The 70,734-nt window shown below is 45.2% G+C and overlaps 1 protein-coding gene across 4 annotated transcripts; it reads right to left on the bottom strand.

Annotated features, from left to right (window-relative positions):
• Positions 1–30,602: 30,602 nt before the first annotated feature.
• LOC136582278 (protein phosphatase 1 regulatory subunit 12A-like) lies at positions 30,603–69,714 on the bottom strand. 4 transcript variants are annotated; one of them, XM_066583179.1, is made up of 24 exons: positions 69,436–69,714; positions 66,239–66,369; positions 65,274–65,392; positions 57,348–57,507; positions 54,394–54,538; positions 53,963–54,037; positions 53,722–53,807; positions 52,851–52,999; positions 50,705–50,781; positions 50,429–50,596; positions 50,164–50,240; positions 49,871–50,074; positions 48,229–48,303; positions 48,059–48,149; positions 47,786–47,944; positions 47,559–47,688; positions 47,344–47,474; positions 47,115–47,162; positions 46,781–46,800; positions 43,399–43,486; positions 42,091–42,195; positions 40,665–40,715; positions 39,109–39,159; positions 30,603–36,609 (listed from the first exon to the last, which is right to left on the bottom strand). In XM_066583179.1, exons 1-24 carry the CDS (start codon positions 69,691–69,693, stop codon positions 36,523–36,525), a joined length of 2,685 nt encoding a protein of 894 aa, XP_066439276.1. In that variant the 5' UTR covers positions 69,694–69,714; the 3' UTR covers positions 30,603–36,522. The 4 variants fall into 4 exon arrangements, 3 of the variants coding, with proteins under 3 accessions (XP_066439276.1, XP_066439277.1, XP_066439278.1); XM_066583180.1 differs by having other exon boundaries at positions 52,851–52,975; XM_066583181.1 differs by lacking the exon at positions 50,429–50,596.
• Between the last annotated feature and the right edge of the window lie 1,020 nt (positions 69,715–70,734).

Genomic DNA, 70,734 nt, shown 5'->3' with positions numbered 1-70,734 from the left:
ATACCAGAAAGTGGGAATCGTAATTACCCGCCTGAGGGGAGAGCCCCAAAATTGGGCTTTCTCGCTACCAGCTGGCTCTCCAGCCCGACTATCCCTTGACGCCTTTTTTTCCGCCCTGGGTCAAATTTATGACGAACCCGACCGGGCGGGCTACGCAGTCTCCAAACTTCTGGCCCTGCGCCAGGGTTGTAAGATGGCGGAGGACTACTGTTCCCAATTCCGTCAACATTGTACGGAATCCCGGTGGAACGATGCCGCCCTAAAAGACTTATTTTTGACCGGTCTGTCTGAGGGTCTCAAGGACCTACTTGTGGCCCACCCAGAGCCTAAAACCCTGGAGCAAGCCATGTCGCTGGCTATTCGAGCCGACCGACGTTTGAGGGCCAGACACGCCGCTCGGACCACCCCACTCCCCACGTCTACTTCTTCGACTGACCCGACCTGTTACCCTCCCACCACCGAGGCCATGGAGCTGGGAGCCGTGAACCCCGAGCAACGACGGGAACACCGCCTGAAGAAGAACCTCTGCTTCTACTGTGGGGAGCCGGGTCACCGCATTGCTACCTGCGCTAAGAAGCCACGGCAGGAAGAACTCCCGCTCCTAGGCAGTTGTCGGGGGGACTGTCTAGGAGCCAAGGTACTCCCTGTGTTGTCCAAAATGTTAGTGCCTTGCACCCTAGAATTTCATGCTTTCCACCGTACTGGGCAAGCCTTTGTTGATTCGGGGGCTGCGGCTAATTTCGTTAACTTTAATTTCGTTGCTCAACTGTCCGGGGTTTTGTTACGTTTAGAAACTCCGATTCTGGTTTCAGGAGTGGACTCCACTCCTTTGCAAGCAGGGGTGGTTAATCTGGTGACCCCTGAAGTAAGGTTTACTATAGGAGCCTTACACGTGGAAACCTGCACCTTTCTAGTGATGAGAGATTTGTCTGTGGACGTCGTCCTAGGCCTCCCCTGGCTCCGGGAGCACAACCCGGTAGTAAATTGGGACACGTTGGAACTGGTAAAGTGGGGTCCCCGCTGTGCCAACCACCTTTGTGCGGTGAAGGTGGGAATCTCCACCTGCGAGGGGAGCCCCCTACCAGAATACCTCTCCGAGTTTTCTGACGTGTTCTCCAAACAATTATCTGAAGCTCTGCCCCCTCATAGGGAATGGGACTGTAAAATAGACTTGATTCCTGGGGCCAAACTTCCTAAGGGCCGCATTTATAACGTTACGGTTCCAGAGAGAGAATCCATGAGGGACTACATCCAGGACAGCCTGGCCAAGGGGCACATCCGGCCCTCAGAATCCCCGGTGGGTGCCGGGTTTTTCTTCGTTGAGAAGAAGGATGGGGGTCTCCGGCCCTGTATTGACTATAGAGAGCTAAATAAAATCACAGTCCGAAACCAGTATGCTCTTCCACTCATTCCTGACCTCCTCAACCAGGTCGCTGGTGCCCGATGGTTTTCCAAACTTGATCTCAGGGGAGCATACAACCTCATCCGCATTCGGGAGGGGGATGAGTGGAAAACCGCCTTCAATACGCCCCTCGGGCATTTTGAATACCTAGTTATGCCTTTTGGATTGTGTAACGCCCCCGCCATTTTTCAGGGGTACATGAACTCAGTGTTTCAGGATATCATGGGGGTGTTCGTGGTTGTATATCTAGACGACATTTTGATTTTTTCCTCCGACTTGCCGAGTCACCATACTCACGTTCAGACTGTGCTAGCTCGACTCAGACATAACAAGCTGTTTGCTAAACTCGAGAAATGTGTTTTCGGGGTACAAAAGATATCATTTTTGGGGTATATCATCACGCCATGCGACTTCCAGATGGATCCTGAAAAGGTGAAGGCCATCACGGAGTGGGCCCAGCCAGGGTCGTTGAAAGCCCTTCAACGCTTCCTCGGCTTCGCCAACTACTATCGCAAATTCATTAAAGACTTCTCCGTGGTGGCTAAACCTCTAACGGACCTCACCAGAAAGGGGGCAGATGTGAGGACCTGGTCTTCTGAGGCTCTGAGGGCCTTCAATACCCTAAAGGCGGCGTTCTCGTCTGCACCTGTCCTAGTACAACCGGATCTGTCCAGTCCTTTTGTGGTGGAGGTAGATGCCTCTGAGTTTGGTGTGGGAGCGGTACTGTCCCAAGGTCCCTCCACTCTCACCAACCTTAGACCGTGTGCCTATTTTTCTAGGAAGTTTTCGTCCACCGAACGGAACTATGATATAGGCAACCGGGAATTGCTGGCGATTAAGTGGGCTTTTGAAGAGTGGAGGCATTTTTTGGAAGGAGCCCATCACCAGATTACGGTACTCACTGACCATAAAAACCTCACTTATCTAGATTCCGCTAAGAGGTTAAATGCTCGGCAAGCCCGCTGGGCCTTGTTTTTCTCTCGGTTCAATTTTGTTGTTACCTATAGACCCGGTTCTAAGAATGTCAAGGCTGATGCCCTGTCTAGGAGTTTTGGCTCTCCGGAACCTTCCGAGCCGGAGCCTGAGAGCATTCTCTCCCCTGGGGTGGTCCTCGCTGCTGTCTCCTCCGACCTTTCACCTCTCATTCACGCCGCTCAACAATCTGCTCCTGAAGCCCTTCCGGAAGGCAAATTATTTGTCCCGTTGTCACTGAGATTGAAAGTGTTAGAAGAGACACATGCTTCAGTCCTAGCTGGACACCCCGGTATCAGGGGTACTCTGGAGTTAGCGGCCAGACTCTATTGGTGGCCGCACATGGCCAAGGATGTACGGGTATTTGTGTCCGCGTGCCCGGTTTGCGCAAGGGGGAAGAACCTCAGGAGACGTCCTGAGGGGCCTCTTCTGCCCTTGCCCATTCCGTCCAGGCCATGGTCCCAGTTGTCCATGGATTTTATTACTGATCTGCCATCCTCGCTGGGGAATACGGTCATTTGGGTAATAGTTGACCGTTTCTCCAAAATGTCTCATTTTGTTCCACTTGGCAAGTTGCCTAACGCCAAACTTTTGTCTGAGATGTTCATCAAGGAGATTGTTCGGTTACATGGGATCCCCGAGGATATTGTGTCTGATAGAGGGGTTCAGTTCGTCGCTCGCTTCTGGCGAGCCTTCTGTAAAAATCTAAACGTTAATTTGTCCTTTTCCTCCGCTTTCCATCCCGAGAGTAACGGACAAACGGAACGGATGAACCAAGAACTTATCCAGTATCTGCGACTGTTTGTCTCTGATAACCAGCATCAGTGGGCCAACTACTTACCTCTCGCCGAATTTGCTATTAACAACCATGGTAACTCGTCGACCCAACTGTCACCTTTTTTTTGTAACTATGGGTTCCATCCCCGGTTCTCGCTTTCTACTCCTTTGGTCTCGAACAATCCGGCCGCCGACATATCCGCCGAAGAACTGTGCACAGTTTGGGCCCAGGTTCGTAAGAACCTTCAGGGTTCCCAAGAGAAACTGCGTAAATACGCAAATAAAAGACGTACTATCTCTGCACCTTTTGTGGTCGGGGAGCAGGTTTTATTATCATCTAAGAATCTGAGACTTAAGGTTCCCTCCCTGAAACTTGCTCCTCGGTTCATTGGCCCATTTACGGTTTCTCAGGTTATCAACCCGGTGTCATATAAGTTGGCACTTCCTGACCCCTGGAAGGTCCACAAGGTTTTTCACAAGAACTTGCTTAAGAAGTATGTGACTCCAGTTCTCCCCACCCAGAACCCGCCTCCTCCCTCTCTGGTACAGGGGGAACTGGAGTATGAAGTAGAAAGGCTTGTGGATGCCCGACGGGTTAGAGGTGGGCTGCAGTACCTGGTCCACTGGAGAGGATTTGGCCCTGAGGATAGGACGTGGGTCCCTGCCAGGGACGTTCATGCGCCACGCCTAGTCCAGGCATTCCACAGGGCTTTCCCGCTTAAGCCCGCACCTGGCCATGGGGGTCCGGTGTACCCCCGTAGAAGGGGGGGTACTGTCAGAACCGGCAACTCTCGGGGCCGCCGTGCCCGCACCACCGGTCCGGCCACCTGGGGTGCGGGAGCGCGGCGCAGAGGTACCCCGGTTCTTGTGATCTCCCCGGGCCGCTGTAAGACTGGTCGCCGCCGGGTTGCTAGGGAGGCAGCCGGTGCTTCTAGTGTCCTGACTACCAGGCTGGCTTCCCTAGTAACTGTCTGTGCAGCTAGACTGGGGGCGTGTCCCCAGCACCGCCCTGATTAGCCCTGCTGCTGTCAGGCTCCCCGCCCCAATCAGCTTCTGGGGCGGGAGCGCTGACAGCATTTAAATAGGTGTGTTTTCCTCTCAGGCCTCGCCAGTGTTAGTTTGGTTCTCCAGCTGCACCCGCGTTTATCCTGACTGCTCTTGTGACCTCGGCTTTTCTGACACCTGCTTTTGGACTTGACTACGTTTTTGCCTGACCCCTCCGTACTGCGTACCCTCTTGTTGCCTACCCGGATTGTCTGACCATTCTACCGTTGCTTGTCTCAGTGTCTGTTTGTCTCCCGTGTCCCGCTTCCCTAGTGAGGGTAGGGACCGTCGCCCAGTTGTCGCCCTGGGGGTTAGCCCAGGGGGGCAAGTAGGCAGGGACAGGGGTTGCGGGATATCTCAGGGACCCCCATATCCCGGACACTGTCCTGACAAGTTGTTGGACATTCATCCTTGTTTGTTCCCTTCTCACCCCCACCTCTTCATACTACCTTTCAACACCCTCCACATTGGGAGTCAGAATCAACTGTCCCAATTCGCAAGGATTTTTGAGAAATCGTCCCACTACCAGCACAAACCAATTAATCCACTAATTACTCATTACTATCCTCTAACAGAATCGCCCAAAAATAGGACATGTTTCAATTTTTCTCTCACAGCGCTGCAAGGGGAAAATAAAAAACATGCAAATGCACCCGTTAAAAACAATAAGCTCTTTTTCCTTGCAATTTCTACGCATATCACAATGCACTGAAAATGTACGGGGAAAATCGCCTGTGTAAGTGCAGCCTCAGATATCTAAGTTATGGTGCTGCACAAAAGCCACCCACCAATTCTTGCTCAGGTATCCAAATACTTTTGGTAGGAAGCATGGACAAACACGAAACAGCTGTCATCTGTTGCACACATGGAATAAAGTAACTGCAAACTTTTAAGTACTGGTGAGTACCGCAAATATTTCTTCTGGAAGTGTTGAAAACTCTGCTATGAACTGTATTTGCAGAACCTACAAAGTTTCCCAGAATAGTTTGGGAAACTTTTGAATTATATTTTATTCAGTAGTGTCATAGGCATAGCAAGAAGCATGTGGACAAAGACCTGTATTGTAGTGTTACTAACAGGGTCTTAGACGCTGAACATGCAGCTTTGTCATAATCAACTTTTGTAATGTTTTACTAAGATAGAAGTATCACACAAGTATGACTTGTTGACTTTGTTGGGGTTATCAAGCTGTACAATCTCTTGCATTGCAACAATAAAACAGAAGCGCTTGGAAACATCACTTGGGTGTTTCTCATTGTGTTCTTCTCCGATGCATCATCTATATAATAATTAGGCAGACCTGATAGATAAGGCTACGATACTCCTTGGATATCACCTAAATGAAGTGATTACTGTAACGAGTTAAACGGCTAAGATATTGAAGCAGTGCCGATATTACTTCTGTGTGGGGGACTTTTGCTAAGAGAATGTACTTGAAAGATGCCTAATCATGATCTGCAAAGGATTATTATTGGAAAGGCTGTCATTTTGAGCCATTGCGGAATTAAACACTGAGTGAAATGTGCAATATATTGCTTTTCAAATCGAACAGGTTATGACACACTTTTTTTTTTACACCAATCACCCTGCTAACGCAAGTGCATGCAAGGTGTTGAAATTGCAGCAACTGGTTGTAGAAAATACATAGGCGATTCATGAGAAATAGCTTTGACACTCAGTAATAATGGGTGTCAGTCTATCTTCAAGGACTTCCAAGTAGTTCTGCATGACTCTCTAGCAGAATTCACCTGGTTACACACCTCTTAAGTCAGGGAGCCAGGCATGGTCTGCCTATGCTTTCATGTAATATTATTATGTTTGTAATCCTGCAAATACCAGTCACATACCAGAAAAGTACTGAGCTCACCGAGTCATGAGCAAGAAATGTGAAATATGCTAAACCATGTGTTATTCTATCAAACAAAACCCCTTGCCTTTTCATAAATCACCATCCGTACGCTAAAAGATTCATAGAACAACCTTTCACTCCAGTACCATAACATGGCCCTTATAGGCTCCAATGCCAATTCTATAACAAGACTTCCCACCAGTCACGCATCTTTAAAAGTCATGCTTGCTAACTCTTTCAGAACATCAAGAAGGCTCCAAAAAAGGTAGATTTTCCAGACTACCAAAAGAGTTGGCAACTTTCTGGTGCGCCACAGAAGCAGCACTTCTTGATTGCTCATTGTGTGTGGCACCAGGATACAAAATTGGCAAATGGGTTAATACCAGAGGCAAAAATTGGCCCCGTAATTTCTGCACCCCCTAGATTTACATCACTGTTTAGCTAAGTGATATTGAATATGGCTGTGATTCAAGGGGTGCATATACATACAATATGAGTGGGGTAATGATCGCCAATCAACATTTGTTTAACTAGCCTTTACACTGGCTGATTCAGAATGAATGGAAGACAAAAGATCATAGATATGATTGTTCATCCCCCTCATACGGTTTAATCATTGTCGACAGCGCATCCACCATTTATACAGGAATATCTGCTGCCGACAATGATGACTTTTGTGGTAGCACAAAAGATTTGCTTATTCCTGGGATGATTGAGGGCACCTAAAAATTGGGCAAAAAAATGTCCATGTCCAATCATCGGTTGTGCATTGGTAGTGCTAGACTACCATTGCACTATACCTCCTCTCTGATTGGCCAAAGCTGGCCTTGTGATCAGCACTGGCCAATCATAGAGTACTGCACAGTGTGCATTAGGTAGTTAGAAAATTGCTGTGACCATCTTGGATAGCCTAAAACAGGGCCTTGAACAGGCAGATCGGTGGGGCAGCAGGGAACAACTGCGAGAAATATACTCCATTCGCCTCCTGTCCCGGGACAGAATTTTGACCTAAAACCGGAGGATGGCTTAAATGCAAATATTGAAAACCTCTTAAATAGTAGTAGGAACAAATAGAAATTCAACCCATTTGTATTAACAGTCACACTGCACTCCAGAAATATATAAATCCAGTAAAATATAAAATATTCCTTCATAATATTTCTAACCAGTGCTGAAAGTCGCCTCCGGAGGTTACCTTCAAGTATCTTAAGTCATTCTGTTTTTATATCTTTTGCGCAAATGAAAATGGAAATAGTATTTTAATGGTGAGTATTTATAGAAGATCTGATAAATAGCCTATTTATCAAGATTTAAGATTATAACGTTCCAAAAACTCTAATAGACTCTAAATCATATGATTGGTGGGTTGTAGTGTCACAGTGCCGGCACTAGGTGGTGCAGTATGCAGCTCTTCTCTTATTCCTAGTTGAACTCTACTTCTTGTGTGTTTGGGAGTTTAACCTTATAAGGATCCTTGCAGTCTGCTCCCAGCTTGGCCGGATTCTTCTCATGTGAAAGCACAGCCTGGTCCCCGCAGTGCGGCCTTTTAAGGCATATAGTGGCTGGCTGTTTATTGTTTCTTAGGTGGCTGCCAGAGAAAGGAAGCGTTGGGGGAGCAGCTTCTTCTGTTGCCTGGAGGGGGTTGCAAACGCAACCATCTCTAGCAAATCGTTGCTTAATGTCCCAAGGAAAAGGCAGACAACCTCCTTTACCCCCACCCTGGCTTTCTGTCTCATACACTTAACTTTATAGTTTTCGGAGCCAAATCAACGCCTGTTTCTGACACAATTCCAAAAAAAAAGCCCACTCCGATCAAGATCTCGAAAGGTTTTTCCACTAATTGTTAAGTGAACATAGCAGAAAAGTAAATTGACAGCCACACCTCCCGGCACCGAGAGAAGCAAGGCGAGAAATGGAGATGACAAAAAGAAAATTCATTGCCTGCTTCCCCTTCATAAACCTTCCTAAAAAGTTCCTGACATCAATATGCTTTAAGACTACAACTCCTATCATGCTCCAAGTACTAGAAGAGGGAGAGTTATGTATGGATGAATGAGAGCTGCAAGTTGTACAACCCCCTTTAGCATGGGCAGGGGTGCAGCTAAAGGCTCATGGACCTTAGTGCAAATGTTCAGCTTAGGCCCCCTCCTTGTACGACCTGTTTGTAATTTTCAGCTGCATTGCTGTGTCTCTTAAGTGACCCATTATTGAAGCTCTAGCATCCAGGAGCATCGCTAGGGTCTTAAAAGAAAATGACAGAAGACCCCAAAATAGGCTATACTTCCCTCTCCCCACTCCAAAAAAGAATATGCAAGTTTTAAAGAAATTGCACAGTGCAAAAGTTTTAAACAGGTGTGGAAAATGCCGAAGTGTTAATACTTTTTTCTGTCAGTTAACAAAATGCAAAGTGAGTGAACAAAAGAAAAATCCAAATCTAATCAGTATATGGTGTGACCGCCCTTTGCCTTCAAGATAGCATCAATGCTTCTAGGTACACTTGCACAAAGTCATGGATTATGTAGGATTATAGTCAGGTGTATGATTAACCAATTATACCAAACAGGTGGTAATGATCACCATTTCCATATGTAGATTGAAACAATCATCAACAGAAACAGTTTAAAAGCTGGGTGAAAAACAGCCAACTCTGCTACAAAGGTGAGGTTGTGGAAGACAGTTTTATGTCAGATTTTAAAGCAGATTGTGACTGCAAGATCCACTGTTACAGCTTTTTGAAAATGCACAAAAAAGCAGGCAACATTGAGGATCGTAGTAGACGCAGTGGTCGGCTAAGAAAACAGTGGAGCAGATGAAAGACACATCATGCTTACTTCCCTTTGAAATAAAAAAATATCCAGCAGTGTCATCAGCACAGAACTGGCAGATACCAGTGGATCCAGGTACACCCATCTAATGTTCAGAGAAGTCTGGTCAGAAGTGATCTTCATGGAAGAGTTGTAGCCAAAAAGCCAAAGCTTCCACATAGAAACAAGGCCAAGCGACTCGTGAGTCAAAATTTGAAATATCTGGCTGTAACAGAAGGCAGTTTGTTCACTAAAGGCGGAACAATAACGCATTTAGAGCTGTATTTTAGCAAATGGAATTGGGGATTTGGTCAAGATTAAGGGTGTCCTCAAAGCTGAGAAATACAGGCAGATATATATCCATCATGCAATATTATCAAAGAGGCATCTGATTGGCTTCAAATTTATTCTGCAGGAGGACAACGACCAAAAACATCCAGCCAATGTCATCAAGAACTACCATCAGTGTAAAGAAGAACAAGGAGTCAAGGAAGTGATGAAATGGCCCCACAGATACCCGATCTCAACCTCATCCAGTCTGTCTGGGATTACGTGAAGAAACAGAAGGATTTGAGCGAGCCAACATCTACAGAAGAACTGTGGTTAGTTCTCTAAGATGTTTGGAACAACCTCCCTGCCGAGTTCCTTCCCAAACTGTGTGCAAGTGTATCTAGAAGAACCGATGCTATTTTGAAGACAAAAGGTGGTCACACGAAATATTGATGATTTACATTACTCTTCGGTTCATTCACTTTGCATATTGTTAATTGATAAAAACAAGCTATTTAACACTTCTATATTTGAAAGCATTCTTAATTTGCAACACCTGCCTAAAAAAATGAGTCAAGACATCTAACAGACAATTTTTTTAAGTTTGAAGGCTTACTAAGTAAAGTTTTAAATAATGGGCTCACTAAATAATAGTCAGTCCTGCACACTAATAATTGTTACAGTGCAGTTACCTCTAGTAATTATAGGTGACATCTTCTCTGATTGTCCACATTTCTTTTTCTTCTCTTTCTGGCCCATATCACCTTGAAGACTTCTTCAAGCAACAACTTGCCGATGCACACGAACTCTCCATCCTGTTGCTATCCCCAATACCCATCTAAGCGACCCACATAATAACAGCGCCACCATTGTGGTCTCCATAAAAAGACCCTCAGTATTCCCCATAATGTCCACAGTAATAGTGCCCTTTTTTGTGCCCCCACACAGTAATATCCCTTTATGCTCCCATAGTAATATAATAACCCCCCTTGTATCCCCAAAAGTAATAATAGCCGTTCAGACTGTGAGTCTACAGGTGCCCATTTTTAGTATCAAGGACAATTTCAAGTACAACTGGTCACCGAAACTGACTGGAATCTGCAAGCATCATCTGATCTGGTCTGTGAGAATCAAAACTGAATCTGGCATGTGAGTCTCACAATAGCTATAGACTCTAGGATTCTGTGGGTGGCAGTTCTCCATTTTAGCCTCTTGACTAATTCAACTGTGGTCTTGTTTGGGACTCCTGGGCCTGAGGAGAAACCTCTGCCTGAAGTGTCCTTGGAGCATTGGGGTGGATTCTAGCCACTGATGTAACTATAAGGGATGTGGTTACACCCAGCCCCAGGAGCCTTTGGGGGCTCATAAGGTATTTCTTCTCCTTATAGGGAGCCCAGTACTATGAATAAAGCATTATAGCTGGGGGCCCCGTTAAAGGGATTTGCATTGGGGCCCAGGAGCTTCAAGTTACACCTCTAATTCTAGCCACTACCTGGTGACAATGTACTTTGGGCTAATCAGTCCCTGGAAGTACTGCTGTGTGACCAGGGATTGTTTAGGTGTAATCCAAGTGTCCCATCAATTTCTATTCAAGTGAAGGTAACTGCCAAGATCTGTGCCTATATTAGACCCCATCAAGTCTTGCGTAAATTGTGACTGTAACTATTAAAGGATTTTTTTGAGTATATTGGTTGCTCCCTTGCTGTGCTCTCCTAGTCCTCTGGTCTTCTGTTGACAAGCGGTGCAGAGGACACATCGGTTTTTTACCCACATGACTGCTACAGCCAATAGAAGGCCTGACTGGGATGTCACTGATGACTTCCTTTTAACCCGCCTGGGGCTTCCATGTGACAGGTTTATGAGACGTCACCAGGCCTTCTGGCCAGGTGACGCCAATCACCAGATGCTGTTGACCACCACCGCAGTGAGTATATTTATTTTATACAGTTTTGGGCACTAACTCAGTAAAATCCCTGATGCCTTGCGTTTTCTATGGTTTGAATTAAGTCATGTTCACTATAGAGTGTCCACTTATTCAATGCATCAACATCAAATGGGGCTCCAAGGCAACTGTCTAGGGCCATAAATGAAATAAACTCTCTTACGGGTACTGCAAGGAAATTGTAAATTTTCTATTAGGCCCCACTGGATTTCAGCCTACTGTGGGGAACCTCAGCAGTAAGACAACCAAATGATCATGTTTTTTCAGGGACCCCTTCGAAAAGAATGGGATTGTCTAAAGCCAAACATCCCTTTTTAAGTCAATAAACAGTAGCCAATAACCTCCAATTCTGGATTAAAGGATTTATACCGTATATTAAACAAGTCCATTTTCTGCAGACTATCCAACCCCATTTTCTTCCTTTCCATCTTTCAAGTTCAGATTCTAGAACAGGAAGGAGATGACAAAACAATATTCTGCTCTCAGATTTATTTTGTCTTCAGGAACTGACTACATTCTTATATCCCAGCCAAGTGGAATTGTCCCAATTGTCCCATGTTGTCTGGTCTTATATCTAACAAGTCAGGACTCGGTTATTATTTATAGTCAGATAGATTATTCTGCCTTTTCCTAAGAACAAGTCAATGGAGGGAAATAATATGGTGACTACCCCAAACTATGCAAGAATTATAACAAACAATGGAAGCGTAGGCTTGTGAGAATGTATGAGGAAACTAACTGTTTTGTTTCCTATCCACCAGCATAACTATAGGGGTGCAAATGAGTCTGGATTGCAGTTACATACCTCAAAAGATGCAGCTTCTCTCCTCTTGTTTCTCCATCATATAACTTCCCTCTCTGTTCAATGCTTGATCAGTGTCATTTTAGCCATGCACATGTTACCATGCGGCAGTTGCTGGTCCTCCCGGGGTGGCGGTGTGCGGGGATCCGCGGTTGGGGTGTGTCCCCCCGGTTTGTTGTTCGGCTGCCGGGGGCGCCGGTGCCTGGCCGGCGTGGTGCTAGTAGCGTGCGGCGCCGGGTGTGCGCGCACCTATGAGTGCAGCTGCCATGTACGAGCTCCCTTTTATTATGTTCTGTGGGGAGTTGGCTGTCTCCCTCTCTCCGCCCCTGGGTGGAGGCTTTTGTTTAAAGATCAGGCAGAGACTTGCAATCACTGCCAGTTATTGGTTTCCCTCAGTGTGCTAGCTAGTCTGCCTCTGTTGGTCTCCTGCTTCTGTCAGCTTGTCTGCTATACTTTGCTATTATCTACCAGGTTTTTCCATCTACTTCAGTTCTGCTTAGTATTGTTCGTGTTGGTAATTCCATCTGCCTTTTCTGTCGGTGCTCTACCCTTACCATCCTGGTACGACAGTGTCCCTTTTTCGGTCCCTAGTTAGAGTAGGGATCGCCGCCCAGTTGCCCACCTGGGGTTAGCCAGGAGTGGAGGCAAGCAGGCAGGGACAGGGGTTGTGGGTGAGATCTACGGCACCTGTGCTGGCGTATCACGGGTAGTATACCGTAACAGCACATCAATAATTTCACAGAATTACAAGAAATGCACACCCCTTATGGCAGAAATATACTAATTACAAAAACAATAACTACTAGGGTTCACAAAAAGTGTACTGTCTTATGCATTGAAATATAACTTTTATTGATTTTCACATTAAAAAAACTAATTGTACGCTTAGCTGTCCCAAACACTAGTTTAAAGATGTAAAAGTGGAGTCATTGCCCTGAAAAGGGCAACCCCACACAGGAACCTAACCCTACCTCAACCTACCTTTCCTTTAATAAAACAGGGAAAAGAAGAAAAGGGTGGGTTAACAGTGGCCAGAGTCAGGAGGAGAACGATATCTGATCCAAATAATGGATATTGGATAAAAGGTATTGGTATTGGTCATTACATAGCTAGTACATTTGACAAGCCAAATGTTGTTCAAGGATAGATACTAAAAAAAAAATCTCTATCCAAATGTGAAACTGATATCCATGACACCAATATATACAGATGATGAACTTATTCTAAGAGTCCTTGAATTACATTTTGGTCATTGAACATACTGGCTATGTAACAATTGATACCAATATGTTTTGTATTTGTCCAATATCCATTATTTGAATCAGATCTCTTTTTCCTGATCATTGACATTAGATATCTCCCTGTTTCTTCCCCTCCTTTTTTTATTAGGGGAAAGCTAGGGTGAGGTAGGACTAGGTTCCTGTGCGGGGTCGCCCTTTTCAGGAAGGTTATTCTACTTTTCCATCTTTAGACTAGTGTTTATGGTAGTTTAGGGTGAAATTAGGTATTTTATATAAAAATCAATAAAAGTTATATATTAATGAATAAGATAGTACAATTTTCTGTGAACCCCATGCACATCAATGTCATATATCCTGCTTATACAGTGGCAATTATGTTCAGGCTTCCCCAGAAGGAAAAGATTGCCATGTACAGAAAGGCTGTGTTCAGGGATTTTGCGATCTTCCAATAAGTGCTGCTGTAGAGGCATTGTTTCATCTTCCTATTTCCATCGACTGCCTCTACAGCAGCACTTATTAGAAGATAGCAAAATCCGGGAAACAGCCTTTCTGTATATGGCGATTCTTTTCCTTCTGGGGAAGCCTCTGGCTTTAGCTCACATTCCCAGTCATTGTTATAAGGCCTGATAAATGGTTAGACATTGATTTGCAGGTATACTGCCTTGCAATATGTGGCGCTGTGGAGGCATTGTTCCATCTTTTCATCTGCATAACTTTCCCAGAGGAACATGCCTGGTCTTATAAGTCTTCTCACACCTACTAGGTGCTCACCGTAAGACAGAAAAAAATTATCTTTCACCTGGTGCTGATGTGCATGATGGGCACAACTCCATGTGAAGTAGAAGATAAATGTAATGCAACCCAGCTGAAGCCGAGGATCTGGTGACTACATGGTCAACACAACAACCTCCACAAGGTTCATGCATTAATTTGCTGATGATGTTCAGGAACGGAAAAAGACCACTTGAATAAGGGCCTGTGAGCAACATTCATTCAAGAGGCCTTTTCCTTTCCCATCTGTCCCAGGAGACTGTGAGGCTATAATCCTATCCAGCAAACAACATATAAACCCATTTTTGCCATATTTTGGAGGCTATAAGATGCACTGGGATTCAGACAACAAAAAAATAATAAAATAAAATATTACATACTGATTAAACCTTTCCTGAAGATTTACATAGTGGAGGAGTTAAAGGGTTTTTTCCATCTAGGACAATTATGGCTATGATGGGTTATGTAGAGGAGGTCAATACCTTGTTATCTTGTGGTTACTCACTTCATCAGGCTTCAGCGAATAATTGAAGTGGTCATCATGTTTGACTCTCTCTAGTAAAGACAATAATCGTATGTTCCAATGGGGTGGAAATGCTGTGGAATTTCTGCAGCGGAAAATCCACAGCAAATTTTGCAGCATTTCTGCATCCAAAACCATTGGTGCGGATTTTGGCTCGAAATCAGGTACATAGCCGCAACCAATTTTGGCAGATACAGCTCTTCCCTCACCTCTCAATTCTTTGCGTTATGAGTCTAAACTTTCATCTAGCAGCCTGTAGTGAGCGCATACCGGTGGTTACGTGATGCCACTTCTACAACAGAGCACATTCTTTGTCGAATGCAGCAACCACTGGCCACGTTTTCTAGTGAGATTTGGATCTTGCGACCCCCCCCATTCTTTTTATAGGTGGGAGTCCAAGAGGTGGGACACCGGCCTATCAAAAATTTGTGTTATAAACATCTGAATCATGCTGCATGTAATGCAGTCCCTTGAAGGTGTCAGCCATAGTTTGTGATGGGAATTGCACACTATTGGATAAACAGGTTATGCCACTGCATATAAGCTATCCATCACGACGAGCAGCGCATTGGTCCATCTACAATAGTGCAGAAGCGTTGTCATTGGGCATTTGAGCAATGCAAGAATGTACTATGGAATGATGAATCACACTACTCCATCTTCAAATGAGATGGATGTACCTGAGTGTGGAGGATGTTTGAAAAATACCTTTTGCCTGAGTGTGTTGTGCCAACAGTCAAGTACGGCGGACGCTCTGTTATGATTGGGGATGTTTTACATGGCATAGTCTCGGTCCATTGGTTGTCGTGGCAAAAACCATGAACACAGAGGTGTGCCTTGACATTCTTGACCATATGTCATAAACTCAAGGCCCACAAGCTGAATCCAGCCTGCGTCCTCTGGGAGAAGTGTCCGGACGCAGGACACTTTCCCAGAGGACACAGCTAGTGCTTGGCAGAATGGGTACCATCAGCACATGGAACGGGTGCCATCTTGGATTTTGAGCTCCGATGCACACCTTTACACCACTCTCTTCAGCAACTCACAGGTGGCGGCACAGCTCGGACCGACCAATCCTTAGTCCTCCTCCAAGGTAAGAGGCTTGGTGCTAATGGGATGAAAGGGGCTGGCTATTATCTAACCAGGTCCTAAAGGTCATCTTTGGCTTTTACTGACCAAGTGGCTCACCGTAACATTTCTGGTCGAACAATTTAAACTACTTTATTAGCAACCTAGAAAAAACCTACATAAACTATTTTGTTTGGCATTTGTTGTTATTTTCAGAACATGATCAATGGATGAGGATGGTCTGTGAGCTGGTGTCTCAGGTTATTTAACAAAATGCTAATTAGTAATAACATTTATACAGTCTTAGGCTTCTTTCATATGAGCGCATATCGGCCGGCTGTTTTCATGGCCGGCCGATATGCGCTGTAAAATGCATTGGATTCCAATGCATCAGATTACATGGGTGTATTTGTGAGACGTAAAAACACACGGCCAAGTCAACATAGCGCCGGGCGTTTTTATGTCGGACCCAAAGCATAGTTCTGGAACTAGGTTTTGGGCCGGAATACGTCGGCCACTACATGGGCTCCTATGGGAGCCCATGGTAGTGGCTGTAAGTGGGAGGGAGTTTAGCAGCGTGGCTGCTAAACTCCCTCCCTCTGTTCTGCTCCCACCCATGCAGGCTCACCTCTCTTCTTCCCCGCTCGTTCTGTCCAATGGGAGAGGGCCGGACAGGGGCGGAATGAAGCGCCGATCCGCCCCTTTCCACTTCCCTCTACTATGAACAAGGGGTGGGGGCGAAGCTAAGCGGCCGCCTTCTTCCCACCCCTTGTCCACAGTAATCAATGGGAGGAGGCGGGGTGGACTGGTGCTTAGCTCCGCCCCCTCCCATTGCACAGAACAAGTGGCAAGGAAGAGCGGTGAGCCTGCGATAAAAGGAGGGGAAATGGGCGATGGCCTGGTGGCTTGGTGGATTTGCGCTGGGCTCACCAGGGCATCTGAACGGGCGCACAAATGTTTGATTTGTGTGCCCGTTCACCAAATTTTTCTCTCCCGACATAGCATATATCAGCCGGCCATGAAAACGGCTGGTCGATATCCGCTTGTGTCATTTGAAGGCAAACATCATGCTCATGTGGCCTTTGGTGAAAATGAATTTGACCCCCTTGTTCTAGACAATAATGTGCCGACAATGTGACAATACTCTGGGAATGGTCAACAATACTTCCAACAAGACAAAGTGCCTTGTCACAGATCCAGCTCTGTTTTGCATTGGTTTGAGGAAATTGATGTTACATGGTTGGACTGGCTGCAGGAGTCCTGACCTGAACCCTACTGAACATCTTAGGGATGAACTAGAACATCAGGTCAGGAAATATGACCGGCATCCATCTTCTTTAGAGAACTCGTCAGACATTTGCAGGATGAATGGACGGTAATACCAGCAGAAATATATCAGACATTAGTAGAAAGTATATAAATATACTAGAACACATACAAATATATCAGCTAGGGTGTATAAAAAAAACCAAAACTCTACTATACAACTACAAATAAATACACTCCAACACAAGGGTAAAAATTGCATACGTTTTAATGAAAACTTATAAAATACATAAATGATAGCACAGAAACTCATATGAAGCCCAAATCACAAGTGTAATTAATTATAAAACATTATCAAAAGGGTATTATATCAGTAACTGAATAGTAAAGTGCAAATGCAGTAAAGATCCAGCACTTTACTATGACATAACAAAACTACCCCATGAATGACTTGAAATGACATAGTATACAGACCTGTTGGCAGGCACATGATAGCTGTGCCCTGATGTATGTTTCACACTTTCCTTTTCAAGGGTCCATATAAGGACTCCTTATAAGGTAGTTTTTATGTGTCTCCATGGTTACAGACTACAAATAAATCCTGCGTAGTCTGATCCTGCAGTCACGCTCAATCATATCTGTCCTGTGCTTCTTGATAACATACATTTTGTAGGTTGTGAAAGTGCACGTAGGTTTTAAAGGATGTCTGTCAGCACATTATAAGCTCCTAAACAAATCACACCTTTCAATATCTCTAAGACGACTGGTGTTAGCTTACATTTCTTTCCCCTAATAGTTCTACCACTGCCAATATATGATGATTATCTGTTTTCCCTTATTCATAACAGCAGCACAACTATGGGGTAATTCTGCCCCTGTGAACTGGTAAGACAGATGGAATTTTTAATGAAGTAATTAACTAATAAGTTCCTATCCCACCCCCAAATGCTATACAGGCTGATTGGACCTCTATACTAACCCATTTTGCATGAACTATTATGTAGCTACTCAGCTACCAATTAAGTGTGCAAATGAAGCCTTCCCTGAATGCAGTTAACAGCCCAAGGCAATTATCTGCGCTCAGATCCTTTGTTCTCCACGGGGAAACAATGCTGTCAGCACTCCCGGTGGAGAACTTCTGATAAGAGTGAAGGACAATTTTTAGGTTAGACTAAATTTAACGATCAGCTAGCAGTGCCCGAAAAGCGCACGATGGACGCGGGTTTAAACATGCCGCTGATCGCTAAAATGATCACCGATTAGCGATTTTTTTTTTAGCCATCATTGACTGGGGTAAATGGGCCTTAAGGGTGATAAGCTTGTGCTGCTGTAAGGGCGAAGGGGAAACAGATTAGCAATCATAATCCTTCCCTTCAATCCTACAGCAGCACAACCAAGGGGGTTTAAAAAAAAGTAACCACTTTTGGGAGGAATCTCATAAATGGTATTTAAGTCAGACCAACCAAAGGCTGTGCCATATAAAAATCTGGATCTTAGTTTGTAGTGATTGACGAAAGTGCTGTGCGAAGCCCTAGAGGTCACACTGCAGATTTGTTCCAGTGGAACCAAACTCCTTTCAGCCCAAGAGGTGAAGACCGCTTGCATAGAATGGGACTTCAGGAATGAAAGAGGGTCCAAACTGTGAGATTAATACATTAATTTGATAGCCTCCTTTATCCACCAGCTCCAAAGTAGATTTTGAGACCTTTAATACTCTGTTCTTGAAAGAAAAGAGAATTAGTAAATTATCTTCACGTCTCATAGACCGGGACCTGTCAAGGTAAATTCTTAAGCATCTAGGAAGATCCCGGGAATGCAAACTTGATTCTTCCCCAGAGCAAGGTTCGGGACAGAGGATGGGTCGAGAAATTACTTGGTTTAGGTTTTGGAAAGATAGAACTTTGGGAGTGAAGCTTGGTAGAAACCTTAGCAACACTCAGTCTTGCAGGCAAATAATGTATGTCTCAGCAACTTGAAGTTCTCCAATTCTTTTAGCCGATGTAATGGCTAATAAAAACGTCATTTTGATAGAGAGAAATCTTTGGCTTATTTCCTGCAATGGTTTAAATGGTGGAAGGCATGGGCCTTTCAAATTGGTGGAAAGATCCCAGGTAAAAACAGGCTTAAAGACCCTTGGTCAAAGTCCATTACCTTCAGAAATATTTTAATTTGTGGCTCCCCAGCAATTTTCCTTCCCAAGAACTCTGACAAAGTCTCAGTCTGTACTCTTAAAGTTACTATGCTAGGACCCTTGTCTAAACCTCCGTGAAGGAAGTATAGGATATTATTCAAAGATGGATTTTCTATCTCCACGCCTCTGCAGACCAGGTTGAGAGCTTTTTGACCTTCAAGTGGAATGTGATAACGTTTCTAGAACTACATGCAATATCCCTTTGGATCTTAGTAGGGACTAGTCCATCTCCAGGCTGTCAGGTTGAACCTCTTTACACGAGTACAGATCTGGGTGTCCTGAGATACCACATCCTACAGGGAGGGAAAGCCTCTAATAAAACCCTTTGCTCACGTACATGAACAAGAAGAACTATGACCTTCTAGGCCAAAACGGTAAGATGGTTATCACCATTGCCTGGTCTTGCCTGATTTTCATCAATACTCATGGTATCATGGCAACTGGGGGGAATATGTAGGCCTGAACCTCCATGGAGTGGACAAAGCATTTATCGCCACAGGATTGTCCTCCTGCTAGGGGGAGCAAAACTTCTCCACTTGACGTTGAACCTTGTTACCATGAGATCGATCTCTGGTATGCCCCATCTAAGTGTCCTATGTTGAAATATTTCTGGATTAAAGGATCACTCCATTCGTACGTAGTAGTCACAACTCAGGCCATCTGCAACCGCATTGAGGGATCTCTGAATGCGTACAGCAGTGAGATGGGTAAGGTTCTTCTCTGCCCACTTAAAGATTGTGCCTGCTTCGTTTTAAAGGGATTGTATAAACAGGCTGCACAAGAAAACTCTGTCATCATTCGATTTTGCGAATTATTGATCGCCTAAGGCCAGCTTCACACAGGTATATTTAAGCGTGCAATACGCAGAAAATAGAACCCATTGATGTTAATAGGTGTGCCCGCATTTTGGTAGTTTGCAGGCGCAAAAAAAGAAAGAACATTCTCTATTTGTGAACCAAAAAGTCCCCTTAGAAGTTAATGTGGGTGTGCGCAAATCTATGCCTCATACGCAAGGAGATGCAGCAAAAACTACGTAATTCCGCTGGAATAAAGAACACTTCTGGAACTCATTAAATGAGTTAGCCATTTTAATCGGTGTGTGTTTGTGTCCCCGTGGGCAGAAAAGTACAATAAAATACGCCAACACGCGCACACAAAAAAAAGCCTTAATAGCTCAAAAAAGTTGCGCGTAGGCTTGTGCTCGTGTGTAGTTGGCCTAAGTCCACTTAATCACTTATGAATGCTTAATGTGGGAAAAATAAACCCTGTAATCACCAGGATTTAGGTTTCCTTCCCATACACTTTTTATTCTGTGTTTTTCTGACCCCAAGCATTTTTTTTAGTTGATACATTTAAAAACATGTTTTTTTTACGGAAGCTGCTGTTCATGTGTATAATGCTGCCAAGAAGCACGAGATCAATGTGCAGTCCATGGCTTTTTTTTTTATCTTAAATGTTAGTACTTTTGCATATTTTTACATGCATTTTTTTTTTAAATCATATTTTTTTCTATAAGGAAGCCTATGTAGAAACCCTTAAGAAAAAAAAAAACAACAACACTATTCCTACTCCATGCTGCAATTGCAAAAACTCTTTGCTGACCCAAAAAGTGAAAAAAAAGGCACTAAAAAGAGCCGTTTGCAGCACATCAATATTTCCCTATTGCCCTACAGTTTCATTTTATGCTTTAAAGGGTTAACACGGCAAAACATATCTGGAGAAACGCCACTAAAAAGGTGTCATTTTTCCGAAATACACTGTGCGTTAAAACCAAAGTAGTCACAACAACTCAAAACTAAAAGCAGGAACTTTATAATCCCAGCTTTGTTTTCGAGGAGTGGAGCCGCCCCTGTGAGAGGAGACGACCCTTCTAGAGTAAACAACATCTGCAAAAAGTGCTAAAACCCAAACTGGAAATGATTAAAAACATGAAATATTGGGAAAAAAAAGTTATTCTGTAGCAGGAAATGACTTCAGCGGAGCCAGAGGTCAGAAGAGGAGCTTTTTATTTTCCATCCCACACCCAAGGAGAAGGCACTCTGGGAAAGTCGGCGTTATCTGCTGCGAGGACTAAGTTTAGAACAAGTGTGCTGGGAAAGTAGGAGATGGATAGTAATACCCGGCACAAACAAATGGAAAAACTCTGCGCGCTGCTGGCCAGGACCTCAAATGGGAAGACGTAACCCGCAGCCGGGATGATGTACTACAAACAAGCGACTTCTGCTGTCATTTTTCAATGTATTACAAGGCTCGTTGAAATGCAGTAATGGAGGCATGTGACCAAATTCCCACAGTGGGGGCGATAAATTTAATCATACTGAAAGCACCTCTTGAGGTTTCCAAGAGGGCGGCCTCCCTGTTTTTAAAGTGAAGCAAAGACACTGACTAATCCAAAAAGTAAACGGCGCGCGGACCCTCCACACGAGCAGAACATCCTCGCAATAGGCACCTATAGACCGACTTAAAGATGTTGCTTTATTTGCGTGCACTTATATGGGTGCGGAATTTTCTGCATCTTTACATCTGCCTTGCAGATATATTCCACACACGTGAAAGGTCTCAACCAGCGGAAGAGCATTTACGCGTGTATTTGGGCACACATATGCATGTCTCACTGTACTTTATGTGCATTTGCACGCACAAAAAAAATGATGCGAACACGCTCCCGGTCATTAAAATGGGTAATTAATAGAGATGAGCGAGTATACTCGCTAAGGCACATTACTCGAGCGAGTAGTGCCTTAGCTGAGTATCTCCCCGATTCGGGGGGGCGGGGAGCGGCGGGGGAGAGCGGGGAGGAACGGAGGGGAGATCTCTCTCTCCCTCTCTCCGCCGCAACTCACCTGTCACCCGCGCCAGCCCCCGAATCTTTAGAGACGAGCGGGGAGATACTCGACTAAGGCACTACTCGCTCGAGCCTACGTGAACGAATCCATTGGAATCAATGAGTTTTAGTCACGTGCACAAAAACATTTGCGTGACACAGACCTTAGTCCGGCTTCATACGGCCGTATTTGCATGCATAGTGCACAGAGAATAGAATCCATTCCGTATTAGCGTAGCGTTTTTCTGGAATGAACTATGCTTTTTTTTTGGCGCACGCATTGGCGTACCTTTCGTGTCCACGTGGGATGTTCATTTGGAGAAATGGCTAATTAGTCTAATGAGTTACAGAAGTGCAGTTTCCTTTGGAATTACGCAGTATTTTATGCATCTCCTTCCGTATTCTGTGTAATCTCCTTGACTTCTATTGGGACCTTTGGTGCACAAATGCGCAGAAGAAAAGAGCATGCTGGTTTTTTGTGCAACCAATAGGCACAGGGTAAATGTGCGCATATGAACAAACCCATTGCAATTCATTGGTTTTAATCTCTGCCTATTATACGTGCAAATCCGCCCATGTGCAGGGGCCCTTAGAGAACAATGCCCAGCGGTATTAGGGAATTGCGTAGGCCAAGTTCACATTAGTATTCCGGTTTCCGCTTAACATTTGTGTAGCACGAGCAGCGAAGCGGTAAGTTAACGGTTTAGTTTTTGTGCCCATAGACATGCATTGAAACCGAAAACCTTCGGTTTCAATCCGTTTGTCAATGTTCTGTCACCTTCCGTTTTTTTTTTTCAACTAAAGTAAAAGTGCAGACACGTCGCTATTGTTTCCAGTTTCTAAAAACAGAACCAAAACGGATGGCAACATTTCCTTTTTTTTACATTGCTGTCATTGGAAAACGGAAGGAAAAGGGCAGGCATATTTGGTATTTCAGCCGCACTTCAGTAGCGGTGAGCGATTCCAGCGACCTGATTGGTTGTTGCACGAGTGGTCGCCCTGTTAAATAAGCAGCAGCAGGGCCGTAGGAGGGTCGGCAACTAAGCCCAAGCCTAAACCCTAACCCTAACCGTAAACCCTAACCCCTCGCGGGTCTCGTGAAGTAGCACTCGTGCACATCTCCAAAGGGGGCTGTGTACCCAACAACCAATGAGGTCGCTGGAATCGCTCACCGCTACTGAAGTGTGGCTAAAATACAATATATGCAAAGGGCAGCTATCCGTTTGCTTCCATTTTTCTTTCTATTTAGCTGGTCCCACCATAAAACAGCTAGATGGAAACAAAAATCGGAAACACAAATTGCAGCCCTTCCGTCAACGAACTACACTTACAGGGAGATCAGAATAAGGCCAACTTCACAAGGGCAAGGGTGGTATCAGGCCGGGAATCCTATCTCCATACCACGCTCGCCATACAGGTCAATTTCCCAGTGTGCCGCTCCACAGCAAAGGCTGGATTGAGGCGCTCACCCCGAGGTCACCAGGCATGAACATGGCTGTAAGCAGTCCACATACTAAACCTGAATTCATTGCTGGAGACAACCCGGTTCCACTACGCAGCATCCGGTTTGGTCATTCATGATACTGCTACAAACGGAGGCGACGGTGGGTGTCTGAGGCAGTACATGTAATGGGTGCCGTGAGACCAAGCGCCTGGAAATGGTTTCGATAGTCACAAGGGTGTAACGATGGCGCCACCCGTCTCTGGATGGTGGACAACAAAACAATTGGAGCTGTTCCTGCTTGTTGGACAATCAGGCGTTCCTCTCTACAGGTGGTCTTTCGGGGGTCCTGAGCCCAGTCACTTTGTGAGTGTGCCCTCACACATCCACTGGTCCCCACACCTCTTAACAGTCTTGTCAGAAGCTCCTCTCTACTGGTGGTTTGTAGGGCGCGTCCTAAGCCTGGTCACCTTGTCTGCCCTCACACATCAACTGGTCCCAACACCTCCTAACAGTCTGGTCAGACGCGCCTCTCTACTGGTGGTCTGTAGAGGGCGTCCTGAGCCCGGTCACCTTGTGTGCCCTCATGCATCCACTGGTCCCAACACCTCCTAACACTCTGTTCAGAATGGCCCAGGTGACGGATAGTTAATCGATACGACCATCCAGCTTCTCACATCCCAATAATGCGCCCCTCTCAGACTCTGGTCATGGGGTGAAATCTCTTCTCTGCCTCGTTGAGGCGTCTAGTGGGCAACAAGCTCCACACAAGCGGAAGAAGAGGTCACTACACACAAGGAGCCTCCGAGAGCCTTTTATAGGCCAAGGGGGGGGACCACTTTTAGGGCCTTGGGTGGCAAGACTGTTCAACTAATTCCCCCACAACTGTAATCATTTACATATCTGTCTGTGATGCAATTACATGCCGAGTTTTGTAGTAAAATTTCAACTACTTCCATGGCCGGGATTTTTTTTTTTTTTGACGAGTGTGTGTGTGTATATTTTTATATATATTTTACACACACATACATACATATACATTATATCCCCTCCTATTCCCCTTAGTAATGATACTAGGTAGGTGCAGGATATATATAACATTTTATCACCCCCCTTTTTTTCCTTATTAATTTGTTTAGGCAGTTAGTAAAGAAGGACCTACAAGAACGAGCCCTCACACAGCTCCCTTGATGGAAAATTTAAAAAAAAAATATGGGGGTCTAAATATGGTGTCCGAACGATTATATATATTTATATTTTATTTTAAATGTATATAGTTTATTAAAAAATTACTGCACCATGACCACTATAAACACCCCCTTCCCTCCCCAAATGGTGCTTTTTCCCCCTCCATTTTGCCCCAATTTTTAAAAGTCTTCCAATACATTTTATATGTTAAATAGTACCATTGAAAAACATGACTCATCCCGCAAAAAACAAGCCCTCATGTAAATATGTCAAAGATATGTGTTTTTTTTTCAAAGTGGGGATACAAAAACTGCAGAATGTGACCTGGACACAGGAGCGTCAATGACCCTTGGTCATGAAAGAGTTAAAAAAAAAAAAAGGGGTAGCAATTAGAGATGAGCGAACCTACTCGTTTCGAGTAATTACTCGATCGAGCACCGCGATTTTCGAGTACTTCTGTACTTGGGTGAAAAGATTCGGGGGGTGCCAGGAGGAGGGGTTAGGTGTGGCGGAGCGGGGGGTAGCAGCGGGGAACAGGGGGGAGCCCTCTCTCCCTCTCCCCCCCATTCACCCACGGCACCCCCCGAATCTTTTCGCCCGAGTACGGAAGTACTCGAAAATCGCGGCGCTCGGGCGAAAAAGGGGCGTGGCCGAGTACGCTCCCTCATTTCTAGTAGCAATGCAACAGGCTGTGTAATGGAAATGGGCAGGTTTAGAAGAAAAAAAAAAGGTGTAAATGAAGCAATTTCAAGGTACTGGTACCTCCATGAAAAAAAGAAGGAATACATATCTGTAGGGGTACGTTCACATAGCTAAAGTTCGACACAGATACGCCACATATTCCAGGACAGATTTTAAATGATTGGGACATGGAAGTGATGCAGATTTAGCACGGAGAGTCCACTGCAAATCTACAACAATACACAAGTGTGAATAAACCCTTGTGGGCAAAGAAGGCTGCAATCGTGCTGGACGATAGATCTGCCGCTTCCTGGTAGAATCGTGTCTCTTTGACCTTCTCGTACATTACAAAAGTTCTGTAGGTGTATAGAAACTTTTACTTGGTCTGTAATACTTCAGAACAAATTCTGTACTATGTAGACAACTAACAGAAAGTTCCCTCTAGTTTTTTTAAATTGACTAGTGGTTTGCTCACATATATGCTAAACCAAATTTAAAGGGGTTGTCCAGTTTAAATAACTGATGGCCTATCATTAGGTTAGGCCATAAATAGTAGATCCTCAGTACAGGTCAGGCACCTCAGACCCCCGCCAATCAGCTACTTTGTAGGGCAGTAAATTTGTACACTAAACAGATTTCAGCAGGAAGCAGACAGCTCCATTCCCACTATAGTGGTTAGGCTTGGTATTACATCCATTCACCTCAGTGGAAATTTTGCCTGTAATACCAAGCCTGGCCACTGCAGTGGGAGCGAACCTGTCTGCTTCCTGCAGTAATCAGCTCAGTGCACAGGCACACCAGGCTGGCTAACAGCTAAATGCCAAGATTAGATTGGGAAACCTCCGCTCATCTGGCACCTGGTAGGCTAATGCTGAAGAAAAGGAATTGCACTGCAGTTTTGTAACCATCCTGGGGTTCTGTCGGCATTGGGTGGCTGCTCTGTGACCGGAAACAGGGTAAAAGCAGACCAGCTTTACTCAACACAGATAAAACCAATTTGATTGCAAATGGCCAGCGATATTATAGCTTAAACTTGCAAGTAGTGTGGTTTTGGGTGTAGGGTAGCTGTAAAATGTGAACACAGACTTAATAGCTTGGACACCTATGACATGCAGTTTTTATGTTCCTTAAATCCATAGATTTTGGGCTGCTATCATTTTTGCAGTAGAGTTTAATTATAAATTTTGCAGTTTGCCATCTGCAGCTTCTACATATCACTGGATATAGACATCATGTCTAACTCTCAATAAGAGATCCATCAATGGAGCTGCACTACACACGATCGAAATCTTGACAGTTTTAGCGATCATTTTGCATTAAGTGTGAATGGACACTTAGGTCATTTAACACTATCATCTTCATGTGTGTGTAAAAGGACCTCTGGGAGCTGTTTGCAGAGCACAGCATGTGGTCTGAGCTCTGCATACAGCTCAATTGATTTCACACAGGCTGTTGGCAGAATACAATGTAATCTTCCGTCATCCGCTGAGAACACAGTGTGCGGTCCCAGTTATCTTTCTCTGGCTGAATGATGGATCTTAAACTCGCCTTAAAATCATCGTCCAGCCAAAAATTGAACAATGGCAGCATTTATACGCAATGATCGCTCCATTTTGAGCGAATTGCTGCGTGTAAATGGGCCTTTACTACTCAGTTTTCAGCCTTCATCTCTTCTCACCTGCACTTTTTCCCGGCTAATTTATGACCACAAAGAAACTTTGTCGTGGCCATAATTTAAACGGATAAGAACGTGCAGGAGAGGAGAGAGCAGGAGTGAAACTAAACTTTCAGTCCAACCTCACTAACATATCTGTTATTGGAAATTTGGACTGCAGTTTCTATATACAGTGATACATTTGCAATCAAAATTATTTAGATTTGTCAATTTTGCAAGAAAAAAAAAAAAAGCTACTTAAATCGTTCAACACAATTAACAAGGGATAGCGTGACAAAATGTCACTTTTACCAACTACTGCAGTCATAGCATTATTCATTGCCCTCACTAGAATCCCTCACGAGCACAGGTTTACAAATCAAGTGTTGTCTCAAGCACACTTGATGCAACTAATCAAGGGCTTCATTACTTGCATCAGGTGCACTTGAGATAAAACAAATGAAATACCTGGACTGGCTAGGGCTTAGTTTACTGTGACATTTGTATGTTAGAAATATGGATGTCAAGAGAGTGAAAAAGTTAAGTGAAGAGATCATTGCCTTGTACAAGCAAGGAAAATGATACAAAAGAATAGTAAAAAGGTACAGAATGTTCCTAAGACATACAGCCAGAAGCAGAATTCGCAAGTTCAAAGTTAAAGAGACCCTGACTACACTACATGGATGTGGAAGAAAGAGGAAAACGTCACTGGTTGTCACAAGAGGCGGCAGTGGGCAAAACCCTTTGCAAGTGCCTTGCTGCAGATCTTTTGCACTCAGAGTACAGCATTTAGTATGTCCCTAAGGTCTTCACGTTCAAACTCCAAGACGTACACCTCGACTGTCCCAAACTCACAAGAAAATTTGACTCAAGTATACTCAAAATCATATAAGTCCACATTAGTTTTGCGATTCTGTCCTGTGAAACAAAACTGGAACTTTTCGGATCTAGCGGTATATCCAGAGCAGGAATAATGAAGCATATCCTGAGATGAACACCCTACCTACCAAGCAGCATGGTGGTGGATCAGCGATGCTCTGTAGTTGGCTTTGTTTCCTCTCCACATGCTGGAGCTTTTCAGTGTCAGAGTTAGGCATCTTTCCCATGAGCGTATATCGGACGCGGGTTTCACGGTCGGCTGATATACGCTACCATCTGTGGCATTAAAGCTCCTGAAAGGGCGCACAAATCTAACATTTGTGCGCCCGTTCACACAGCATGGGCTGTGGTGCATATACGCCGAGGCTACCACGCCGTCGCCCTTTTCCCCTCCCCCTCGCAGGCTTACCTCTGCTCTCTTCCCCGCTTGCCCTTTGTAATAGGGGGCGGAGCTAAGCTTGATTCTTGCTCCACCCCACACCTTGTCTACAGCCAGCAGGGTGGTGTTTAGCTGCACCCCTTCCCACCCACTCCCATTGCAAAGAGCAAACAGGGAGGTGAGCAAAGGGAGGGAGTTTAGCAGCCATGCTGCTAAACTCCCTCCCATCTCCGGCCGCTGTCATGGGCTCCCAGAACTATCTTTTGGGCCCTACGTAAAAACACCTGGCGCTTTACTGGCCTGGCCGGGCGCTTGAACGTCTCAGGAATACGGCCATGTGATCTGATACATTTGAATCCAATGCATCAGATCACAGCGTATATCAGCCGACCGTGAAAACAGTGGGCCGAGATACGCTCATGGGAAAGAAGCCTAAGATGGATTAAATCAAATCTCAAGAAGGCCTAGAAGAAAACGTCATGTCTTCTGTGAGCAAGCTGAAGTTTGGGCATCACTGGACCTTCCAACAGGACAATGATCCCAACCATACCTCAGAGTCAACTAAGCCTTGGAAGATTCTGGAGTGGCCTTGCCTTATTTGAACCCCATAGAAAAATATTCAGTGGGATGTGAAGACTGTTGCAGCACACAAACCCAAGAATATTAGTGACCTGGAGGCCATTGCCCATAAGGAACGGACTAAGATTCCTCAGGAACGCTGTCAGAAGCTGCCATCTGGCTATGCATCATGTTTGCGGAAGGTCATAACAGCTAAATGCCCTCTAAGTACTAAAGATGCTGGTCATGAAGGGGTTGAATACGGGTGGTTTTCACACCTACGCCCGGGTTTTCACTTTGCTGCTCCGTTTGGAGAGCAGGAAGGGGAATCCGTGCATCTGAACAGCTCCGTGCACTTTTTCTTCCGTTATTTTGAGCCAAATCTGTGGCAGAACTTCCAATGCAGATGTGAAACCGGCCGAATTCCGAGACTGCAGTAGTCAGAAAAAGTCATGAAAATCCACATCGGAAATTAACATAATGCGGAATTAAAAATCGGCACCGCACGTCAATCTCCAAGTGAAAGAATGCATAGCGTGTAGATGGGATCTGCATGCGTGGTACCATTATCCACTGCAGATCTATAGGATTTCTGGCCCATGTGGACATACCTTTATAGTAATTCCCAACCCTGTTACAATGCAGGAACCTCCGCAAAAGTGTCCCCTACAAATGTCTCACGCCAACCATAAAAGTACCCGCTTTTTTTCCTGCCGCCATCTCAGGTTTCCCTAAGTGGGTTCCAATGGTTGGGACGGTGGTCATTAGTTCACCAAGCAGCTACGGGCATCCTATATAGCCGAATTGTGTACATTAAATGGCTAATTTTACAATTGGCGCTTTGCTGTATGGAAATTAGATGCAACATAAAATCAATTGTGCAAGCCGTCTGTGGATCAGTTTCAGTGTGAATCCACAGTAGATGGGAAAACCCAGGGATCTGAGCGACTTCCAACGAGGCCCGGTCATCGGTGCTAGACGAGTCAGGATTTCATAGTGCCAACCTTGTTGGGTTTTCTAGTGCAACTTTGTATACCAAGAAGGGCATGATCAAGGAAGAACATCCAGTGAAGGGGAATCCTGTGGAGGTTAAAAACTCATTAACAAAAAGGGGTCAGAGGAGGATGTCAGGAATCGTTCTGATGAACAGGTCGTGCCTAGTCAAACACAACGGTGTGGCTCCAACTAATGTGTCCAAATGCACAATTTGTTGTTCCTTAGCACGGATGGGCTACAACAGTAGACAACCAGTTCTAGTAACTGTCTAAGAGAAAACAGAAGGGCGAGTCTCCAGTGCGCAAAAATTGGACCACTGAGCAGTGAAAAACCATTGCCTCGTCAGATGAATCCAGATTTGTTGCATCATATTGTTGGGAGGGCCAGAATTTGGTGCGAGCAGCATGAATTGATGAACCTCCATCTGATCTGTGGTAATGCAAGAAGATTCTTGTCCACATGGGCCGATATCCCTGCTGAGCAGTTTCGAACACCTGGTGGAATCTATGCCACTGCGAATTGCTGAAAGCCAAAAGGAGATCCAACGCCCTACTAGATGAGGGTCTCTAATACAAGGGGTGGACAAAAATATGGAAACACTGTACGAAATACATGCCTTAAAAATTGCATGAAATTATAAATCAAATTTCAATAAGAAATGTAGAGACCGATTTTAAGAGGAGGTAATGTGACATAGATGCTTCTGGGCAGAAGTGAACAATTGCCCAAACAACAAGGTTTCATTGGTCAGTGGTTTTGAGCCACATAGCTGCGGTTACCAGCTGCTCCCAAAACCAGCCAGAGCAGGGCAAGAGGTGAAGTAAACACAAACTTGGCAGGAAAACTCTCAGCCAAGCAGGGATCAAAAGGGCAGCTCAGTGCTAAATGATTAAATCCCATACATTTTGTACAGGGTTTCCATATTTATGTTCACCCCTTGTAAGTGGCCATATGTGCAGGGCAATGCTCTTACACCCATAACACCAAGCTATGGAATTACTATTTAAGCAAATTCTAAATCGATTCACATACACGAGCAAAGAAATGCATTGGATATAAAAAGCAGATCAGATAACAAGATACGTTTCAAAAGTGAGTTTATTTGTATGTTCGGTGTGACGGGAGGACATCCCGCCACCGGTAAGACACACACGACTGTAGAGAAGGACAAGGACGTAACACACAAGGATATAAATGGAATGGGAATTCTGAACCAGCAGCTCATGTGTATGAGCCATATACAGGCATCCCTCGGGACTCCACCTGCTGATGAGCGCACCGTGCACAGTCCGCAGCAGCTGGAGGCGCAAAGTTTGCCAAGTCTTGCTTTTGACACAATAGGATAGTTTAGGGGCGTGGACACACGGGAGACGGGTCTACACGTTGGACCGTTGGCGAAATGAGCAAAAACACACAAATTAGTGCCTTGCAAAATAAAACAGTGCATTTATAAATTATATAAAACAATACCAAAGCAAAAAAAAAAAAAAGGCAGTAACTGCAGCCTGAAGGAACGCCGTGTTCGGTAAAACCATTTATAAATATAATATATTGCACAAAATATTAATAACACGTGAGTGAAAAAAAAAAGAAAAAAAAAAAAAAAAAACACAGGCAGAAGTAGACGGGTGCACACGGATGAGAGGGGATGCAGGGGATTAGGTAAATGGGAGTAACTTGTGCCCTTCTATAAAAGGGCCCGTGCTTACAGTGTCCGTCAGCTCTGCAGCCCCCGACGGCCCTCACTTGGGGGAACGCCAGGGAATTTGTTAAGAAGATTTTTTCCACTGTTCTACTTCCTGCTGCGGTTTAGAAAAAAAAACACCAAAAAAAGTTTTATGAGAGCGGAGACCGATTATCTTAGTCACCGGTTTTAGTCGCTCCTCCGACAAAAAAAAGTGCCCACATTGCATCCATTAGGAAACTATGGTCTTATGGCCAGTGCAAAAAAATGTATTCCGACATAAAAGGACAAGGGGGTCAAAAATATTCAGGGATGGCGGAGGTCAAATGCGTTCGCTTCTCGTTCGCTTTCTGCATGCAGATAACTGGACGACGTTGCGTTTCACGTAAAAAGGCAGTGGTTCACTTACGAATGACCTCGGGCGGGCCGGAACAATCCCTGACTCACTCCGCTTCCATTTAATCGTAGGTTCCTATCATGTGCAAAACCACAGGAACGACTATCGCTGGAACGCCTTGTTGGGCATCTGTTGCCCGACAGTCCCGTGTAAAAGCACCCTTAATGGGAGGCAGGGGATAATTTTGCCCCATTTTTTATGACTATTGTCCTGTAGGATTTTCTGCATTTTCCTGAAATACACAGGCTCGTAGAAATCCTACAGAGAGCACAGGGTTAACCCCTGCTGATCTGTTCCACTTTGAGCTGGTCACCAGCTGAGGGACAGGGCTACAGCCTTTTGTCCTCCTGCAGACAGAGCAGTGGGGGGGAGGCTCCTGCTGCAGCAAGACACAGGGCACGGCTGAGTTTCGGACACAGGATTTCTTTATATACTTATCCATTTTAATTCTAATAGGAGATAAACTAGGATTTTTAAAAAAAAGCACAAAAGACTAAGAGTATGAAGAGCTGGAAGATTTTAATTTTTTGGGTGATTTTTTTTTTAATATTTTGATTTCTGTTTACGAGAGCAGCAGAGCAATTTATCAAATTCCCCATGGCAGCTCTCACTTTATACAGAACATGGTCATCTATCACAACAGCAATCTGTAGGCTCTAACACTACAGACTACAATGTAAACTACAATGTGAGGGTGCCTTTACATGGGACTATTTGTCGGGCAACAGATGCCGGACAGCTCGTCCTAGCGCATTACTGACTGAATGGAGGCAAAGGGGATCATTCCGGCCCGGCCACTTCCATTCACATTCATATTCATATGTGAACAACTGCCTGCTTACACGGAACGATAAGTCGTTACAGGCAGAAACTGAATGACGAACGAGAAGCGATCGACTTCTCATTTGTTGTCTAGTCTTTGCATGCATTTACATAGACCGATAAATCGTTCAGATTCTCACCGGATGGCAGCAATCCGAACGATAATCGTTCTGTGTAGTCAACGCACCTCAACTGTCATTCTTTATTAGGCTCCATTCACATTTGAGTTGGAGCCTCCGGCATAGACCCAACTCAAAGATGTTGGAGGTAATAGCGCAGCATGCTGCGCTATTTTGTCAAGGAAAGGGTCAGGTAATATGACAGAAGCCGACGACCTCCATTGTAGCCAACAGGGTCTGTCAGTTGCAGTTAGTTTTCCATCATAGGACAGTTCCGTATCCGGCTAGCATTTTGTTCTCCTGTTCCAGCAACAGGAGAACAAAATGCCCGAGTGCATAGGAATCACCCTGCCGATGTTACTAGGGGGACTGCGGGGAGAGCTGCTGATGGGCGGACGGCGTGTCCTGAGCATGACCAGCAGCGAGTGTCCCCGCGAGTACAGACACAAATATAGGCCTGTATGTCAGCACGGTTCATCATCTATAGAGATAGCGGCGCCTCTATAAATAGTGCTACATCACCGTACAACATACTAGCTACTGCTTAGGGAGATCTTCCAAGCAGATGAGGCCAGCCTTGGTGGAATACATGTTGGCTGTCTCATTTGATGCCATCGGCTAAGCCTGTAGTTTTGCAAATTGTGGATGAAATGTGGGCACGGAAATCTTTAAGAACGCAGCGGGCAGTAATAGTTGATGCTTCTTACAGCGAGCAGGAAAAAAATGACTAAGGGACATCTGTAAGAGTTGGTGCAGGGGTTAAAAAGGTAAAAAAAAATAAAAAAATATATAGATATATTGGCGTAGCATCCAGACGTCCTTTTACCTTCGCTGGACAGTAGACTACAATTCGTACAATGTAATTAGTCACACGTTTTAAGCCTGTGCATCTGCTAAATGTCCCTGGACGAGTATTGTGTGTCTGCATTTTTGGCACTACCGTTAACTCAGTCAAAATTGTGCAATTTGGCAAAACAGCTGTACAAATATTTTAGCATTTTCTAGAGAAAAAAAAAAAAAAAAAAGATGTCCTGCTAAGTTCAGACTTGATCATCAGATTGGGGGGGCGGTTCAAAATACCGGAGTGCTTTATAGTCTCTGACGCAAAGAGAAATGTTAAAGGGAACCTGTCAGCATATTTATGTCCTATCTAAGGGCAGCATAAAACTAATGACCAAGTCCTGTGGGGTTCACTTACTTTGGTAGCGGCTGTAGTTTTTTATAAAACCACATCTCTCCGTCCACAGTATGTAGCCCTTCCCTTCGCAGAGGACAGACAGCTGTTGTCCTATACTTTGCATAGGGAGAAAGCTTTCAGTCAGTGGTGGGTGAAGGAGGAGGCAGCCACTGCTCATAAGTATGGGCCCCTACACTTGGGGGAAAAAAAACCTCATAATTTATTGCTGAATGACTAACAATAATTAATTTGTTTACAGCTTGTCATTCAGTTTATGAAGGCATAGAAAATTAAGTGAGAATCGGCACAAATGAACAGGCAGACATTCAGCCATGAGCGACTGCCTGTTTACTATGGATGGAGGCAGGTGTCCAGAAGCAATCTTTGGCGCCCTCTGCCTCTATACGATTATTGCCCCTATGTGGAAGCACAGGAGTGACAATCTTTGGTAATGACTAACAATACCATGTAAAAGGACCCCATCGCAGTGAGTATAGCGTAGCGCAGACTGCACGCCACGTTTGCACCGATTTTATGAACCGCTACCCATGGGACTAGTTTTCGCAGCATGAATACACTGATGGACTCCCTTTAAAAGCCTCGCTCCTTGCTTAGGAAAACTCCAGTCAATAAAGTAAAACTGCCCATCACAAAGGCCTACATTTAAAGACCAATCAACAATAAGCTGCAAATTAAAGCGGACTCCATTTTTGTGCAAAAGTTTTTCTCCGCACTCCATTTTAAAAAAATAATTTAAAAAAGGGCATAAAGTGTGCGTGGTTTACTGGGAGGGCGAGCGGTCTAACTAGAGGAATCCAAAAATGGCACAAGTTGTTATGCAAATCTACATTTACTCTTAGCAAGTGTAGATATGTACTAAGAGCTGGGCGACTTGATAAATTTGGAATAATTCACGCCAATTATTTTTTTTTAGACTGGCATAAAACTTTTTTAAAACTTTTAACATGTCAAAAGTTTTGATCACTAGGCATCTAGGTGCTGAGACCCCCGCTCAAATAAAGGGGCGCAATGAAAGCCATAGAGGCACAATGGTCGTGCGAGCACTGCAGCCCTTCATTTGAGCAATCAGCAGAGATCTCAGCACCCAGACCAATAATTTTGACATATCGCTCCGACACGTCAAAAGTTTTTACAAAGTGCAGTTACTCTTTAAAGTGGGCCATAGGGTTAGTACGTACCCGTCAGCCACATGTAGATATTTTGTGCTTAGATCATCCATTACAGTACAATTTCTACACTATAGCAAGCACCGACTGCTCTGTTCCACCACTTGGGCAAAAATATGGAAACACCATACAAAATGCATGCCTTAAAATCGGTCTCCCATGTAACTAAAGTGGAGGTAATATGACACAGTTGCTGCTGAGCAGAAGTGAACATCTGCCTGAGCAACAAGGTTCCATTAGTCAGGGGTCGGAGCCACCCAGCTGCTGTTACCAGCCGGCTCCCAAAACTACCCAGAGCAGGGCAAGAGGTGAAGTAAACACAAATTTGGCAGGAAAGCGCTCAGCCAAGCAAGGTTCAAAAGGGCAGCTCAGTGCTAATGGTTAAAATCCTATTCCTTTTGTACAGCGTTTCCATATTTTTGTCCACCCCCTATAGATCTTCATCTCAATCTGGCAGGAGCACAGTGTTCTGTAACACTCTATGCAGGGTGGCAAAGATTTAGAAAATAAAAAAAAAAAAAAGACATTTCTAGGCTTCCATATTCAGGACTTATCACTTCTGGTATCTTTTATGTGATGACTGGAGTTTTCCATAAATGCAAAATATTCTGTCATTGCAGATTTACATCAATGGGAAGAAAAACAAAAACAAAAAAAAACACTGCCATCTAACTATAATAAATAAAGCCCTCTCTCCCTGATAAAACAATAAAAAAGTGGGGAAAAATAACGCATCAGAGTCTCGTGATTAAAATGTGCTCAAGAAACAGAACATACGGTGTTACCTACCCAAACCGGCAGCTTGTTCAAAGTGACATCGGTTGCATAAGAAGAGAGGAAAAAAAAAAACACTAGGGAACAACAAACCCAAACAAACACGATCCTATAAACTTGTGCTCTTCCCGAACGTTGGATCTGCTCATCCCACTCCCATCTCCGTCCTGAGACCATCTTGCCAAGCACAAAAGGGATAGGAGGACACATACAGCAGCCACCCCTTGCAGGAGAGTCACCTAAGAGCACTTCTCCCGGTAATCCAGAGTACTCCACAAGGTCAAGGGACGAGGGATTTTGAGGATGAAACACACTCTGGTTGTCTGTCCCGTTGTCCTTTTATACCATCGCTTAACAGTTTGACACCGGAGGTCTCAAGTGGTTACCCTGAACGGTGATCATCATTCTGGGTGTTGGGCATCAGTTGAGGTGATTCGAAGAGGAGATTCTTGCATCCAACATAGAAAACACATAGGTGTTCTACAAAAAAGGCCACAATGTCAGAAAAACAGCACCTTTAAGATGCTCGCTCAGCCAAAAACTTGTCTTAAAAATGGTCCATGATGAGTTTGTTTTTTTTTTTTTTTTATTTCTTTTGGATACTTTTGGAGGTGGTCTTTATTGCTCCCAAGATGTAAAGTGGCCTCTGAAGTGACGATTCCCAGACAGTCTCAGGGGTGGTTGTGTGGGAAAACGAGTGAAGTGGTAGTATGTAGGAGAGGCTGATCCGACATCCGATAATCCCCAGCTCTTGGTGATATTCTATGTCCACCTGGTCTGTCCCAATGGGATGACTGGAGGGAGAGCCGGTAACATCGAGCAGGTCCTGAGGCAGCTCGGCTATTTGGATAGCTTACTAATAACGCGGATTAAAGCTCCATTCTCATCTTTCAAACGTTGGTTATCAGCCTTCAGATCCCCAAGTATCTAAGGGTCAAGGAGGAAAAAAAAAAAGTGAGAAGGAAGCAGTGGAAAGACATCATTGGAAGACTCAAGAATGGTCCTTCTGCTCCACGGGAGGCATCTGACCCCCTTGCGCTCATTACAGTTTGACAAGTGTACTGCCCAGTCAACCTCCCCACCTGCCCCCATCCTAGGAGCACCAAACACCTGATAGAGGTCCCAAAATATAATGTTCTTGTGCTTTCACATAGTAGCAAGAGTTGTTCAGTGAATGGAGGTGGAATGTATCGGAGAGGTCTTCAGCCACCCGACTCCATTCACTGTGAACAGGCAGTCATTCAGAGATGAACAACTGCCTGTTTACAGTAAGTGAAAACTTGCTTACTAGTCGCTTCATTTCAGTGAGCTGAGAAGAGACAACCAGCGACTACTGAGTGATTTCTTTGGCCAATAGTTCTTCTGTGTAAAGCCACCCTTAATATATCGTCTGTGTAATCGGAACCATTGATTAATTCACCTATTATCTAAACATGGAATACTTCTAATGGCCTATTCATCTCTGTTTTCTTTATCTTGTCCTTTTGAAAAGGACTTGTCACGTCTTCGGGCCAACAGGGTCAGGTGCGTAGCTTCACATTCCAGGCCCGTTGACTATTGCACATTGTCTTTTCTCTCCACTTTCCCCATTCTCTCTCACTAACCTCCATTAGATTCGGCTTCAGATGTGTTTAATCAGTCAAGCGGGTGGTCTCCATCACTCACTGTCAATGGGTGATGTCAGATTTGATCAATAGGAAGTGGTGGAGACCTGCCAATTGACAGATTCAAAGCCCTGGCAGTCGAATCTAATGGAGGTTGGTGTGGGAGAAACGAGAGTAGAGTGAAAGAAATAAGCTACAATACAGTCAGGGAGGTCACAGCTACAAATCTATGCAGCCAACCCTGCTGGCCCGAAGATATGACATCATTACCCCTCTTTAAAAGGGTAGTACAGAATTAGAAAAACATGGCTGCTCTCTTCCAAAAACCAAACCGCACCTGTTCATGGTTTGTGTCTGGTATTGCATATCAGCATCATTGAAGTAACTGGGACTAAGCTGCAATACCATAGACAACCCGTGGAAAGATGTGGCACTGTTTTGGAAAGAAAGCAGTCATGTTAAGGTTTTAATTAACAACTGTGGAAAGCAAACATTAACCCCTTCCAATCCAATTTCTCTGCCACCTGCATACCCCCAGCAATTATTTATTTTGGGTGGGGAAGTGCGCTGCGGATTCCTTTGGAATTACTGTACCGAAATACATAAGAATGAACGGTCATGACGATTTTATTAGAATTTTTTTTTTTTTTCAATAACCCTTTCCAATCCTGTGCCGGCCTTCACCCGACATTAAGATTTCCCTGCACAGCTCCGATGTTGGACTAGAGCTGACACGTTTCTAAAAGGATGCAGGACAGCGCTCCTGTAATATACATACGCAGAACAGCCTCTGACATCAGAGCTCTGTCCTGCATTCTGTAAGATACATATACAGAACAGCCTCCAACATCGGAGCTCTGTCCTGCATACGGTAACATATATATGCAGAACAGCCTCCGACATCGGAGCGCTGTCCTGCATACGGTTAGAAACACGTGTTGGCCGTCATCCGACATCAGAGCTATGCAGAGAAATCATAATTTCAGACAAGGGCTAATACTGGGTTGAAAATAGTTGAGACACATTATACTCCCTCCCTTTCAAAATTCTCATACACGTCACTTTAGTGAAAGGCTAAGGGTGCTATTAAGCTTCCGCCATTCTGCCCATGCAGATGAAGGCATACCTAACTGCTCATACACTAAGTACCTGCATAAAGCAGTAAGGAATTGCTCTCTATAGGTAACCTAGGAAAACCAGTTTAACAGACAAACATATGGACAGAACAGCTCAATGTTAAAGGAGGTATACAAGACTGATAATGATACATCATCAATAGCAGATTGGACGGTCTGAGTCCTCGCACCCCCTCCGATTAGTAGACTGAAGGGACATTGTTTACCCGGCACGACTCTGTACGTTTTGTAGCTGTAGATATTGCAGCTCCGTTCCATTCACTTGCACATGCTGTAATATCAGGTACAGTGGCTATAGGATGCTAAGAGCTGTGCCTGGAAAACAATGAAGGCGACTCTTCAGTAAGCTCATCATTGAGGGTGGTGGAAGTCAGGAGGTTGGACCAGATGACCCTGGAGGTCCCTTCCAACTGTACGATTCTCTTCTGACTCCAAGGATAGGCCATCAAAATCAAAGTTCCGGGTAGCCCTTTTAACAACCACTTTAATTTAACCCTAAAACACCCAAACTTACATATCAGTTAGCTTAATTTATCTATGACTAAAATATCAAAAATAGTTATCAAAACCAAGCAGAATTACTTTATATGAAATAGAGGGGTAGGGAAAATAGATACATATCCATTTCAAGAAAAAGATTTTGGCTGGATTAAATAGTGAACCCCGAGTGTGGCAGATCTTCTTACCTTCAGTTCATCCTGAAGTTCAGATACTCTACGCTCCAAGATTAGCTTTTCCTATTGAGAAATGAAAATCCATACTGTTAAGAGGTTTGTCTGATTTTGAGGACTCATTTCAAATACCTTATTGGAGAATTCTAAGTTGATACAAGGGGCTCCACTTTCAAGACCCTCATACAAAAGGGTGGACAAAAATATGGAAACACCATATGAAATGCATGGGAGGTTAATCATTAGAACTGAACTGCCCTTTTGACCCCTGCTTGGCTGAGAGTGTTCCCGCCAAATTTGTGTTTACTTCGCCTCTTGCCCTGCTCTGGGTGGTTTTGGGTAACAGCAACTGAGAGGCATAAACCCCTGACCAATGGAATGTCGTTGTTTGAGGAGATGATTATCATGGCCGCATAACGGGACTAAAACACGGCCATGTGAAGAAGCAATAAGGGGCATTTAATTGCACAAAATTTGTTCAAATGAACAAAAATGCGCAATAAACATTACATCTAAATGCAAAACATAGTTTATAGAGATTAGCGAGCATACTCACTAAGGGCAATTACTCGAGCGAGCATTGTCCTTAGCGAGTACCTGTCTGCTCGGAAGAAAAGATTCGGGTGCCGGCAGGGAAGAGCGGTGAGTTGCGGGAGAGAGCAGGGGGAGCGTGGGGGGGGGGGGGGGGGGGGGAAGAGAGATCTCCCCTCCTTTCCCCCCGCCGGCACCCGAATCTTTTCTTTCGAGCGGGCAGGTACTCGCTAAGGACAATGCTTGCTTGAGTAATTGCCCCTAGCGAGTATGCGCGCTCATCTCTAATTGTTTACCATTCATTTACTTTTCGTTTGTTGCTCACTTTCGACCAGCATAAAAATCATGGCTGGACCGCTCGCTTCTCATTGAATGCAAATGTGAAGCGCTGAGCGCTCTGCACGGACACCAACAACTAGCGGTGACGTCACCCGCTCTGGCAGATTGATTAGCCGACAGTCGCGTGTAAATGAAGAATTAGTGAGATGACTGCTATAGACATCAGGAAGTTTCAACCTATTATTCGGTTTAGTGGTCGGCGTGACAAACTCAGGATTTTAGAATCAAAAAGAAATATATAGATTGTGACTAGAGATGAGCGAGTATACTCGCTAAAGGCAATTGCTCAAAAGAGCATTGCCTTTAGCGAGTACCTGCCCGCTCGAGACTGAAGGTTCGGGTGCCGGCAGCGGGCAGGGAGCTGCGGGGGAGAGCGGGGCGGAACGGAGGGGAGATTTCTCTCTCCCTCTCTCCCCCCGCTCCCTCCTGCTGACAGCCGCTACTCACCGCTCCCCCGCGCCGGCACCCGAACCTTCTGTCTTGAGCGGGGGAGATACTCGCCAAAGGCAATGCTCGCTCGAGCAATTGCCTTTAGCGAGTATACTCGCTCATCTCTAATTGTGACCAAAAAAATACAAAAAAAATCACCAACAATATGTATAACATAAAGATGTAATTTATAGAAGAGGCCATTTTCCCCGTGGGGGCGCCGCAGACAGACTGAACACTTGCTGCTTGGTTTGCGTTTTAGAACATCTCACCTTCTTCTCTGTATCAATCAGAAAGGATCTGTCAATACTTCTTTCCTGCCTCTGAAAAAGAAAAAGGAGTAAACTAGAAGTTACAAATCAAGGCAAGAGGGTTCATTTTACAGAGGCCTCGTGCAGAATTACTGAGGGCCTAGCGCTACTTAGTAGTTCTACATGTTTGTTAGGCAGGACGTTTCCTAAGGATAGGTCATCAATATTAGATTGGGGAGGGTCCAACTCCCAGCAATCCCCATAGATCAGCTGTTTGAAGGGGCTGCAGTCTGTTCCTCGGCCTGTGACATCACATTCTTCAGTCACATGGCCATTTGCCAGCTTAGTTACATTCACTTGATTGGGCAATACCCCCAGGCTATGAAATGAACAGTGCTGTGTCTGGTGTGTAATGATAAGGCTGCATCACTCGACTGAGCACAGCTGATCAGTGGGGGCGCTGGGAGACGAACCCCCACCAACCTGATCCTAAGGAAAGCCCAAATAACCCTTTTGATTATTTTAACCCATTAGAGACCACAATACGCCTTTTTACTGACCTCACCAGTGAGCTTTAAACCTGCCCATGCATCTTTTGAAGGCGGTGGCCTGGCTGACTACTGACAGCCAGGCTCCTGCTCTAATAGCCAGAATCGGAAAAAACCTAAGATCCTGGCCATTTAACCCTTTACATGCAATCAGTAGCAACTGCAGCATGTAAGCGGATGACAGGAGGAGGGAGCTCCTCCTGTCACCCATCAGCACCCTGCAATGCGATTGCTAAGTACCAATGGGTTCCCATGACAGCCGAAAGCCTGACAAAGGCCTCCATGTCTGACATGTAACTCAAGCCTAATAGGCTGCTGTCTTAGGATTAGAAGAATGCACTAAAGGGAAAAAAAAAGGGGTTTCCGCACAGTGAAAGTCATAAAAATAGTTTTAGAATAGAGATATGCCGCAAAATTTTTCTTTGCATGCATCGCAAAAAAAAAAGATGAAAAACAATCCAGAAGTCACATATACCCCAAACTGGAAAAAAGTTGCAAAAGTAGAAGAAAAAATAAATAAATAAATAAATTTATAACCTCAGTATCTCTGCATTCGTGCTAATCAAGATAAGAAAATCCTCATGCTATTTTTACCAAATGGTGAACGCCGTAAAAACAAACCCCCAAAACAATGGCAACATTTCTGGGCGTTTTTTCCCCCCATATGGCTATGTCAACGAGTAATAGCTGTTGCAATGTGATGATGAAAAAGGCATAAAATTGTCTGGTCCCTAAGGGGTTAAGAACCAGGTCAAACTCATACTTGTCATAAAAGAAAGTGCAACTAAAATGAAGTATAGATTCGAGAATATTGATGAGCCCTTCCCATAGGTCACATATACACACGTGTAGACAACATGCGCTTACTAAGCCTTCCATTTCATCCTTGCACGTCTCACCTGATTGGCTCTTTCCAACTCTGCCTTTGTCTCATTCACCAGGTTTTGGGTGTTTAGCAGCTGGGAGCGAAGACGTCCGTTGTCTCTCATCAAGTCTTCATACAGCTGGAACAACACAGCATCCCAATGATCACTCACCGAGGCCAACACTGTACTAGTAGGCCAACTATTGCCTATATACTGCAGCATAGGTTATTAGAGATTAACCCTTTCCAATCCACTGACGTCTGAAGACATTATGATTTAAGGCTGTACAGCTCTGATGTTGGAAGACGTCCGTCGGGGTTCTCTTACTGTATATTGCCAGCCTCTCTGCTGTCGGAGCCTATCCAATGTGTCACCTCATGCAGTACTGGCTTTAGCCAGCATATAGCGCTGTTGTATAACGGCAGAAAAAGAGTAAGCCCCCTAGGAAAACCATAATACAAATTGGATTGGAAAGGGTTAATGTAGAGGCTCTTGTGTACACGGTTTAGTTGAGGTGTTATTTAGGGGTTTGACTGTCATCTTGGCACCTTCTTCTACTCTGATATTGTTTCCCCTAATACAGCCAGCATTTCTCACAATGCCTCGGGCTCTGTAGTGTCTCAGAACATTCTTTAGTACACAGAACCCTCTCTATGGGCATGCATGCCATCACGGGTCAATGACTGCACAAGCGCTGACATCAACGCTAAGCGATAACTCTCCCGTGTAAATGACGGTGTTGGCCCTTTGCAATGAATAAGTGGGTTTTGGGTTGTAGTTTGGGCACTCTGGCTCTAAAAGCTTTGCCATCACTGCTAATTTATACCTATGAAACGTATTCCTTAGCTGGGTTGTGAATTGCCAGACTTAAGTAATGCTGCATGTGCAGCATGGGAGTCAAAAGCCCATTTACACGCAGAGATGATCGCTCAAAATTCGTTCAAAAGATAGGGAGAATGACAGTTTGAGCGATCATTTTGCATAAGCTGCTAATAGCCAGTAATGCCCATTAGCAGGTAAATCAGCCTCCAGGGCTGTATGCAGAGAACAGCAGGTGGTCGGTTCTCAGCATAGAGTTTCTTTGTTCTGCCACAGGGCTGGCTGCAAGGTGAATACCATGTAATCAGCGCTCTCTGTGGAGAACACCGCATGCATTCCCTGCCATCAGCTCTCCAGCTGGATTTTATGCTCACCTAAAAAAATCATCGTTTAGTCCAAGAGTGAAAGATGGGAGCATTTACACAAATACTCCACTTTCTCTTTGCAGTGACTTTTATACAAGAGTGCTAATAACCAAAACTACATCAAAGTGACTTTTTGCCACCTTCACCTAGGACTTACTTTCTTGAAATCCTTTGTGTCCCTGTGTTCGGCGGCAATGGCTGCTTCTACCCGGCTTGCAGTGTGCGCATTGGAAACTTTATCTACCCTAAAAGAGATTTTACTATTGAAAATTTAAGCATAAAAGTAGATCATCATCATAAAGCGGGTTCAATAGATCAAAGACAGATGGCAGAGCACTCGCTGCAGGCAAAGATAGTCAACACCACAATGTACAATAGAGACAATGTCTTCATACAATAGCAACAAATCAGCCTCTATGGGGTATCTGCTATATATATGCCTTATACATTATTAAACACAGTAGAAGTCTATCCTAACTAGATTTGTTATATAGTTCTCTGGTTATTTCAGCAATTCAGCGCAATGCCCGATGGACAGTCTAGAAATAAATAAAAAGTCTACCCCCTGAAATAACTATTTTGTTTCACATGTAGAACCAGTTAAAAGTTTTGACACCCCTTTACACTTTTTTTTTTTTTTTTTTTTTTTACACTATAGTAAAAACTATGAAGGAACACATATGGAATTAAGTAGTAAACAAGTTAAACCAGAATGTTTTACATTTTAGATTCTTTGGGGTAGCCCTTTAGCTTTGATGACGGCTTTGCACTTTTTTGGCATTCTATCAGTTTTTATAAGGTCGTCACCTGGAATGGTTTTCATTTAACAGTGATGGCTTGTCAAGAGTTAATCTGTAGAATTTCTTGCTTTCTCAATATGTTTAATCCCATCAGTAGTGTTGCGCAGAGGTACACAGTTCAAGGTTTAGCCCTAGTCAACAACTATTCTAATAGTTAAGAACCACTCAACTAAAGGCCCATTTACAAGCAACGATTACCGCCCAAAATTCTTTCAAACGACTGCAAATGAGCGATAATCGTTACATGTAAACACGGCCATCGTGCACTTTTGTTCTGAATGATGATTTTAAAGGAGATGTCCCGAGGCAGCAAGTGGGTCTATACACTTCTGTATGGCCATAATAATGCACTTTGTAATATACATTGTGCATTAATTATGAGCCATACAGAAGTTATAAAAAGTTTTATACTTACCTGCTCCGTTGCTGGCGTCCTCGTCTCCATGGTGCCGACTAATTTTCGCCCTCCGATGGCCAAATTAGCCGCGCTTGCGCAGTCCGGGTCTTCTCCTCTTCTCTATGGGGCTCCGTGTAGCTCCGTGTAGCTCCGCCCCGTCACGTGCCGATTCCAGCCAATCAGGAGGCTGGAATCGGCAATGGACCGCACAGAAGCCCTGCGGTCCACGGAGGCAGAGGATCCCGGCGGCCATCTTCAGCAGGTGAGTATGAAGACGCCGGACCGCCGGGATTCAGGTAAGCGCTGTGCTGTTTGTTTTTTTAACCCCTGCATCGGGGTTGTCTCGCGCCGAACGGGGGGGGGGTTTAAAAAAAAAAAAAACCCGTTTCGGCGCGGGACATCTCCTTTAAGGTGAACTTAAAATCCATTGTTCAGCCACAGAGAGATAAAAGATCTCTCAACAGACCGCATGCTGTGTTCTCAGCAGGAGGCAGAGATTACATTGTATTCTGCTGACAGCCCGTGCAAGAACAATGCAGTTGTGTGCAGAGCCCAGCCCACATGCTGGGCTTTGCAAACAGCTCCAAGAGGCCCTTTTACATGCAAATGAAGATGATAAAGTCTTAATGGACATTAGTGTTCATTAACACTTTATGCAAAACGATTGCTAAAACTGTCAAGCATTCAATCATTTGAAAGATTATGTTTGCATGTAAATGGGCCTTAAGTAAGGAGAAAACAACAGTTTATTACTTGAAGATGTGAAAGTCAGTCAATTCAGAAAATTGGGGGGGGGGAAATTGACGTATTTGAATTGCCGCAATGTACCGCGTATTTTATTAAACCACAATTCAAATATGCTCACGTGAGCCTGGCCTAAGGCCACCTGCAGACGGGCAGAAATTCTGCGACGGGATTTCACACGGAATTTCCGCCCGTGGAAGCTGCCATAGGATTGTGTTAGCAAACACAATCCTAGGCAGACGGCCGCGATTTGGCCGCGTTAAATCTCGCACAGCAAACAAATCGCGGCATGCTTTATTTCTGTGCGGGGCTCGCAGAGCCCCACACAGAAATGTCACTCCCCGGCTCCACTCTGCGCATGAGCCGGCTGCCGGCACATGAAAGAGCCGGGGCCGCGTGAGTAGGTGAGTACGCGCTGCTCTCTGCAGACGCTCGGGTCGGGTCCCGCTTCGAGAATTCTCGCAGCCGGATCCGACCCGGCTGTCTGCAGGCAGCCTTAAGGTGAGCGAATGGTTTCTACGTTTGTGGTTCCCACCGTGACGCATGAGGAAGAGGTGTGATGGTGACGGAGGGCTTTGCTGGTTATGTATTACCAATTCAAGGCACATATAGCCAGCATGGCTACCAGAGGCATTATGCAGTAATATGCCATTCAATCGGATTTTCGCTTAGTGGGATCATCATAAACTGGAGAATGACCTGAAACATACCTCGAGGCTATGTAAGGGCTATCTGACCAATGAGGAGAGTGATGGAATGCCGCATAAGGTGACATGGCCTCCACAACCAGCCCATCTAAATCTACTTGAGATGGTGTGGGATAAGTCGGACATCAAAATGAAAGAAAAGCAGCCAAAAAGTGCTCAGAACCTCTGAGAACCCCTTCAAAAAACTATTCGAAAACCATTCCAGGCGACAACCTCACGAAGCTGACTGAATGGCAAGAGTGTGCAAAACGGTCATCCAAGCAAAAGGGGGCTAGTCTAAAGAATCTGAAATATATAACATTCTGGTTTACCATCTTTTTTATTTACTTCTTAATTCCATATGTGTTCCTTCATAGTTGTCATGTCTTCAATGTAAATCTACAATGTTAAAAAAAAAAAGTTCTCCTTTAAGTCTTCCAATCTGCTCGGACCAGCCCTTTCCATAAAAAGAGGAAACTAGAGTTCAGTCAGGAGCGAGAGGAATTCTATCATTTCCTTATGCCGAGGTATTCACAAAAACATTAGTATCCCTGCAGAGAGGCACTAAACAACATGATTCGTTATTAACGAGCATCATGCCAGGATTTATGTGCTGTAGATATGGTGTTCTGACCTTATATCACACCAGCAGGGCGGGGTGGGGGGGGGGGGGGCGGAAAAAAGTTTGGACGACTTTAGGCATGGCAGCTATTCCATGTCGACTCCTACATAAAGGGAACTTGTAATCTACCATTTGAGGTTGACTAGTTGTATCCTGTAGTGTTATTATGGCATCCATAAGCTGTCACATAATTTTCTATTTTGGGCACATGAAAACACTTTTTGGTGTTACATAGCATAAAAAAGTGAAAATGAAAAAAAAAAAAAGGTTAAATCTTGTCAAGTTCTTACCGAGAGTTAAGTCCATCTACCTGGGAGGAAAAAAGAAGAAACACATTATGTCACACATTGTAGAAGCAAGCTTTACGACAATCAAGGGTTAAGCCCATTATCCACATTCAGGGTAAAAATAAGTAAATTTTTTTTTTTTTTTAATGTACTGATCCATTCTCACGGTTCACTTACCAAATGATCAAGATCACAAGAGCCATGCAGCAAGAACATACATAAAACCCAAGTTACATGTTATCAGCAAGACCCTCCTGCACACTTTATTTTCCTCTCCCAGCCAAACTTTTACAAGATAGAAAAAACAAAAAAATTGTCTGCATGCACTTCCAAGCACCTGAGCTTGCGGACTTTCCTCCGTTTCATCCTCTTCCTCCCCGTCACTCTGTAAAGGGAATGATAATTCATGAATATATGCATAGCTTATGTTATCATAGTGGTTATAATACACTGTGGCCCTACGTTCATAATTCTAGTCTACGGTACGGCAGCTCCCCCTCTACAGTGGGACTTGGTCAATAGACAGCAACAAAACACATCCGAGCCGAGATCATTTGAGATCTTACATTTCTAGTGATCTGTGGTACTCCAGTGGATTTCCGCTTCTCTCGTGGCCTCCTCCGGTCCCGAACAGCTGCCTTGCTCCTGCTACCTCGTTCATCACTTTCTTTCTCGTCCTCTTGGGACTTCTGCATCTCTGTAAATGGCATTTAACTCCGAGTTAAGGTAACCCACTGCGTCACCCGAACCACATCAGAACAAGACTTTGCCAGAAACTAACCTTTGCTCTCTAAGTTTTGTCCTGCTTTTCTCTGCGAACCTGAAGACGTTGGAGTTGGATCTGGAGTGGTTAATCCTAAAAGATCAGATTTCTGCAAACTGGCGAATCGGGATCTCCAGCTGACTTCTGCCTGCAAATTCAGAATATGACTTATCAGGACTTTACATTCTTCTCACAGTTTGATACAGGGATAGAAATTATAAACCGTGCTTCCCAAGACCACTTACCCCATCATCACTGGTGGCACGGTTGCTCCTTGGTTTTGTCTGGTTGTCTTTGCTGGCCTCTTCTTCTTGGGTCTTGGCTGGTTCCGGTTCGGCTTCTTTACTGTCCTGTTGGCCTTTGATGACCTTTTCAGCCTCTTGCAGATCTGTGAGAGTCACTCCCTGAAGAAGATTAAAGGAAGATGTGTGGGGAAGATTCAGCACAGCCTGGAAACATACACAGATCTCCATAGAGCAAAGTATAGGATAATTTTTGGAATTGCTATCGGTACTTACCTGAGTGGACCGACGAGACTGTCGTGCATGTCGAGACTTTGCCTTTCTCTGAGCCTCGGCCTCCTCATCTCTTACAGGAGTCAGGTAAGACCTACAGATCAAATCCGTGAGACAATGCGAATAAATGTGTCCTTACACAATAGAGATTCCGTCCTCACTTTACATCCTACCTGCGTCGCTCTCTGGTCTCTGTATTGGGCGCTTGCTCCAAGTTCGTACTTCTTGGGTTTGCAGTCCCAGCAATCCTGGAAGGAACAGAAGAGACAAGTAAATAACACTTGTCCAACATATGTGCAGGAAACAGCGATCTGAAAACCAAGATTATTGTAGGGTCAAGACTTCTTGCATGACATCCCATCCTTCCCAAGAGCATATTCAGTTCAACCACGACTACCATCAGTCCTGCAGTGTACATAGGCTGGTACTTGGCAAGTCAATCAAATAAGGAAATCTAAGAGGCCTTTGCCGTCAAGTACCCAGGTACAAAACCACCTGCTAAATGTCTTATTTTAGCAAGTACAGAAATCTCAGAACCTGAAACCATAAAATACTACTATACAAACAGAACATTGCCGTTTGGTGTACAGTGTCAGGAACACGAATAGCGGGATCAACTATGAATATCACAGTTTATCTGGACATGATTGAACAGTTTTACAACCAACTCATACCAAAAGAAAGAATGTACTGCTCTTTCCAACAAGTTGGGACAACATGCCACACCTGTGATTCACTGGCACGGGTTCATGAACAGTATAAGGAAGAGTCAACTATGAGCAAAAGGATTATGGCCACCACATTTCCCTGACTTGTCCACACGTGATTTCTGTCTCTGGGAAAATTGAAAGCTTAAAGTATACACCAATAATCTGCATATGCTGAAAGAAAAACCCTCACAAATACCATCCGCAGCATCACCGCTGAAGAGCTGCAGACAGTATCAGCCAACAGGTTGTTATGTGCCCACAGATGCACAGAAGTGAATGGGGACCACTTCCAACATCAGTTGTAATGTATAGGTAAATCAATAAAGCTCTGGAACAACAATTCTCTTGCTCGTTCTTCCTGTCGCAGTATTGAGGCGGGTCCATGGCCGATCCTGTACATCTGCTGTGCACCTGAATACAATCTATTGTTCCCTATAAAAGGTTTGTTTCTAAAGAAATGACAATGGGATTGCCAAGAGACTTAAACTATGTTCACTCTGTTTTTGTAGTATCCGTTAGTCACATACGCCAGAAAAGCTCTCAGTGCATTTAATAAACATATCCTTGGGTTCCCATTTACCCAACAAAGGTTAAAAGACTGTCCTTTTAACATATACCTCCGATCTATACTGCCCAAATAGGTACCAACATAGGGAATGGCATCAGTTTTGAACAGAATAACTGAGGATAGCCTTACACAGGCCAATAGTCGCCCAAGTAATGGCTCAAAAGACATGTAGACATGGGAACCAACAAGGCAAGTGAGCGAGAATTGCTCACTTGATGAAGATGCTTGGTTTTTAGAGATCTCTAGCGCGCTCCACCTCCAGTGATCACCACCCCGTGTGAAAGCACAAGAGTGACTATCATTGTGACGGCCTTCAGGCCTGACAGTCATCCAGTGTAAAGCCACGACAGACTGGTTGCTGTAGCTAGCCCACCAAATAACGGCCATCTTTTCAATGGCATTGCCAGGCATACAGCCTCCAGCAACCAGTCTTTCTCAGATTACTCCGGTCTGAATTGCCACTAAGAGAAGAGTAAGGAGGTTGGGCAGCACATCAACCATGACTGTTCTCTATCTCTTAGAACAGTACTAACATACCTTGTAAGTGAATTTGGTGTTGGCACAGTGGCATCAACTCTAGAAGACAAAGTATCTCCACTAGTTCCTGTAGTTTCGGTCCTGGCTGTTAACGCCTCTCTTCTTGATAGGGAGGTTTCAGTTAGAGGTTCCCTCTGTCTGCGGAGTGAGTTTAGTCCTTCGTCTCCAGCATTACGATTAAGCGAGAGACGGCTAAACGGTTCCCTTGATAAATGCGAAGACATCACAACAGTTGACTTACGCCTCAAAATATATAAAATTCCACCATCCTACATTGACTCCTCAAGACTGACCTCACGTTTTCCTGGTTACTAAACAGTTTTTGACTTGGAGGCACACGAGCTAAACGGGGTTCAGGCCCAGTCTTCTCCTAAAAGGAAAAAAACAACTTTTAGGTGACTTTTGCAGTTAGAAACTATAGACCAGATAGGGAAGAATTAAAAAAAGGAAATTCGAAGAAAAGTATGGAATCCACTGAGAAGAAATAGGAAGCCGTGAAGATGCTAGAAAGGAATAGTTACGAAGTTAAGGTAACAGAGGGCCGGTGACAATACACACTCTGTCTGCTAGCTGGGAGCTGGAGGCAGATTTAGGTAGTGCTGCCTTCCTGCCTTCTTCAAGGGTGGTGCCAGAGCTCAGTGTGCCAGAACTACCAGTCTTCCTCAAAGAGGCTCGCCATGAGCCTGAGGACGGCTCAGTTTTCTCCTGCTCCGGGACAGCTGAGGTCTATGGATAGTAGTGTGTATCACAGTTATTGTGTTTACATTCATTCTTTAATAAAATGATTATGGTCAATGGAAGATCACAGATTAACCCTCGCCCTCCCTTTCTCACCTTCTTTGTGGCAGGAGTTGCATGGTTACGTAACCGATTGTTCAGATTGTTAATTCTTTCTTGAGCTTTCACCTTTTCTGTAAGTAAATGGAAGGGAGTAAACAAAAATGTCAAAAATCGATACAATACAGAAGAGTAAAAGGTCCTTTAAGACGGGCCGATTATTGGGCTATGAACACTTGTTTGCCCAACAAGAGGGGCATTTACAAAGGATGAACGATCGGCCGCCAAACACACGAATGTCGCTTAGTTACAGGAGCATAAAAAAATATTCACTGGCTGCCTCAGGGGTATGTGGAGCCGATCATGGAAATGAAGGATTGTGTTAACAAATCAGTGGGCCCTGTAGAGCAGACAACCTGCACATGGACACGGAGGGAACGAGCGCTGGCCGACATGCTCATTGTTGGTCAGTGGTTGTTCGCACGGACAGATTAACTGCCAATGTGAATGGAGCCTAAGCAATACACAATGTGCTTTACTCGATGGCACTAGTTTCGCCAAAGTGACAGTTCACTATGGCTGTAGCTTTCTGTCAAGTTCTATAACATAGTAACGTAGTATGTAGAGATGAGCGAGTATACTCGCTAAGGCCCATTACTCAAGCGAGTAGTGCCTTAGCCGAGTATCTCCCCGCTCGTCTCTAAACATTCGGGGGCCGGCGGGGGAGAGCGGGGAGGAACGGAGGGGAGATCTCTCTCCCTCTCCCCCCCCCCCCCCCCCCCCCCCGCAACTCACCTGCCACCAGCGCTGGCCCCCGAATCTTTAGAGACGAGCGGGGAGATACTCGGCTAAGGCACTACTCGCTCAAGTAATGTGCCTTAGCAAGTATACTCGCTCATCTCTAGTAGTATGCTAGGCTGAAAAATGACAAATGTCCATCCAGTTCAGCCTGTTTCCACCCCTGCGTTGACCCAGAGAAAGAGGGGGGAAATCCAACGAGGCAGAAACCAACTTTACCCCATTTGGGGGGGGGGGGGGGGGGATTCCTTCCCGACTCCATAGTTGCAGTCAGAATAATCACTGGATCAACATTTGAAAGTTCCTATTTGACTCCAAGTCCAAAACTTTACTAGCTTTTGCAGCAGCTGACTGGCATTGGTTACTCCAGTTTTACTCTATAATCCACTAGTACCCCCAGGTCTTTTTCCATATCACTTTTCCCTAGCAGTACCCCATTTAGTATATATTGGTTTCCGCTTCCCATGTGCATAACCTTACATTTATCAATGTCATAAGAATGAATGCGAAGGAACGTGCAGAATCTCAAAACACTACTTGCAAAACTAATCATAGAAATAAACAGAAGTTGTTAGGAGACCGTGGTACGTTACGTACAGATGCCTAAGATGCCTATGGGCACTGGAGGCCACTTTACACAGGCCAATGATCAACTTCAAGAACATAGGTTCCTGACCATCGTCCGTGTAAATATGCCCGTGAGCAGCTAACCAACTAGCTTGTTAGTCAGATGATCAGATCTGTTATGTGAGGAGAAAAATCCTTGTTTGTCAGCAGCACCTCTCATGTAAACATAGGATCCAATGCCGAAAAAAAAGGAAAGTCCTGGCTACACAGACAAACAACTCTCTGTATGCTCGTGAGTTCATGCAATCCTTATCCTGTGTAAAGTCTTTTGATCAAGCGTCGATCAATTTGTTAGATCATTGATCAGCACTCTCACATGTAATTGGTTGGCCTGACTAAAAAGGACCCTAAAGTTCCAGATACAAGCAAGTCGATTGGCGCTCAATTGATTTTCTTCTATGCGGACCAATAATGAGCTTATTAGGATGAACGTTCGCTACTACAATTGTTCAAGCCGGCTGTACATCTCCCAATTAGTGGATATTTTTGTGCTTGCTGAAACTAAATGATCAGTTAACGAAGGAGCAATGACTCGTTTGTTGGCTTATTATTGGTCCCTGGTCAGGTGAACAAGCATTTGGAGGAGCGTTCAGGACCAATATTCAGCCCATATAAAAGGGTCCTTAGCAAGAACATGGCTTCCTATTATTTGCCCTTAGTGTAACGATCCTTTTTTTGCACAAACGATTATGGTTCAGATTCTCGCTGGATCATTAACAATAATCTCTGCAGTCATTCTGCTGTGCAGAAATTAATTAGAGGAATACAAAGTGCTCACCTGACTCAGCATCAGACCCGGACTCTTCAGAACTGGAAGCAATTGGTTGGCTGGTGGGTACCGTAGAACTGATAGGCTGTGTCCTGCGCTCCTTGTCCTGCACGCGGAGTGCAACTTTTTCTTGGCTGCTCATACGAGAAATAGAACTCCTATATGAAAAATGGGTTGGGGGGCAGGGAGCGTGCAAGGGGTCAGTGCACAAAGTGCCCGGGAACACACTGCAAGTGTCACACACACATACAGTGAGAACATCTCAAGCTCACACTGTGTATCACACTTCCCCTTGTGACATTAGTCAGCGTATGACACAGCGCGCTAAAGCAATTCCGCCATCAAATATATGTCCAAGTCGTGCTCTTTTGTTTAAGGGTTAAAAACTTTTTAACTCTTCCTCTATTAAGTGATGTCAGTTTTGACAGATATGGTGGCATCATTACAGCTTTTGCAGGAGTTGTGACCCAACTTTCCCAGAAGTGCATAGTTATTCAGCCAAGTGACGCAAGAAAAATGGGCGACAACTTCTGCAAACTACAATGACAGCCAAATAGGTTGTCACAGAGAAACAAACCCAACCAAAAGTAGCCGAATAAATGTTGGAATGAGAGAACGACTCAAAGACATATTTAATGGCGGCTTTTTGTTTTTAAAAAGATATTCTGGAACTTTTTAAAAAAAACTTTTTCTACTGATTATCATAGCGCTGCAGCCCAGGTTGGTATTGCAGGCGCAGCTCCCGTTGAAGTCCCGGAATACCCCTTTAAGAGGGAAGACTCATGCACCACAATCATAGCGTAACCCCACAGCACCACTGAAATGCCACGCTGCCTGCTGCAGCAATGCGTCGCACAAACACGGCCTACACATTACAGACCTCCTTGGTCTGCCAGCCGCATTTTGATTCGGAGGGTTCGCCTGAGACATGATCTGCGGAGCATTCTTCATCTTCTCCAACCGTAACTACAAGACATAAAAAAATATAAAATAAAATTAAGAAAAAAAAAAAAAAAAAGCTATGAAGATAAATATTGAAAAAAGTAATCCAATTCATTCCTAGATCACTTCTTGTCTGCGCAAGTTCTTAGCCCCCAAATAGAGACTCAATGAGCTCTCACCGCACTCTGTTTGGTCTTCAACTCTTCCAAGACAGACTCTAAACTGTCGTCAGCAACATCAAAGGACGTCTGTCCCTAAAAAAATGTGAAAACAACATTGAAAAAGGTGTGCTTGTATAAATGTACAGAATAAGACAGAAAAGAACACCCTGCAAGAAAATTGCTGTTAGCACCAAGAAGCAATAGACAAGGCAAGACAAAAAGTTTGCAAGACGAAAACAAGCACAGAGAGAAGTTAGAAAACTTTTTGGGATGATACGAAAACAGGACAACAACAGAAATGCTGAGCGAGGCAACAGATGACATAAGCAGCCAGGAGGACACCGGATGCACATGAGATACACTGCATAGGTGTAGAGGACCAGGCACGGCAGAGCTGCGGGGGCATAAGCAGTCTGTGTATAGTGTGAGGAGACCGCTGACCCCCTCACCACTTTGTTGACAGCTTCCATGTCACAGAGAGCCTCACACAGGAGACGGCATGCATCCTGTTGGCCCCAGTGAGCGGCCGCGTGCAGAGGAGTCCAACCATCTAAGTCCCGGGAATCCACGTCAAACCCCAATTGTAGGAGCAGCCTGAGACAGATATGGAAAATGAGAAAGGCAGGAGACAATGAAGATATGAAAGGGGGTGAAAAACAAGACAGAAGAATGAGCAAAACTGATGAGAAACAAGACAGAAGAAAAATGAGCAAAAACTGATGAGTGGAAGATATGGGGAAATTACATATATGATGATATATATATCTAAAAACATATATTCTTCTGTCTATTCCTGCCTTATTCAACCCATTACAGAATAAAGACATAATAGAGTCGAGGCCGCATCCTATCTCATCTATTAGTCAACTGTAGCAAAGAACTAGTGATATCTTGGCAATAGCAGCTAACCGCAGGGAATCTTACAGCGGGACTCCCTGCAATCAGCTTATCATTAGGGTATGTCATGTGTGAAGCCATGGTCTAAAACTGGACAATCCATTTTAGATGACCACATTTTTAGTTGGTGGATCATGCAGATTTTGATGGGAACCAGCAGCAATTTAAAGGGGCTGTCTGATTACTGGACAAAATTATCCCTCTAGCTCGGTGTTAAAATAACAGAGAGAAGTATTTACCCCTCCTCTGCCGCCATGATCCAACGCGCAGCCCTGCCATGGTCCTGTTTGTTTTTGCCACCGATGATGTCATCGGAAGTCAAGTGACTGCTGCAGCCAATCTGAGGCTGCAGCGTCATTTGCGCATTCTCCTGGCATCAGTGCTCACATGCCACAATGCCAGGGGGTCATAACAGTAACCCTGTAGTTTTTGGTTGCAAGAGTCAGGTGCCTTCCGATGACATCATTAGCAACAACACAGGGACCATGGCAGGGCTGCAGCACTGGATTGCAGCGGCAGAAGAGGAGTTTGTAATTTTAACATAGTTAGAGCTGGAGGGACAGTTTTGTCCTATAACCGGAAAACACCTTTAAAGTCTACGGAGCATGATAGATCCTCAGCTGAGGGATCCGACATAGTTGTCATTTGCTTTGTTTCCTCGGGTAGCTGCCACTTAATCTAGTGCAGCTTATCTCTTTCAGTGCCACTAAAATAATAGTCATGTTTACCAAAGCCAAATGAGGGCATCAGGGCTGAGCTACCAGTTATGGTTATACAACCCCAATTCCAAAAATAGTTGGGACACTGTGCAAAATGTAAAAAAATAAATTAATTTAAAAAAATGCAATGATTTAGAAATCTCATATTGCCATATCTTATTCACACTAGATCAGATGGGAGACATTAACTCATTCAGAAATTGATGGCAGCAACACATCTCAAAAAAGTTGAGACACGGGTAACAAAAAGCTGAAAAAGTAAGTGACACTAATGGAAAACAGCTGGAGGGTCAATTTTCTACTAAGTCACATGACGGTATAAAAAGAGCATGTTAGAGAGGCAGAGTCTCTCAGAAGTAAAGATGGTCAGAGGTTCAACAATCTGTGAAAAACTGCATCTAAAAATTGTGAAACAATTTCAGAAAAAAAAAAAATCTTCCTCAATGGAAAATTATGAAGATTTTGAGTATCCCACCATCTACATTATATAAGATAATCAAAAGATTCAGAGACTTTGGAGAAATTCATGAGCACAAGGAACAAGGCCGATGGATAATAATGGATGCTTGAGATTTACAAGTCCCTCGGGCATCACTGCATTAAAAACAGGCATGATTCTGTAATGCAAATCCCTGCATGGGCTCAGGAATACTTCCAGAAATCATTGTCTGAACACAGTTCGCCGGACAATCCACAAATGTAAGTTAAATTTGTATCATACAAAGGAGAAGCAATATCTCAACAATACAGAAACACTGGCGTCTTCTCTGGGTCAAAACCTCATTTAAGATGAACTGAGGCAAAATGTAAAACTGTTCTGTGGTCAAATGATCAAAATTTGAAATTCTTTTTTGGAAGCCACGGATGCCATGTCCTGGACAGTTCAAAAGCGCACATCTCTGATGGTACGGGGTTGCATTAGTGGCTATGGCACAGGCAGATTACACATCTTGAAGGCACCATCAATGCTGAGCAGTATATAGAGGTCTTAGAACAACATAAGCTCCCATCCAGACAACGCCTCTTTCAGGGAATGTCTTGCATATTTCAGCAAGACAAAGCATCCATCATAACAGCATGCCTCCACAGAAGAGTCCAGGGGCTGAAGGGCTGCCTGCAGTCCGGACCCTTCACCAGTAGAAAACATTTGGTGCATTATGAAACAAAGTCTGGCGAAGGCGCCCCAGGACTGTTGAGTAGATAGAATCCAACGTCAGACAACAATGGGTTAACATTCCTCTCTAAAAACTCAGTAATTGGTCTCCTCACTTTCTAGATGTTTACAGACTGTTGCATAGAGAAGAGTGGATGCTACACAATGGTAGACCTGGGCCTTGTCCAACTTTTTTGGGATGTGTTGCTGCCACCAAAAATCTGCCAGTGTTAACCATTGACTGACAATGAACATGTGGGTCAGTGCTCGCTCACTCCATGTTCACAGGCATTTTATGTCCTCTACATGAGAGCTAGCACTCGTATAACCGCCGCCTATAGGGACAGCCAATCGTTAACACGGCCATACATTCCCATACAGCTTGTCATTGATTGGCTGCACATCTCCCGCTTTACACAGGAAGATATGCAGGGAGGGCAGCAAGCATTTCAATGCTTGCAAAATCGGGCCCATCAGCCGACGAACAAGCATTTGCATATTCATCGGCTGATTGTTGATGCAGTTACACAGCCCAATTGTCGAGCGATAGGAAAAAAATTCCGACCTGATAATCAGCCTTTGTAAAAGGACCATCACAAGCTTATACATACATGTCCTGTTCATTTCTGCTCACCTTATGACTTCTGTATAGCCTTTGGCAGCCGCTACGTGTAAAGCAGTAGCTCCGGTGGTAGGATGCCGGATGTCGTCATATTTTCCGTTGTTCAACCAGCGCCGGGCATCTCTTAACATAAGTTCTTCCTCTTCTTTTCGGGCTACATCTAAATCAACACCTGTAAGAAATGCCGCGAATCACGTATATAAGACATAGCAACTCAAGACTAGTTAAAAAAAAAGGGTTAAATCAAGCATACTCCTCTTCTTAAGGGGGACTAAACCTTGCTTCGCACATAGTCTTGTAAATATATGTCAAAACCGTTATTTGGATGCCATGCTACCTGGATAAGAAGTTCATAGACTTTAACCCCTTAGCCACCCAGAATGTACATGTATGTTCTGGCTCCATACAAACCCTGCACACCCAGATCGAGAGCCGAGCCCTCTCCATACACGGCTGGTGTAAGTAATCTTTGACAGTGGACACCCAGCCGCAATAGCCACAGTCAGCGGTCATGGCGATAGCAACTGCTAACCTTTTAAATGCTGCTGTCAATTGTAACAACAGTATTTAAATGCCCAAATCAGTGTTTGGGGGGTGGGGTTGGGCTTGAATAGTCACCCTGTGATGAGATTGTGAGGTGCCTTCAGTTGTCATGAAAGCCAAGGCTTTCTGAAAGCCCCCATGGCTGCTATGTATTTCTGCCTGTGGCTTGTGTTAATACAATGTCTGCAGCAATACCATATACTGTAATACTTAAAATATTGCAGTGTATGGTATAAACGATCAAACAATTACAAGTTTAAAGTCCCCTATGGGAAAAGGTAAGAAGCATTGAAAAAAAGTTCAAATCACTGTAAACAATAAAAGATGTTAAAAGTTAAAAAAGCACAAGAAGAAGAAATGTGCTTTTTTGGTCACCACGTCTTCAAGACCAAATTTAATTAAAAGCGATTAGATAGTTGTACCTATTCCAAAATGGTACTAATAGAAACTACAGGTCATCCCACACTAAAAAACAAGCCCTCACACATTTCCGTCAATGGAAAGATTTTAAAAAAAAAACGTTATGGCGGTCAGAAAATAAAAAAACAGAATTTTTCTTTTAAGATTATTTTTAAAAGTAGTACAGCAAAAAAATTATATGAATTTTGTATCGTCAAAAAGACACTAACTCACCAAAGTTATGTCATTTTTGCGGCAAAAAAAAAATAAAAAATAGATTTTTGTACTTCTGCTGTAAAATCTCTCTCATCTCGTTCATTGGGGGACATAGCTAAAGACAATGGAACGTTCCAGAACAATCCCTTAGGAATGGGGAAAAACTAGATTTTGTAAGAACTTACCGTAAAATCTCTTTCTCATCTTGTTCATTGGGGGACACAGCTCTGACCTTGGGTATAGCTTTTGCCACTAGGAGGCGACACTAAGCCTAAAAAGTGTTAACTCCTCCCACTAGCTATACCCCTCCTGCAGCATCGTGCTAGCTCAATTTGTATGCAGGCAGTAGGAGCAGCCAGTAGAATACAACAATAGATAATAACTGTACTCACGAACCGCAACTCATTCCAACACCGTGTGCGACAGCACCGAGGACCCTCCAAACAAGAGGAGCATACGTGATGGTCCTAATGCCAGACTGGGTGGGTGCTGTGTTCCCCAATGAACAAGACGAGAAAGAGATTTTACGGTACGTTCTTACAAAATCTAGTTTTCGCGTCTGTTATCATTGGGGGACATAGCAAAGACCTTGGGACGTTTTAGAGCAGTACCCAAGAGGGCGGGACATTATAAGAAGTCGCATGTGTAAAGCAGCGTAATCAGCTCTTTAACTGTGACTAGCAGAGACGGAGCATCAAGGGGCCCGAGAAACGATCCCATCCATCCTCTGGGAGGAAAAAAAAAAGGGGCTCCTGACAAGGAGCTTCCGAAGAGGCACCCGCCGTCCGAGTAATATGAGCCATAACACGGCCTGAGATTATAACTTCCCTGGCATTGTTATCCTGCACATCGCAAGCCGGTGCAAGGAGTCCACCCTGGAAAAGCAGGCAACCACTTGGAGTTGCCTGGATTACTAGCAGCGAGCCAGCATAACTGAAGAATGCTACCCGAGAGAGATACTCTTGCGTAGTCAGACCAAGCCCACTTGTCACCGGAGCTTTCCTCGGGATGAGGCACTACCGAGAATGGTGTTGATCGGGTACTTCACTGAAGGGGGCCCCGATACCCGCGGGAGAATATACAACAGCTCGATACTGACCGTCTCCTGATGACAACCTTCGGTACAAAAATCGGCATCCAAAACACAGCTGTGGAGACATCAGCTTCCCTTTACCTTCAAGTTTTTCAGTATCACCTTCACAGTTCTGTCGTGAGGGAGGAAGCGGGTCGATTCCGGACACCAATGAAGAAACCACTTGTTGCGATTCACAACCTCTTCCTCGTGTTGCCCAAGGCTGGAAGGCTTGCGGCTGGAAGTTCTCTGGTCGATCTCTTGGAGAAGTCATATATGCAGTTGACTACCCCCAGAATGTGGGTGGAATCTAGATCTACCGGACCGATTTCAGGCCCCAGGTCGCATAACTGAAGAGCAGCATGACCCTGATGCTGTGTATCCCGACAACCCCCGTCCGTGACGTCGGCTGTTTGATCTGAAGAGATCCTTTCGCCCAGTGATGCTGAGGCAATCCCCACAGCATTCACCTTCTACATGCACCCATGGGCTTCTGAAGAAGTCTGTCCTCTGGAATGGCGACTGACTGGATAGTCAACTAGGGCTGGTCCTGTACTGGGATTTATTGCAACCGCCCGAATGCACTAGGCACAAAGGGTTAGCTGCACAGCAGGGCCACAAGGGTACGCAGGTACGGGACTCTTTGAGGAAACATCAGCAGTAGAGAGTGAAACCCTAAGAATTTTTCAACAGTACAAGTCGGTCTCCCGCAATCAATATGCAGAGAGAACAATGCAGGAGGATCGAAACGAACTTCTGGATCCGTCCGCCCTAACTCAGTTGCACATATTAACTTCCCTACACGATTAGTCTCGCAAGGCAATCGGATGAACTAGTTTGGCTGAGGATCAGCGCCCTACACCTGATCCGCAATTAGAGACTGCTCTGAATTACAGAGTACCTCTACGGTTACACTCTCTCTATCCCATATATAGGAAAACCTTGCCTGTTCTGCACACAGCGGGGGGGGGGGGGTTCAGTCTCAAAACGGTATCCTGCCTGTAGTCCAGACGACCTGAGCTACCCATGTCCGCGTGGACACGGCTGATAGAACTAGCAGTCCAGTTTCCTTGAAAACGTAATATGTCATGTAGTTCTGAGACTGCCCGAGGGGTAGCGGACTTACAGTGGTTCAGCCTGGCAAAGAGCTGACTGGAGGGGCGGACCATAGATGTACCTATAGCCCCCCAGCTGCATTTCAGAGTTGGTACCCAAAAAAGCCACTAGATACCCCCGAGTGCGGACTGTGTGTAAAGCGAGATGCTCTCTGGCTGCACGTCACTCTCGGCTGTGGCAGGAGCGCACATAGTACTAAAATCGTAGATCGCCCTAAAGTTGCCTGCCGGGAGCTGCAGGTGGTCACCCAGGGGAGTTAGCTGGTAGGTAGGGGTCCATGCGTGATCTCACCCGCTGCAGAGTGGAGATGATGCGCGACATGTTCGTGGAACTCCTGTGACAGTACTTATTCCATCTGGAAGGTACCACAGGTCTTAGCAAGGCTAGAGAAAAACCCACAGGCAGTCTGACAATATCGTTCGTAGGGCGACTTCTTCTAGCGAATGCAAGTCTCGTGTCATAGCGAGATGACACACCGTACGTTGTTCTACCCGGCCCGTCCACTGACCTCGGACCCTGTGGTAAGCAGCCTGCAGGTAACTGCAGGAGGGGAACAGGGTAGCTAGCCGTTAGAACAGGCTCAACACGGTCCAGCATGCCATCAGGCCGGAGTGCAACTGACAATCAGTTCGTGAGTATTGTTATTTATTATCTATTATTGTGGTATCCTACTGGCTGCTCCTACTGCTTGCAAACTGAGCTAGCACGATGCTGCAGGAGGGGTATAGTTAGTGGGAGGAGTTAATACTTTTTATGCTTAGTGTCGCCTCCTAGTGGCAGAAGATATACCCAAGGTCAGAGCTGTGTCCCCCAATAATAACAGACGAGAAAAGTAGATAAGGACACATGTGGTCAGTTTATAGCCGTCTGCAAACCTCTTCGGCCGAGAGTGATGTCAGTGGATCCAAAAGTGTGTACTTGGTAGAACTTTGAGAAGGTGTGTAAAGGAGGTCCACATGGTAGGCCATACACACTTCTTGAAGAGCAGAGGCACCGTTGGGTACCGCCCAAGAGGCACCCACTGCCTGAGTGTGCAGTAAGATGGAAGGGAGGCTCCCTGCCCTTAGCATCACAAGCCTCTGCCATTCCTGACCTGGTCCGTGATGTAATGGTTTTGTAAGCCACAAGGCCACATGAAAGCCAACGTCTAGAAGAAGTATATCCACAAGGCTCAAACCAGATCCAATTTGTGGTGAGCGGATTCCCTTGGATGCAGAGTGGCAGAGGGGCATTGATCTGTAAGGCTGGCGCCACCTTAGGTGAGAAGGAGGGCACGGGACGCAAGACCACCTTATCCTGATGAAAGAGTACGAACTGAGGTTTTTGGCCTACAAGGCTGCGAGCTCAGAGACCCTGTAGATGTAAATGATCACTAAAAAGGCTACCTTCCAGGAACAAAGACAAGCCGTGATGTTGCGCAATAGCTCAAAGTGGTGAGACTGCAGCACATCCAGTACTAGATTGAGAGCCAGGGTGGGACAGGAGAGTGGTATGGAGGGACAGCGTGATCGATTCTCTGTAGAAAGGTTTACACGGACGACTTTGAATCCAGGGAGCATTAAACAAGAATAACCACCACCGATACCTGGTCCTTCAGAGAACTAAGACCCAACCCAGCTCCTACTGGAGGAAAGACAGAAGATGAGATAGGAAAGGCACATAGAATAGAAGCTGTGTTTTTCGCACCAGAGACAGAAAATCTTCCACCCAATATGATAAACTCAGAAAGAGGAGGACTTTCTAGCCTTCATCATAGTCTGAATGATGGGTTCCACAAATCCAAAGGCTCTCAGGACCACCACTTCAACCGCCACAAGGATAAGCAAAGCATGGACAAACTCAGATGGAAGAGGGGTTCCTGTAAGAGGATCTTCTCGAGGATGGAGGCGCCACAGAGAGCTGACAAAATCTGCTTACCACGCGCGTTGAGGCCAGTCTGGAATGATGAGTCACCAGAAGGCCTTCCATCTTGATCTTCTTGAGAAGTAGTGGTAGGAGTGGAAAGGGAAGGAAGACATATGGGAACTGGAAATCAATCTGGGGAATTACAAAGCCATCCACTGCTTGAGCCTTGGGGTCCTGAGATCTGGAAACAAAGGTTGAAATTCTGTGGTTGATTGTGGATGCTGTCAGATCAACGTCCGGTTGACTCCCTTTTTGACAAAGTACTTGGAAAATGTCAAGGTGTAACTCCCATTCTCCCGGGCTGACTGTCCAATTGTTCACACCTGGTATGTGAACAGTTGAGAACGCTGGAAGGTGATCCTTGGCCTAAGTCAGGATCTTCACTGCTTCTGCCATGACCGCTGAAGTGGTGGGTTCCATCCTAATGATTTATGCACGTGACGGCCATCGCATTGTCTGTTTGGACTGGAACGGAAAGACACATTATTTGGGTTGTGAAGTGTTGTAAGCGACAGGAGAATGGCCTGAAGTTCCAACACTTATCGGAAGGGCAGACTCCTGTACTGTCCAAGTGCCCTCGGCAGAGAGTTTCTGCAGTGTACCCTTCCAGCCGAATAGGCTGGTGTCCATGGTGACAGTGCAGAGTCAAAAAGGAGCGCCCCAGATGGATCTGTGGCGAGTCCAGCCACCAGAGAAGGGAGCATTGAAGTTGTGGAAGTAGGCAAATCACTTTATTGAGGAAGTCCACGGATTTTTCCCACTGAGAGAGAAAGGTCCACTGGAGAGGCCGGGTATGAAACTGGCCATATGGAGTGGCCTTGAAGGATGAGACCCTCAGTCCAAGTACTCCCATGTAATGACGAATAGTCACAGAAGTCAAAGTTGGCAGAGAACAAACCTGTAACTGAAGGAAATGTAATTTCTGTGGCGGGAGCAGGACCCGGGGATGTGTCGAATCGAATGAGAGACCAAGACAGTCCAGACGTTGTGAAGGCGAGAGGCAGGACTAGGAGTGCTTGATGATCCACCCGAACCAGGACAGTGTCCAGAGTGATGTGGAGACTCTTCAGATTGTCCGACCAATAAGACTTTTCACCAAAATGTCATCAAGATAGGGGATGGCCACTTTTTCCTTGGAGTGGAGGAGAAGCATCACTGATGCCAGAAATTCTGTAAAGCTTTTGTGAATGGAAGGTTTGGGTGGGGACTTCCCTTCAAACAGAGGATTTGGTAGAGATGGACTTGGAGGCTGGGGACGCCAGAAAGGATGTGGGTTAAAGAAGGGCCTTCGGATTTCGGCCCTGCGAGAATTTTTAGTTATCTAGTATCCAGGGGCTGAAGTGGTGAAAGAGATGAAACAGAGGCCTTTTCTTCTACTGTGATCTCGCAAAGCTGGATTTATTTTGCAATAGAGGAGAACTTTTACCCCCAGTGACCTCAGAAATAATCTTTTCTAGTCTGGCGCCAAAGAGGAGCGAGGCAACAAAAGGAGGACGTGTTTATGACCGCTTAGTGGTGGCATCTGTTCCTCAGGATTAGAGCCATAGAGGTCAGAGGGATGTTAACAAAGCCCTAGGGCGCGAGCCAATCGTCTGGCCATATCTAAGGAGGCCTCACAGGTAAATCTTCCTGCCTGGCCTATCTGCTGTACAATGCCTGCTAAGTCTTTTGAAGGAGCACCGATAGTTACTTGGCCCAATCAATAGTGGCTCTACTAACGCAAGTAGAGGCAAAAACAGGCCGAAGTGTTCTGGAAGTAGAGCTGAAATACTAATAAATTGCTGGAAGATTAGCGAGGAGCACATTAGAGGCACTACCAGTCCCAGCATGCAATAGTAAAAATGTGGTAGTGCAGACTAGAATAAAAAAGGGACCTGAGGGCGGGTTCTGTACGCAGAGGAGGGCAGGAACCAATCAATGCAGAATGTTGGCGCCAAGAGGGGTACTGGAAGGACGGGAAGCCCTTGCCGGCCACATAAAGCCTTTATTAGAGGAATAGATGTTTCAGCCCGTGCTACCGGAAGTTCCCCTACCGGCCGACCACTTCCTGGTCTTCAGCCTAGATTAAAGCCTGAAGACCAGGAAGCATCACGGCTGTCCGCAGCTGCCAGCCCCTCCTTGCGATAACCGCTGGAAAGCCCTCCTGTAGTCTGCCGCGGACAACTCATCGCTCGTGCAGCAGTTGCCGTGCCATGAAGGAAAGTGGACCATGCTGCCTAGGACCATCCTCCCATCGAGCCTGGACCACGGTAAACACCGTGTTGAGAGCAGGGTAGTTGGTGTGAAATCAATGCCTGCAGAGAAGACCAATGTCCAGTGGGCATGAGGAAGCAGAGGAGAGACCCCTAGCAGAGTGACGAGCTGAGGCGCCTATCAGTACCAATGGAAGCATCAAGGCCACCCCAGTAGCTATACCCATGATTTTCAGCTGTGTACCCCAATACAAGAAAACAAGACGCAGCGCCCACCCCAAAACCTCTAACCAACATTGTAGACTTCAAATGAGCCATTGACCAGCAATGGGACTGACAAGCCCATCACGGAGCAACTTTCAATTTTCAAGAGCTGTTTAAGAAATGAAAGCCGCACTGTGATTGGTTGCTATGTGTAACAGGGACGGTTTTCCTTTAGGACAGCCTTGGCACAATAAATAACGTCCGACGGCCTTGTCTATTTTCATGTCTTACCTAGTTTCTTGACCTCACTCTTCAGCAGTTTCTCCATGGCGCTTTCATGAGACACATCTAGCGGCAGCTCCCCTTCACTATTTATAATGGCGACATTGGCACCCTTAGAAAGCAGGTACCTGACGAAAACAAAAAAAAATAAAAAATCAGGCGCGTCACAGTTGGTTACACACAAAAAACTTTTTCCCGAAAAACGCAGTTTCTGGTAGCTTTTTTTTTGCCGCTAGTTCCGTTCAAGTGCGATATAAAACGGAACTCGCACGAGATAATGACCCGTTATTTTCTATATGTTTATATACACATTGGCAATTTTTCTCTCGGACCGAGTCCCCAAGGGAGGACATGTTGCGATTTTTCTATGGTTTTTCGATGGTCAGTAATTGGACCTCAGTGACGGAGAACCTCACAGCTGGAGGTTTGCTATTCCAGTAATCGTCGCCCAGCGGGATCTGTGCACAGGTGTATATAGGTGAGTTACTGCGACAGGCGTGTGGAAGTGTTAGCGGTGCACCCTGGTATAACCTGTTCCAACCACATACCTCTAATCACGTCATTACTGACATTCTGATCTCTGCTAATAGATTCATCCATTAATTAGAACTAATTAGAACTCCCATAGGCACCAAACTTTCCCAGAAGCCTGCATGAAAAACCTGCCTAGCTATGCTATAATACAGGGACAGATACTGAATCAGATTGTGACTTGCCATGCAGAAGTCCAGGAAAGCTGAATGATAACATTAGCAGAGCGTGTATGGCACCCTCGATAGCTCTAACTGTTCCTGGGAAAGTTGGGTGACAACAGCTGAACACATTTTTAAAGAGCAAGTCAAAAGTTTTGATCATCAGCGATCGGCGTGTCACCGATTGCTAAATTGAACGGTCGGAAGTGGTGATTGAAGCGCTGCGCCCAAGCAACAGTCTATTACGGTACTGTCAGGTGGGACGGCGTGCCGCCAACTTACTGTGCTATGGCCACAAAGCCACATGACGCCGCTGCGTGGAGCGGGGTCCACCCCTCGTTGTCCTGCTGGTTTACGGAAGCGCCATTCTCCACCAGAAACTCAACCATGTCGATATTTTCATCGATACAGGCCTAGGAGGGAGAGAAAAGAGAAAGCGATGAGTATTACGGCAAACACGGATATCAAATTACAGGAGCCCGAAGGGTTCAGGCGGCCATATTTCCTGTCCGGGTATTTCACAGACAACACGTGGTCCCATTATAGCTGAAGATACTGGTCATATGGGGGAGGGGGGGGGGGGGGGGTAACCATACAGGTAGTCCGTGTGAATGAAAGAAAATTGCTGCATGTCCGATATCACGCATGAGGATAGGACACGCAACGTCCACTGTCCTCATAGATCAGTAGCACACAGACGCGGGGGTTCACTTATATGGTTATCCCCTACCCACAGAGTAAAACTTTACTTTATAGTTGGGGTCCAACCGATCCCGAGATTGGGGGTGAGCTTAGTTTCTAAATAAGTGGAGCAGAAGTGCGCCGCTGCTCCATTCACTTCAAAGACAGTGCAGAAGATCGCAGAGCGCTTGAACAAAGTGATCTCCAGCACTGTCACGTACGTGAATACAGCGGCGGAGCGCCCACACGATCTCTGCTCCATTCCCTTGGGGACGGACCGGCGCCCCGCTCTCGGATCGGTCTGACCCCCACTGATCATAGTTATGCCCTATCCTGTAGGTAGAGTCTAACTTTATAAGCGTCCGTTTACACCAGATATATTGTGCGACTGACGTCATCGTTCGCTCGGGCGGCCTGCTTATATAGCAGATGCTTGTTCATACGAGAAATCGTTAAGCCGTTCGCATTCGCTGTATTGGTGAATCAGCAGGACGATGATTTTTATGCCTGCGTAAAATGAACGAGAAGCGAAGGATTTATCGTAGGTTGGATCGTTGATTGCGCTATCACTTAGCGGTTATTGTTCTCTTTTGCTCGTTTGAATGCCTTAAATTGGCGCAACCCCTTTAATGGATCCGTGTGCAGTCAGTAACACAGACTGGAAATACACTCAATATCTCAGAGAGGACGTAGTGGTTATGGGGTCGGGGACCGCTCTGGACATTACGTTACATAGAAGAACACAACAGTCAGCATCTCATCAGTGTGAAATGGCTGACAACAGGGAATAACAGCATAGCAAATGTAATAGAGTAAACCTCAGAGACAGCGCTCCCTTAAAACGCAGAAACTATAGAAGGAGGACAGAAAAAGTTTGGAATGCAGAAAAACAGCAAATCAAGTGAATAACAGTCTTCGTTCTATCAGGAAAGCTGGGTGATAACCAATATGGCTGCCGTACAGATATCATCGGGGTCATCACCCAACATTCCCACCAGGTTGTGCTGTGACTTGCTTCACACAAACGTCTCCAATAATGGTTCGTAAACAGGTGCATATCTTTCTTGCGAGTTTCGGGCGCACAAAAACCGCAGCATGCTCTATTTGCCAGCAGCAAAAGTCCCATAGAAGTCAATGTGGATGCGCAAAATATGCTAGGAAATGCCTGAAATACTGCGTAGGCTACGGCCGAGCACATGGTCACTGCGCAAAATATGCTAGGAAATGCCTGAAATACTGCGTAGACTACGGCCGAGCACATGGTCACTGCGCAATACATGCGCACGCAAATACGCAGTAGCAATCTCCCATAGATTTGGCATATGAAATGCAAGTGCCAGAAAAAAAAAAACACCATACACCATCTTGGCACGTATTACGCGACGCCAAGATGGTGTATGGGGATTATCGAAACGCATTAAGTACACATGCCAAGCTTTGATGAGTTTTTTTTTTTCTTTTGCCCCGTACAAATGCACGTTATGTGCAAAAAAATACAGCAAAATACGCCAAAGTGCGCGCAAAACTTCTAAAGAGTTCCGCAAAAAACACGTATGCAAATCTGGCCTTGGAAGTCTGAGAAAGCTAAACAACCCCCCCTTTGGGTGGCTCTGCCGGTGGTCACCCAGGTTTCCCAGGAACAGATTTTGTTAGGAAGTGGGTGACTTTTAAAAGTTTTCGGACTTGGGGGCAAAAAAGTCTCTCTCAAAGCGGGAAGAGGCGGATGAGAAGGAGGCAAATTACGAGGAATGCAAACAGGACGGAGGGTTCAGTGCCGCGTTGTTGGACTACAACTGCAGCTGGGGTTATGCTGGGAGTTGTGGTGCCACCACTTGGGTCTGTGTGTGTGTGGTGGGGGGGTTGTCTGTTCTTCACACTTTCCTACTAAACGGTGACAACCGCAGTACAAGAGCAATAATTGACGGAGGAATTCAACTGAGGGTGTTGGCTGTGATGCGGAGGGGAAGACGCAGCGAACACTACTCAATATGGATATAGGCTCGGACATCTGGGGGCCTGCGAAACCGCTGCAGGGCTCAAGAGACGGCATCTTAAAGACTTCTAGAAAACTGGGGGGGGGGGGGGGGGGGGTCATTGAAAAAAAAATAAAAAAAACTACTAGCCATAGACAAGAACACTCCCTCCCACCCAAAAAAATAAAGGTTCCCCTCACCCCTCCGAGAATGACAGACATGACAACACTCAACAGAACATTTGCTCATATTGTAAAACGGTCACAAATCCGGTTACAATCAGTTAAAAAAATAAATGACGCTGTGAAATGTTCCAGCCACTTGTTATTAAGGGGGTTTTCCACTTTTTTTTAAAATAAGATTTAGAATAGAGCCCTCGCTCATCGGATTCTATAACCCAAAACCTCTTATTATTTCAATTGTTTTTTCCCCCAATTAGATTATAAATTACGGATCTTTCAAAGTTTGCAAAAGTTTTTAAATAGTTTGCTAAAGTTTTTAAATAGTTTGCTAAAGTTTTTAAATAGTTTGCTAAAGTTTTTAAATAGTTGGCTAAAGTTTTTAAAAAGTTTGCAACGTTTTTTGGTTTTTTTTTTTTTTTAAGTTTGCAAAAGTTTTTTAAAAGTTTGTAAAAGTTGATCTATAGACATGTCATGGGGGGAAAAAAGTGAAGCTCCCCTTAAAGTGCTACGTATCTGAGATGATGAGTGTTGTAGTCACTGACAAGCCAACAGATCCCATAGGTGACTATATAACAGGCAGTGGCCGCTCCAGCTGTCGGGGGACTACAATTCCCAGCATGCACTGACAGCTCCCCTACAGTACCTGGTGCAGCGCCGTCAGCCCGTCCACGTTGGTGCCGTTGATGGGGGCTCCGTCCGCCAGCAGTTGCCGCACCTCCTCTCGATCTCCAGCCGAACAAGCGGCCATAAACACGGCTCCTTGGGCAAAGCTCACCCGGGTCTGACTGCGGGAGGAGCGGGGCGGCAGACATTGCTTCCTCTCGAATTCGTCCCAGGTTTTCACCTGTTGCATCCGCTTCTCTTTAGCCGATTCTGACCGGGACCCATCTTCCGCCGCCATCTTCCGTGTCCTGCCCGGAGACAGGCGGGAGGAGGGGACCGGGAGAGGCCGGGAGGGAGGAGGAGAAGGAGGGCGGACGAGGGAGGAGACGTCAGGAGAGGGTGAGGGGGAGCCGGGAGGAAGGATGGAGGTGGCGGCGGTGTGAGCAGAGCTGAGGGGGCTTCAGGGGACACGGGGGTCTCCATGGAGGACCGAGGAGATCCCAGACAAGCATCCTGGCGTTTCTCTGGGCTTCCATATGTCCCCAATTGACGGCACTTCCCCACAGATGGTACATGTCACCCCCTTCTTGGCCAAACAGCAGTACAGTGAGATTTTCCAAGACCCCCTACTCACACAATCCTATGTATGTGGACCCCCAAATCACTAGGAGTATTTACTTCCCTGTGATAACACTCAGTTGGGCTCCTCTGGCCCTAATGACCTTGGATATTCTCCATGCTACACTTTCTGCTAACCTCCCCTTCACTTTAGTTGGTATTTCCCTTCAGTCATCCTGCAAATGTCTGGAGAGTTCTCTCAGAGAAGATGGGTGCATTTCCCAGCATTCCATTTCATCCTAAAGATGTTCAGAAGGGTTCAGTCCAATCGTGGAACATCCATAGCCTCAGACCAACGTGAACCAGTGTTGGATTTTTTTGGCGAGGCGCGTTGTCTTGTTGGAAGTATGGCTGACCATTCCCAGAGTATTACCACATTGGCGGCAGCACATTAGTGCCTAGAATGTCAGGGTACACCTCGGTGTTCATGGTTCTTGCCGCTACAACCAATGGACAGAGACCATGCCACGTAACAGAACCTCTGCCGTACGTAACTGTTGGCACAACACACTCGGGCAAAAGGCGTGCCCAGGATCCTCCATCTGAGGCATCACTCCGTAGAACGTTCTTCCCTTGCTCAACTGTCCAATGACGACCCTCCTTACACCAACGCATCTTCTTTGAGAGAATTCACCAGAGATTTGCAGGATGAATGGAGGGAAATACCAGCTGAAGTGTATGAGATGTTAGTAGAAAGTATGCAAATGTCAATAGGGACAAA

Source organism: Eleutherodactylus coqui, chromosome 11, assembly GCF_035609145.1.
Source record: "Eleutherodactylus coqui strain aEleCoq1 chromosome 11, aEleCoq1.hap1, whole genome shotgun sequence".
NCBI lineage: Eukaryota > Metazoa > Chordata > Amphibia > Anura > Eleutherodactylidae > Eleutherodactylus > Eleutherodactylus coqui.
This window is presented reverse-complemented; position numbering and strand designations above follow the sequence as displayed.

Coding starts and splice junctions, on each gene's coding strand:
- LOC136582278 (XM_066583179.1), bottom strand. CDS start 69,693: ATGGCGGCGGAAGATGGGTCCCGGTCAGAATCGGCTAAAGAGAAGCGG. Junction 54,539..57,347: donor GGCTATACAGAAGTCATAAG/GTGAGCAGAAAT, acceptor TATCTGTCTCAG/GCTGCTCCTACAATTGGGGT. Junction 47,945..48,058: donor AGTCTCGTCGGTCCACTCAG/GTAAGTACCGAT, acceptor AATCTTCTTCAG/GGAGTGACTCTCACAGATCT.